This window comes from Astatotilapia calliptera, unplaced genomic scaffold, assembly GCF_900246225.1.
Source record: "Astatotilapia calliptera unplaced genomic scaffold, fAstCal1.2 U_scaffold_82, whole genome shotgun sequence".
Taxonomy (NCBI): domain Eukaryota; kingdom Metazoa; phylum Chordata; class Actinopteri; order Cichliformes; family Cichlidae; genus Astatotilapia; species Astatotilapia calliptera.
The window spans coordinates 767-72,180 of record NW_020535825.1 but is presented as its reverse complement, the minus strand read 5'-3'; the positions used below and the strand labels follow the sequence as shown (position 1 = coordinate 72,180).

At 40.9% G+C, this 71,414-nt stretch overlaps 3 protein-coding genes across 7 annotated transcripts; all 3 read left to right on the top strand.

The window, feature by feature from the left end:
* Nucleotides 1-13,766: 13,766 nt before the first annotated feature.
* LOC113018431 (acyl-coenzyme A thioesterase THEM4-like) lies at nt 13,767-20,208 on the top strand. The gene is made up of 6 exons (XM_026161499.1): nt 13,767-14,201; nt 17,886-18,078; nt 18,188-18,350; nt 18,583-18,693; nt 19,203-19,327; nt 19,456-20,208. The coding sequence occupies exons 1-6, from the start codon at nt 14,088-14,090 to the stop codon at nt 19,497-19,499; spliced, it is 750 nt and encodes a 249-aa protein (XP_026017284.1). The 5' UTR covers nt 13,767-14,087; the 3' UTR covers nt 19,500-20,208.
* A 4,855-nt stretch (nt 20,209-25,063) lies between these two features.
* On the top strand, nt 25,064-45,541 carry LOC113018429 (nuclear receptor ROR-alpha-like). Of its 3 annotated transcripts, XM_026161493.1 has the most exons (13): nt 25,064-25,338; nt 25,448-25,576; nt 30,055-30,084; nt 39,333-39,418; nt 40,644-40,785; nt 40,881-41,231; nt 41,322-41,423; nt 41,511-41,632; nt 42,069-42,201; nt 42,303-42,410; nt 42,491-42,601; nt 43,724-43,833; nt 43,974-45,541. In XM_026161493.1, the coding sequence occupies exons 2-13, from the start codon at nt 25,525-25,527 to the stop codon at nt 44,136-44,138; spliced, it is 1,512 nt and encodes a 503-aa protein (XP_026017278.1). In that variant the 5' UTR covers nt 25,064-25,338; nt 25,448-25,524; the 3' UTR covers nt 44,139-45,541. The 3 variants fall into 3 exon arrangements, with proteins under 3 accessions (XP_026017278.1, XP_026017279.1, XP_026017280.1); XM_026161494.1 differs by lacking the exon at nt 25,064-25,338 and having other exon boundaries at nt 25,424-25,576; XM_026161495.1 differs by lacking the exons at nt 25,064-25,338; nt 25,448-25,576; nt 30,055-30,084 and adding an exon at nt 31,482-31,666.
* Nucleotides 45,542-58,615: 13,074 nt separating this feature from the next.
* LOC113018430 (nuclear receptor ROR-gamma-like) lies at nt 58,616-65,217 on the top strand. Of its 3 annotated transcripts, XM_026161496.1 has the most exons (8): nt 58,939-59,032; nt 60,598-60,636; nt 61,187-61,308; nt 61,745-61,877; nt 61,979-62,086; nt 62,167-62,277; nt 63,400-63,509; nt 63,650-65,217. In XM_026161496.1, the coding sequence occupies exons 1-8, from the start codon at nt 58,987-58,989 to the stop codon at nt 63,812-63,814; spliced, it is 834 nt and encodes a 277-aa protein (XP_026017281.1). In that variant the 5' UTR covers nt 58,939-58,986; the 3' UTR covers nt 63,815-65,217. The 3 variants fall into 3 exon arrangements, with proteins under 3 accessions (XP_026017283.1, XP_026017281.1, XP_026017282.1); XM_026161498.1 differs by lacking the exons at nt 58,939-59,032; nt 60,598-60,636 and adding an exon at nt 58,616-58,640; XM_026161497.1 differs by lacking the exon at nt 60,598-60,636 and having other exon boundaries at nt 58,941-59,032.
* Nucleotides 65,218-71,414: the final 6,197 nt, after the last annotated feature.

Below are 71,414 nucleotides of genomic sequence, written 5' to 3'. Positions count from 1 at the left end.
GGGTATATATTATACATTTATTGAATTCCATTTTTTATTTGGCATATTATAAATCATTACAAACTGAATGAACAACAGCTGTCAGAATCTTTTCAATTAAAATGTTTTAAATTAAATTTTAGCCAAAGCTATATCACAATTTCTACTTGACAAAATCAAACAAAATTCATATCCGACTAGCTTTCTATCTCTCTAGATCTCTCTAAGAAATACAGCAAGCTGTCCATACCTGAGGCCTTGGAAACTGCCAAGCAAAGACTCACAGCCTTGGCCAGCCGCTTGAGGAGGTACACCAGAGAGATAGAAGGCAGGAGAATAAACCAGCTGTTCTCCACAGAACCAGCAAAGGTGTACTCTCAGTGGCAAGAGAACAGCACCACCAAGGCTGGAGACGGAGCAATACTGGAAGAGCATATGGGAGAAGGATGCAACCCATAACGGCAATGCTCAGTGGCTAGTGGATCTGAGGGCAGACCACAGCGACCTCCCTGAACAGGGTCCAGTAACCATCACAGTGGCAGATATCCAAGAAAGGGTCTCCAGTATGAAGAGTTGGACAGCACCAGGGCCCGACATGGTTCACGCCTACTGGCTGAAGAAGCTGACTGCACTCCACGAGCGTCTGGCAGCACAAATGAACCAGCTGCTAGTTAACGAGAGACACCCGGAATGGCTAACTGAAGGCCGGACGGTCCTGATCCCCAAGGACCCCAAGAAGGGACCGGTCCCCTCCAACTACCGACCAATAACCTGCCTCAGTACTACATGGAAGCTCCTGTCAGGCATCATATCGGCTAAGATGAACAGGCACATGGGTCAATACATGAGCGGGACACAGAAAGGAATTGGCAAGAATACCAGAGGTGCAAAACACCAGCTACTGGTAGACAGAACAATCAGCCGAGACTGCAAGACCAGACTGATATCCAGAAATCCTACCAGTGGCTGGACAAAGCTGGACTGAAAGACAGCACAGAGGCACTAATCATGGCAGCACAAGAACAAGCTCTGAGTACAAGATCCATAGAGGCTGGGGTCTATCACACCAGGCAAGACCCCAGGTGCAGGCTGTGTAAAGATGCCCCAGAGACAATCCAGCACATAACAGCAGGGTGCAAGATGCTAGCAGGCAAGGCATACATGGAACGCCATAACCAAGTGGCCGGCATAGTGTACAGGAACATCTGTGCCGAGTATAACCTAGAAGTCCCGAGGTCAAAATGGGAGATGCCCCCAAGGGTGGTGGAGAATGACCGAGCTAAGATCCTGTGGGACTTCCAGATACAGACGGACAAAATGGTGGTGGCTAACCAACCGGACATAGTGGTGGTAGACAAACAGAAGAAGACGGCCGTAGTGATCGATGTAGCGGTTCCGAATGACAGCAATATCAGGAAGAAGGAACACGAGAAGCTGGAGAAATACCAAGGGCTCAGAGAAGAGCTCGAGAGGATGTGGAGGGTGAAGGTAACGGTGGTCCCCGTGGTAATCGGAGCACTAGGTGCGGTGACTCCCAAGCTAGGCGAGTGGCTCCAGCAGATCCCGGGAATAACATCGGAGATCTCTGTCCAGAAGAGCGCAGTCCTGGGAACAGCTAAGATACTGCGCAGGACCCTCAAGCTCCCAGGCCTCTGGTAGAGGACCCGAGCTTGAAGGATAAACCGCCCGCAGGGGCGTGCTGGGTGTTATATATATAATGTTCTGATATAATCCAGACAATACATGAATTAAAAATTTTAAAGGTAACAATTGTCATCTTCAACAAATTGTCAACATTTAACAAATGTGCAGTTGCATGCGAACAGAAAAACATACATTTTGGCGAATATAGCATCCAGGTTATACAATTTTGTACCTTGGGTTTTATTGTGATATTATTCTGTTATTATATGTTACCTTATATATGTAATCAAAGTAGTTGAATTAGAATACTGCTGTAGATCATATTATACCCTTTAAAATAGAGTGTGTGATCTGTATGTAGTGTAGTTCTCATTATACTTTTGAGTTAACAGAACATATTCACATATAAATGTGCACCACTCTGTATCCTTGATCTGCTGGGAATGTGTTACACTGTTTTCTTGACATGCTTAATTGTTGAATCATGAAGAGAAGGTTGTAAGCAGGAGACTCTGTGTCTAAAGACAGGGGAGATAGACAGACCACATTCCACACCCCCACCTTACAGAAAGCAGAGAAACAACTGCCGAGGTCATAACTTAGGCGCTGTAACAGAGAAAAAATGTGATGTTTTGGCTTTTACGACTAGCTGGGGGCCACTAGAGACTATAAAAAGCTGAGCAACCCGTCACCATTTTGAGACATGTGCCTGACCCTCTGGTAGCATCTCTCCCGTCCGGACGTTGTAATGCTCTTATTGTTGAATTGTATGCAAATAAATGATTGTTGATTGAGCATTGATACACCGAGTATTGTCCCTCCTTCAGCCCAAAGATTCAAAGAACTGCGTGTTTTCAACAACTTGGTGCCGTGTGACCCGGATCTTTGGTGTGCTGAGGAGGTGCAGATTTGACCTTTGGTGAGATCGTGAGGCGAGGTGAACAGAGGACCGGTCCAAAAATAAAAAGGTAAGCACAGCCTGTTGTATTATAAATACCAAATGTGCATATTGGGCTTTCCAAATTAATCTGTTCACTGAGTCACATGTATTTTCACAGTAAATTTGTCGGTGTCTGGTTTTTGGCGCAAGATACTAACAACATAAGTTGAGGCTGAATTCCAGGGTGTTAAATAAACTGCTTCTACCGAGATACTAATAACATACTACGTTGGTCTAGATTGCAGTAATCTGCTTCTACCGAGATACTAATAACACACTACGTTGGTCTAGATTGCAGTAATCTGCCTCTACCGAGATACTAATAACATACTACGTTGGACTAGAGTGCAGCCACTTTACCTTCCACATTTAATTTTGTCTAATACTGGCTTCTGTAGCAATAATACGTTAGAATTTATTCTGAAGACGCGGCCATAAGTTCAGTACATTGAAGTCGAGGTTTGTTTATTTTGTTTATGGTGTCAGTGACGTCCTGGCTTTTGCCGGCTATGAAATAGAAGTTGATTTAAGGAAAAGCAGATGCTGGCTTCACGGTGCAGTTGGACGCTGGCAACGCGAGAGCGAAACACGTCCGTAGGTTTGGTTTATGATACGGCGTGTTCCGGTGGTGCGGCCGTGAAGTGCAGTAGTGGTTGGTGCTAGTTTTAGTACATTTGATAGAGGTTTTGACGGTGGTTTGTGGCGTCAGTCGAGTATAAAGGGCTGCGGCCATAATACAAAGTAAAAATTTAAGTAAATAGCAACACCTGGTTTATGATGTCAGGTATAACTTCGGGGATGCAAGCATCACTTTTATGATGCGACTTTGCCCCGTGGTGGCGGTCATAATCGCAGAGAAAAGGGTATTTTGGTCTATGGTGCAGTGTGCTTTCAGAAGATCTAATAGTTGAGCTCAGAGGTTTCTGTGTAAAATTCCCGCTGAGGAAAAGTGTTGTGTGTGAGTGTCAAAGCGCGCTCTGGGTGAGAGAGTGTGTGTGAAGCTGCGAGGCGCGCTCTGGGTGCTGTCTTGTGGGTGAAGCGCGCACTGAGGGAGAGTGTGACTGAGGCGCGCTCTGAGTGTGTTTTGTGTGGAGTGTGAAGCGTGAGCACAGTGACAGTGACGGTTAATGTGTTTGATTAGGAGGACATTAGAGCAAATACACATTTTAGGATCAAAGGTTGATGCCTAGTGTACCTGTGGAACTTTGCCTATGGAGTAGCGACCCTCCTGTCCAGGGACGCTTGGCCAGGACCGGCGGCGTCCGGGTGCTGAGGTGGTGACTTGGGGAGGTGAGGGCCCCCGCATAGCCACGGAAATAACACTGGAACGACCGTGTAATCACGGGTTCACATTTATTTCCGGACTAGAACAAGACACATTTTGCGAACAAACGTTGAGTCTAGATTTAGTAAAGAAATATAAAAAGGTTGAATTCCTCGTTTCAGTGGTTGAAATTGTTGTGTGCCTGTCCCCTGACGAGTGTGAAATTAGAATAAAGAGGGAATTTGGAGCCACATAGAGATAGACGGGCATAATTGGGTGTATTACTCTGTGGTGTAATAAAAATAAAAAGGAGAGATAGTAAGAGGTGTGCAGTGGAGAATTATGGAGGAGTACAGAGAGGAATGAGTTGGGAGACTGGCGTACAGTTTACGCTGTCAAGGTAGGCGGGTTGCCTGCTTATCTGTTTAACATGTGATGAAAATGAAATTAAATACCCTCTTAGTGTGTTAATACAGGAAGCTGCGGACCTGGACCAACTGCCCCCACAAGCACAGCGGCCGAAGCAAAATTATAGGTAATGGGAACCACACCCAGCACGAATCAGCAGCTGTGAAAAAGACAGCAGCGAGGAGAGAATTAGAGGAGAAATTAAGAGAAGTTTTAACACATAAAATTGGGGCCAACGGACTTGTGGAGGTTGGGAAGGCGTCCGGAGCATCACAACAAAAAGGTGAAACAAAAAACACACACAAGCAGAGAAATCTGAGAGAAAGGCTCCTTTTAAGGTAACGCCTAGTTTGAGAAAAAGATAAAATTAACCTGCTTTTATACAAATGCACATACACGCAATGAAGAAACAGCTTACACTCATGAACACGTGAAGATTTTCCAGCAAGGTTAAAGAAAAATTAACATACTTAAATGATGAAGTCTATACATTACTGACAAAGAAACCCTCTGGGTTGCAGGACAACAATTTAACAAAAAAATAAAAAAGGAACACTGGTCTAACCAACCAGGCAAGACACAACAAATTTAGTGGTTAAAAGATTCAAATTGTGACATGTTTTCTGTTGATTGATTAATAAAAGTGATTACTGAATGAAAGAAAGTTCCTTTTTTGGGCTTTTAAACATGATCTTAAGAATTTTAACATATACCGGTGTTGTCCTGTCAACTTGGTGGGTTAGGAGTTGATTATATCGGGAGACAAAAAACAAGAAAAAAGGGGGAGAGAAGGCTGACACAGGGCCTGGCCCCATTGCCTCCCCTCTGAATAACACAGCCAACACAACAACATTTTCCTGTTCGTTTGTTTTTGTTTTTTGTTTGTTTTTGTTTTGTTTTGTTTTTGTTTTTTCTATACATATTTAATTACAGGCTGCTTTGCCGGCCCTGAAAGCCGAGGCTGACTGGACTCCTGCTCTCCCCCATACGTGACACTGACCAAATGCTGCAACAGCTGGACCCACAACAACGACCTGAGAATGTCAACCGACCTGCAGGAATGTGATCTCATGCAGCTGAGACGGAGAGCACTAAACCTAAGGCCCGTTTCACTACACGGGGGAAAAATTCCCAGACTGCGTCAGCTGACAGAGCTGTGACGAGACGCCCGCCAAGCCCGAATGAAAAGTAAGGCCGAGCGAAAGAATGCTGACCTTGATAACTTTGCATTCACACTGTGCAGGACAGTGATGGACCAACACGGATGATCGGGTGGCGAAAAAGGGCGTGACCGAGACAAGAGGAGTAACTGAGGTCAGAAGGCACCTCAGAATGGACAAAAACACAGAAGAAGATGCAGGTTTCACCTGCGGTGAACATCGACACTGGAGAAAGGACTGCCCCAATTGGGGTCAGAACCAGGACGGACTGAATTTTGAGCAGCAGCAGCAGCAATGGTCGCAAACAAACTGAAAAGGAGGGGGGGGCAGGACCCCAGGGCACGCTTCAGGCCGTGGTTTACCCAGAACACCAGAACAGGAAAGTGATGAACACAAACACAAACACAAACACACACATCTACATGCACTGACTCAGAATGAAGAGAAACACACACACACACGTCTCCAAACACACAGATTCAGAATGAAGTGAAATACACACATGAACACGTGCACTCGTTGAGTGAGTGAGAAATGACACACACACACATATACACACACACACACACACACACACACACACACACACACACACACACACACACGGGAATGCTGATTCACTGAGAAGTGATGCACACACATACACATGCACACGCTTGTGCAATAAAGAGTGATCCACACGCACACACACATACACGCTGATGCAATGAAGAATGCTTTGCTTATGCTGATATGCAAAATGCTGCACACAAACATCCCAATGCATAATTTTTATGAGGAGCCATTGATTACCATTGATTACTTAGAATGTGTTATATGTCACCTAGAAGGCATTTATGTAGATTTTAGGAATAAGCGCTAAAAGTTTGGTTATGAAAACAATGTCTGTGCGTGATGTCTGTTTATGGCTCAAGGCCTTGACTGAATTCTTTGCTGTGCTTCACACAGCCCTGATGAGGAACAGTGGCACAGAGTGAAAATGATGAATTAATAGTGTAAGTTTTAGGTCGGAGTACGGCATTTTCTGTGATTGAGTTTTAAATCAAGGAGGAACAAAAGGTGTTACGGCACCTGAGGTTCTCATTCCCACACAATGTTGTCCCGGCAGGAAGCAAAATGTTCCTGTGAATTTCTGGTTGATTGTTTGGTTTTGTTTAGCGCTAGCTTGATTTTATCAGTGAGCTTTGGCTTGTGTTCTTTCTCGTAAGCGAGAGAGGGATAGTTTTATGCTTGGACATGTCTGCAACGGGCCCTAGTTTGTGTTATTTTAGTAGTATTTTGTTGGTTATGTCTGTTTTCGTTTTTGTTACAGTGCACTGGAGAAAAAACATCTGAGAGGTGTGATCCACCGGTGGTGATATGTTGATATTGTGTGAGTTCATGATTTAACAATCAGCTCTTTAAACAAGGCCTGAAAGATTGAAATTTAAAGCGCTATGAAATATTCTTACAAAAACAGTTGCAAAGTGTGCTTCTCCATGATTGTAATTGGCTTGGGAGAAATTCACTTATAGGGAACACTGAGAAGTTCTGAGTCTGAAAGGATTGCACCGAGTCAATCCGGCCCAAAAAAAAACAACAAGGAATTGTTTTCCTTTAAAATGATGACGTCATCTTGCTGGTGATGGAGGCTTGAATAGGTTGCGCGTGAGACTCCATTATCAGCAACATCTGGTATGAATGTGTATGGAGGTATGCATGTGAATGGACTGTGATGGACTGACGACTAAAAGTTTTGACTGACTTGATACTGAGACAAGGACTGCACCCACTTTAGGATTAGTAAATGCCAATAAACAATTCATAAACAATTCACCCAGCCGACAAGAGAAGGGTGGATGCTTCGCTTTGTTTTGTTTTGTTTTTTCAGGAGCAGGAGGATAAGAGAGACTGGAGGAGGAGACTCTAGCTTCACATAAGTATGAACTGCAGACTTAACACTGTGGTTGCTGATTTTGAGTTACTGATGTTTGCATTAAGAAAACTGTGCTATATTAGCTGTGTTTTGATTAAGGTATCATGTTATATTATTGGAAATGCCAAATGCTACAGTGGAGATAACTATTGATATCACTCATGACTGGAACATGTTATTATTAACCATAGCAGGCCACTGTAAAAAGTCAATTAAATTTTATAGAGGAAAATCGCCAAAATTGAACAATACCTATGAATGACTGGCCACATTCAGAATAGAGATATGCAATAATAAACATTGGTCCACGTGATTTAGGTTCTCACTTGAAATAGTAAGTTATTAAATATAGAATATAATCGACAGGGACATTTGATAGGATGTGGTACTGCAAAAGAACAAGAGCAAAGTAAATAAAGAAATATTGTGTTTAGTTTGGATAAATTCAAATTAAAATGTACCATTACACTCAGAGGATCAATATGAAATAAAACATATGCAAAATTTGTAGGAAGTACATGACTGATAACTGTTCTGTCCTGAGCGTTTGTTTCTAGAGCACCCACTTGACCACACCAACAGTTTCTCGCCACCGAGGAGGGGTACTTGCAAAAAAAAGAATAAAATAAAAATCTGAGTTTAACAAAACATTTTAAATGTAAATATCAAGCTTACCTTTCTTTTTCCATGAAATATGCTTGTGGGCACGCCAGCCATTTTGAAAAGGTGGGCAAAACAATTGGCAAGGCCACACCCCCACACATGTGATATAATTTTAAAGGTACTGTTGCCCTCTCTAAGAAACATCAGGACTTAGAGGAGTGGCAAGTAGAGTATGCGAGCTACAAGCAAAAACTAAAATGTGTACTACAGTGTGCAAAAAATGAAATACTGGGTCATCAGGGGGACATGAGGGACATTTATAAAACTAAAAGTCCCACTAACCTTAAAGTGCACTTGAAAAGCTCACACAAGAAGGTTAACCTAGCTTACCTAGAAGACCTCATCAGGGGGAGCACACCTCCTTGAAGAGCTCACCCACTCAACCCGCATCCCCAGAAAACAGCTAACCCCAGATAAGGCAGCGTGATGTATCCCGAGACAACAGGACTGGGACATCTAAATAAAGGTGTGAAACAATCGCCTTCAAAAGATTATCAATTCACTTGAACCAAAATTAGGACCACACGGTGCGGCAAGAGTTAATAGTTATTAGTCTCAACACCCAAGGATAACCAGAGGAGCATGACTGATATGATGGAACTGGGATTTTGTTACACTTAATTTTTGCAAAACACAAATAAAACTAAATTGAAACTAAGGATTTTCAGAAAATAAAAACTACACTAAGCTAGAAAAGAATTGGTAAAAACTAATTACAACTGGTAAAAATTGAAAATCTGGAGTCGAAACTAAATAAAAATAACAACTAATGGAAATGGCGAAACGTTTAAAACCCTGGTGCAGAGATTGGCAAATCTGACCAGGAAACGTTATAAAATGGATTGTCAGGATAGTCAGCGTTAAAGCCACTTTTGACAGTCCATACTAGGATGGCATTGGACATCTTCGGGGCAGAAAAGGGTTGGTGTGACCAAGGTGTGGTTTGGCTTGTCGTATGTATATTTGAGATCATATGGCTCTGGATGGACCGGTTACCAGGGCATGGAAGGAGGACAGACTCATTAAAGGAGGAGAAGGAACTTGCTGGGATTGGAGATCCTCTGGGTGAGTGGTTGATTAAAAGTATGCATAAAATAGAAGTTATCTGTTGTTATTGATTGGTAATAGATTGATAATTGGCCACATTTACAGCTGTATTGACTTGTTGTGGACGTAGTCGACTTCAGGTTTAAACACTCTAATTAACAGGGTGAAAATAGTGACATTAAAGGAAGAGTATGCAGCACCACCCTGTCAGACGCCAGTGATGGTTTTCATTGCAGGTGTAACCATGATCGTTTTTATACATATTGCAACTTGTTGCTCATTGTAGAGTTGTGCTCAAGTTAATAAGGGTTAAAAGCTACAGTCAGCGCGAATGTCTGACTGATCTATTGAGGGAAAAGGCTTCGAGCATAGAAGGCCGCACGCGCTTACAAAACACTGATATCATGTTATTCTTTGTGATCTTTTCTTAAATTATGTCTTTAAGTTTAGTTTAAATAGTGGCAGTTAATTAAACGAGATTTATTAAAATATTAAATACCTGAGTCAGAACGTTACACGCGGATCACCTTAAGAGTCTGGGAAAGTTTGTAGCTGCCTAACTTTTTTGAATGTTCTAGCTCCGTTGATTTGACACATTGGAATGTGTCAAAAAAGGGGGGGAAGGTTGAGCTTTAACATCAAACCAGGATTATTTGAACATTTTATAACTTCATTTGTGTCTTTAATAATTTAGGAATGGTAAAGCTTAAGCTAATAGCGGTCCGAGAAGACGGACCTTTTAGAGAATCAGTGAAAAAGCATAAACTATCACTTTCATGTTTAATCATTACTCATTGAAATGAACTGAATAGCGTTTAGAAGATTTGTTAATTTTTTGTCTTTTGTTAAAAAGAGGGGTTTCAATAATTTTCAGACACACCTTGCAAATGTGCTTATAACGAGTTGGCACTCGGCCTTTTGAAGGTCAGAAGCTTCGTTCGGCGTGACTGTCCGGACTGATAAAGTGTAAGAAATGCCTTGAGTGCGGAGGGCGAAATGCAAACATGCTTACACACACATAGATTATGATTAGAATAGGTCCTGAACATAATATTTTAAACCAAATTTGAATCATTAGAACAACAATGGATAACAATATTAGATTATCAAGGATAGGGAGAGAGGTGTTTTGGCTTTCTGTCTCTTGCAGAGAAAGGAACAGACACCAGACGGGGACACGGAGATGTGAGGACCCTTCACAGCAGAGACAGATGTAGGGACTGCCGAGACAGCAACTGGGGTCAAGTGTCATGACGTTTGGGCTCCTGGAGAAGATGGATCCCACAAATACAGCAATAACCATGAAGGGGTTGGCGAAAACCAGGAACACCAGACCAACGAGGTTCGAGAGGCTCTTGGCAAAAAGGGGGACACGGCGGTGACCCCAAAACACACAGATCCTTGTTTGAAATCGCAATAATCCCCAGAACTGTGCAATGACTAAAGGGTGGTCTAACCCCGGAGGACGAAGAAAGAAGCTGAGAATCACCCAACTGGAAGACACTGGTAGCTGCAGCAATAAAAATAAAGGTTAAAAGCTCCTTAGACAGAGGTTCTAGTCTAAGTACATTTGAAAGGTATAAGGGGGCATTAAAATGGGAGTGGAAAACTGGAGCACCAAAATAAAGCTGTGGGAAAATTGGGAATGATGGGAGTGTCATCTGTAACTGCTGTTATGGTTGTAAATCTAACTTTGCTTGCATCTGAACTGCGTGAACACAGAGGTCATCCCCCATATGGTCCACCCGTTAAAGGGGGACAGAGGGCCTCAGGATCAAGAAAACCTGGACCTTGCAACGCTGAAGTGCTTGTTATTAGTGATCTCTTTAATGAGAGATCAAAAGAGGGTATTGTGATATTATTCTGTTATTATATGTTACCTTATATATGTAATCAAAGTAGTTGAATTAGAATACTGCTGTAGATCATATTATACCCTTTAAAATAGAGTGTGTGATCTGTATGTAGTGTAGTTCTCATTATACTTTTGAGTTAACAGAACATATTCACATATAAATGTGCACCACTCTGTATCCTTGATCTGCTGGGAATGTGTTACACTGTTTTCTTGACATGCTTAATTGTTGAATCATGAAGAGAAGGTTGTAAGCAGGAGACTCTGTGTCTAAAGACAGGGGAGATAGACAGACCACATTCCACACCCCCACCTTACAGAAAGCAGAGAAACAACTGCCGAGGTCATAACTTAGGCGCTGTAACAGAGAAAAAATGTGATGTTTTGGCTTTTACGACTAGCTGGGGGCCACTAGAGACTATAAAAAGCTGAGCAACCCGTCACCATTTTGAGACATGTGCCTGACCCTCTGGTAGCATCTCTCCCGTCCGGACGTTGTAATGCTCTTATTGTTGAATTGTATGCAAATAAATGATTGTTGATTGAGCATTGATACACCGAGTATTGTCCCTCCTTCAGCCCAAAGATTCAAAGAACTGCGTGTTTTCAACAGTTTAAATACGAAAATCAAAAATTTCAGCCAATCAGTTCATATTGTCTGTCCTTTCCACTGCATAGGTATAAAAATGGTCAGTCCTGATAAGCAGTGTATTTGACAAAGATGCCAAATGAGGTTTCTCACCTCTGTGAACAGAGACTCTCTACATTTTGGACAGGTGAACATTTTACTTGCATCCTTTAATCTGTGCAATCAGCTCCAGTACTTTGGTTTTCCTTTGGGTGGACAGCGGCAGGTCATAGACAAACTCAAAGAAGGTGAAGACGGAGCCAAGTGGTGCTGGATAGGACAAGTTACATACCCAGTACAGTTTGAAAAGCTTATCCACAGCACACGTCAGGCCATCATTCAGAGAAATGGTTACTCTGTCATTCTTAGCAACAATGATGTACTGCCTGGTTGCCCTCTTTAGATCACCGATGCATATCAGCTGGGGTTGGTGTGTTGTGGATGATGCTTCAGGATCACTGCAAAGCGATGCAATACTTGTTCCAGGCTTGGAGATGGGGAAGATAAAGATAGATTTTTAGAGAAGTATTCAGTGAGGTGTAGACAAATGCTTTCCTCAGGTAAACCGTAAGAACTTTACTGAATACATACCAGTGCAAAAAAAGGCTGCAACGACTGGCACCAACTGGTGGGAGTAGGTAGGTGTGTTAACACACGGCGGGGGGGGGGTTCTTGTTTCCAGGGCAGCAACTGATTTGAGCTTCGGAATGATACTGGCTTCCCATTTTCGCAAAAAGAGGTCCACCTTTCCTCCTGTAAGATTGCCAAACTCCAAGTCCAGCTTATGGAAATAAAAGAAGTGTTTAAGTTTAAAATGAAGCATTAAATACATTAAATCAAAAGTACATTCTGTCCATTTGGTAGCTGTATGGCTAAAATCAAACTTTACAGTATCACATTTCTGTTACCCATTCCACATCAAGCTTACCTACACAGTGAAACATAACAATTTACTTGGAGTGGTATTTGAACACAAGTCCATTATTCCTTAATTTTAGCTATGATTTGGGTTCCATCAGACCCTGAGAAAAAATTAGGACTTTTTAGTTGATGTGATATTGTTTTACCTTTACCTTTGCGTTCATGCAGTTCCCTTTACCGGCTTCAGCTAATCTCCAACATGCTGGGATTTTCCCACACAAACTATTTCCAGTGTTTACAGAGAATAGTCTTAAGAAGAGAAAAGATTAGCCCTTTATTGTCACTGTACACGTACATCAAAATATCACGCAAGCAGCAGTTCTCTGAGTGAAAATGTCTTGTTTATGCCAGAGGTCAGAGCAGACTGACCAGGCTGCTTGACCATACTGGGCTTCACAACCCTCAGCTAAGAACAGGACACCGAGGCTACAATTTGAACCAAAAATAGAACGATAAAAGACCTGGTAAATGGTGCTTGGTGTGATGAGTCTTGATGTCTGCTGTAGCATTTCAATGATGTGGTCAGAATTTGGTGTTAACTACATGAAAGTTTGGATCAATGAAAGCATGGATTCAAACTGCCTTGTGTCAATGCTTCGGATTGGCGATTGTGGTGAAATGTTTATTGGGATACTTTCTTGTCCCATTTTGGGTGCCTTAATACCATCTCTTTGTGACTAAAGTGTAACCATCTTCTGAAGGCTGCTTCCAGCAGCATAATGCACTATGTCACAAAGTTCAAGTCATCTTTGTACTCAAATGGCCTCCACAGACACCGGAGATCAATCCAATAAAGCACCTTTGGGATGTGGTAGGACAGTAACAGTTGCGGATAGTAAACTATTATCTATTATCTTGTCTCTTACGTTTAGATTTTTATTTGCACATTACTTTTTAAAATTGCGTTGCATTAGCTAAGTTAACAATATAGATTAAAAACTTTATATGTGCTATACCAGAAATAAGTTCCAAATATTGCAATATGCGTAAGTAAAGAAAGTTATATTTCTAATAAAATAAATGTTACGTACTTTAATCTCTAAGCTTTATGAGTAAAAAAGCTACAGAAAAATAATAATATATAATAATAACTCTATTAATTTTTTTATTGTCTAATCCCCATGTGATCTAAGTCTCTCTTATAAAACTATTTACTTGTTTTCTACAAATGTATAAAGTTTTTTTTTTTTTTTTTAACTTAATCACTATTAAACTTAAACTTAATCAACCATTAAAATCTGTCTTTTTGTCTCGGAAAAGTTAGAAAAAATAATGGTGGTTACCACGGGAACAGAAAAAAAGTTCTATTTGACACCCAATCATATTGGAATCTGTACGGCACGTGACTGTACCCAAACGACGCAACGGCAGAACTCCCTCACGCCGGAAGTTTACAGCCTGATCTTGACAAATGAAAGTCACCGGTAAAATAATAGCAGTGACACCCGCCATAGGACGTATTCCTATTCTGTGGAACATAAACACGAGTCAAAGATGGTTAAGTCACTTTTATTTTAAAACAGACCAGTGTTTACTGCAGCGACCGTAGTGTGTTTGGGCGCTAACTGACGAAAGCATTTGCCAGCTAACTCTCAACGACCAGTTACAGGATCATTTATCTACCTCAGAATATAGAAGATATCACCGCGGGGACAGTTTACAGATGGCAAGGAGACTGGGTCGAATACTCAGGGGCTTTCAGAGCCTCGGTTCACTCGCATTCATGAAGTCTGAACTCAGCAACCTCCCTGCCAGCGTTTCATTGAAGAGTATGGTGGTAGGTAGATCTGTGAGCCGTATTTTATGAAATACTTTTTCATGCTGTATGTGAGTTGTTTGCCGTGTCATGTTCTCCTCACTCCTGCCAGATGTTTCTCCAGTGTTGTGACTGTACAGCTAAAAAACCAAAACAAAACACATGGCCAGCGTGAGAGTTTGTTAGCTTGTCGCAAAAACAACAACAACAAACGAACACATTTATTTAAGATGACTATAACGTAGTGATTACAACTTAAAATAGCAGGCCATGTCACTACAACACGACCACAGAGGTCAACATCATCACAGATAACATAAGAAACACTTTATCGAAGAGTTGGAAAATTATTTTGTTAGCACAATTAAAAATGAAGTTCATTCAGTTCTTTTTCTTTTTGTGTTCTGCTTTGTTTTTGCCCTCCATCTCCCCTATATAACGTTTTAAGAAAAACAATAAAAAGAAAGTGAAAAATGAAGTTCATTATGACAAACATGTAAACAGTAACAAATAATAGTGTTGTAGCTAAATATAATAACATACAATCATGTGAAGAAGGTTTTCCGTACTTCTTCCTGTTAAAAAGTACTACTAAAATCTACGTCCTGACTGTTTCCATAGGAATTAGGTATTCGAGTTTATATGAGTTAGAATTTATAAGATCATAATAATCTCCACATTTACATCAAGAAACTTATCCTGTTCTAACTCTTTACTCTTTGTGCTAACAACTAGTTGGCAATAAGGTCATTTACAATAGCAGAATGTCTCTATGCATGCAAGTGTACATATGCACCTCAAACACACAGGCATACAAACAGAATTAGGAGGGTAAGTATCAGTCAAATTCTCCTAATGGAAGTAAGACAACAGATTTATTCGATTTTAAATTATCAGCAATTCCTAAGATCTTTATAAAGGCAGACGTTTTGGCATTTTGCTGGTTAGGAGTATCCAGTCTTCCCAGGAGTTGACATCACAACAAATTCTCCCCAAGGTCAGATTGTGCAATGCTCAGAGAAATTGCAACATCTCAGACTCTACAGGCTTCAGTTATAATGATAAATATTAAAGTTCATAACAGTGCAGTTAGAAAATGGCAAATAGGGTTTGCTTGGAAGGGCTGCCAAGTGAATGTCTCTTCCTTATAAAAAGAGTTTGGCTGCATGGCTCAGGTTAGCAAAGTACCACCTGAACAAACATATCAGGAAAAATGTCCCTTTGACAGATGAGACCAAAGTGGAGGTGTTTGGTAAAAACGAAACAGAGCATATGAATACAAACACCTCAAACCCACAGTGGTGGAGCGGTGATGATTTGGGCTTGCTTTTCAGCCACAGGAGCTGGGTACCTTGCAGTACCCGTATTAACAATTCAAATGTGAGGACATTTGTCTGACAGCAAAAGTGGAGCTGACATTGAGTCATGCAACAAGACAATGATTTCAAACACAACAACAGTAAATCTACAACAGAATGGCTGAAAAAGAAAAGAATCAAGGTGCTGCATTGGTTTGCCAATATCAAATATAATAAATATAATATCCATTAAAGCTGCAAGCAGCGTTATGAGGGCCCTCGCACCCCCGGCACGTCGAGCCAAGCCCAACACCTAAAACCAGCACCTCCGATCTGATGTCACATTGATGGAATTCATGCATTTAACCACCAGCTAACATTTCAACTCATTCATTCATGATTAGTTAGTCGTTCCACTAGGTGGCGCTCTAACCATTATGTACAAATGGCATAACAAACATTTCCGAGCTCGAGTCTCATCACGCCTGCGACCTTTGGGAGAGATTGGATATTGTGTTTTGAGTGACAGCAGATTACTGCTTTTTGGCGAGTGATTCAAACTCTAAGTGCCGCCATAACCACCCCGTTTCCCTGGACGTAAAAAGCTTCGCAATTTAAAATCACAAAGGTCTTTAGATTCCACACACTGGAGAATGGTTCAATATGATGAAATCCCTTGGAGGAGTTCGTCAAAGTATGAAGCCTGAAAAGAAGAGAAAATGTCGCCAAAATTGCACATTAATTTTAAAATGGCTGACTTCCTGTTGGATTTGGGATATTGCTCCAAGAGACTTTTTTGTACATCTTGATATCTCCTATAAGCCTACCAGGTTTCAGATTCATACATAAAACACAGAGCTGGGGCTGTGGTTTTGAAATTTTGTAGGGGGCGCTGTGGAGCCATTTTGCGCTATTCAATGAAAATGATCACATAACAACAAAGCCTTAAGCACAATGGAGGAGTGCGCCAAATTTCAAGCCTCTATAAACTTTCCAAGCCCCTCAAAAGCCACTTCATTTTTCATGGTGAACAGCGTTGCCACCAGGGTGCGCCGTTCAGTTTAAAGTCACAATTTTTGCACTAAAGCATCATCAAGGACTGATGGTGATATTCACCGCTTTTGAGGTGGCCACTATGAACCTGTGAAAATCAGTACAACAAAGTGTAAGACATGACATTTCCTCTTCCCACTAGGTGGCGCTCTTCATATTCCTGACAATGGGCACATCAATCTGTTCAGGGCGGGTGTGACATCATGCCTGTAAAGTCTGGTACTAATCAGACTGGATTTCATTGAGTTATACTAATTTGTTTCTTCATGGCGTGACATCAAAGTTCGCCATGCTGCTGGGGTCACACCCTTTCACGAAAAGTCACAGTTTTCACTGTAACCCAAGACCAACTCCTTAAGGCTTTCCTGGAGAAATTTGAGGCTGCAGATGTCACCCATCACTATACTGTACCCCAAAGTGTAAAACATGACATTTCCTGTTCCCACTAGGTGGCGCTGTCCTTGATGTCAAATATGGCAGTTGAAATATGTTCAGGGGTGGAGCCTTATCATATGTGTTCACTTTGGTCCAGATCGGAACATGTATGACAGAATGAGAGGCAATAAGATTTTCATGGCGAGTCATCGAAATTCGCCATGGCGCCACGGCCTCATAGTATTGTGAAAACTCAAAAGCTCCGCAATTTAACATGGCACAAGGGTGTAGTTGACACTGTCCAAATTTGAAGGTTATGAAATGAAACCCCAAGGAGGAGTTCGCAAAAGTTCGAGGCATGGAAATGGCAAAATTAGAGCCAAAATGTCACCTTCTCTTCCAAATGGCGGACTTCCTGTTGGGTTTGCGTCAATGGGCCCACTGACTTTTTTGTTCGTCTTGGCATGATACACATGTGTGCCAAATTTCATACATGTAGCTGAAACGATGTGGTCGTAGGGCTGCATTTAACAAGGCATAGGTGGCGCTGTAGAGCCATTTCCCAGTGCTCATATGTAAAACCATTAAAATACAAAATTTTTCACCAGACCTGGCATGTGTGCAAAATTTCATGAGTTTTTGAGCATGTTTAGGCCCTCAAAAAGGCCCTTGTTTGGGGTGAATAATAATAATAATAATAATAATAATAATAATAATAATAATAATAATAATAATAATAATAATAAGAAACGGAGCAGATACAATAGGGCCTTCGCACTCTCAGTGCTCGGGCCCTAAATATCAAAATATAGCTATTTTAATACTTTTCGCTCATTTGGAAAATGTTTTCATGACCCCCGTTGACTTAATAGAACCACAAATATTAAAGCAGCATCCATATGGTATCTATATGAGACATCCACACTTTGTCATTACCCTTTCGCTACTAACAGACATTGTAATTCATTTCTCTGTTTAGCGAGCGCTTCCATCACTCTTTTCATCCAACCCCCGGGACTTCAGTCTTCCTAACTCCTCATGGGGCACAGAAATGAGGCAGCTGTATGAACATTATAACAGCCAATGTGAGGCAGTGACAGATGGAGGAGAGGAACAGGGTGGACTATGGAACAGACTGCCAAGCTACAATCGTTCTCTGAAGTATGCTGCAGGTAAATATACAGACCCAAAAGTTGACCTGAAATAAGAACAAGAGAATTTCCAAAAGCTCCAAAAGCTTAACGTGGCTGCTGAATGTTCACTTGTGTTCTTTCCCATCAGGTGGAGTATACCTTAGCAAAATAATCCAGGCAAAAGCTCGTCTTTTCACCCGCAACATCAGAGACCCGGGGGCAGCATTTGAGTACGTTATCTTTGCTAACAAAAAGGAGCAAAGGTGTGTGTGCATTTTCCAGGCTGGACACCTTCTGGAGGGACCACCAGGGTGAGATAACACACTCCTGTCCAAGCTTATCGAAGTCTGTGCTTTTCACGTTGTTATACTCCATTCTCTTTGTCATCCTCTCAGCCAGCAGCTTTCCAGTAAACCCAAAGTGGCAGAAATAAATGGGAAAAAATAAAGGAAGACTTGAGAATTTTTAGCTAGACTTAACTCTAAATGTTCCGTCAAATCTCATAAGTTTTACTGTCTCATGTACCAATGTCTGTGCTTCCAGAAATGTCCACGGGGGGGCGATAGCCACTATGATTGATACCGTGACAGGAACTCATGCTTGTGTGCATTCTGGACCTGTTATGACTGCCAACCTCAACATCAACTACCGCAGGTACAAGAACAAAAATCAGCAAATTGTACATGATAAGAATATTTATTGAACATGTAGCACACCTTACAGAAATATGAGGATTAAACTGTTTAGTATATTAAAGGAAAAAAATGTTAGATGTTTTCATGTGTGTTGTCCTGCTTGTTAACATGGAGCATATTTAGCTGCTGGGCAGGGTTTATGGAAGTATCACTGAGGCGGTCATGCAGAAGTCATGAAGGTTTCTCCCTGCTCCAAGTCAGTATAATGAAGATCGACTCTGAATGATGTCACATAGATAATTCATTGTGGAAATTAAATATGCAGCATCGGTGTCACCGAGTCAGCCCAAACGGTTCACTTTCTTTGGTCAAGCACGGACCAACAGACATTTGCTCGGCTGCCCAGTTGTTCTGTTTAACACATAGCAAAATATGAATAATTACACATATAATTAACACAAAGTAACACCTCTTAGTGCACTACTTTGATCATTTACTGTGAGTTTGATCATTTTGTCTTGTTCCAAGTCCCATCCCGCTGGGAAGTACAGTGTTGATCGAATCCTCTCTGGATAAGAAGGAAGGCAGGAAAACGTTAGTTTCGTGTAAAGTGACCAGTGCTGACGGCGCCAGATTGCACACAGAAGCAACAGGTAAAGCAACAGGTTTTCCCCCTCCCACACACACACACACACACACACATACAAAATCTCAGATGGACATGTTACTGTGAAAGCTGCTGGTAAGTGGTACATCTGCTTGTCTGTTTTCTTCTCTGCAGCACTGTTTGTGTCAATCGGCGTCAGCCAACTAATGAAAGGGTGACACGAACACGCCAGCCAGCCATCTATGAAGAAGGAGACTTCAGAAACAGTGTGCATTTTTTTTGTTTTGTCTAAGTGGGCCATTAGTTGTTTTTTTTTAATTAAAAGGATGTACATATTTTATAGGTGATAGAAGGAAACTCTTATATTAAATAAAAAAGTTAACCTTCTATTTATACTACTAATATGTTGCATTTGATCTGATACTTAGCTCTACTTGACTGCTGCTCCTTCATGTTACTAACTCATGAACAAATTTACTGAACTAATTCAGAAGTATTGATGGTATTGATGCAGTATTGATGGTTTTAATTAAGACTGCTGTATTTGAGAACAATGTTATTGATTTAAATGTACTGTTCATTTATTTATCATTTTATTTTCTCCAAAAAAGCCTTTTCTATTGGTATTGCGTTGCTCATGCAGGTGGTGTGTTTGTCAGAGTTAAATAATCTGCATTGAGAAATAAAACGTTTTTTGGGGATACTTTGAAACTGATGATCTTTACATTTGAGTGGATACCGTCAGACTTAATCTTGAAATAATTCTGTGGTAATCTGCTGAACTTAATGATATTCATAGGTTAATACTATTAATAGTAAACACTGTGTAGTAAATGTTGAAAGGTTTAATTAAGGGATACTGAAATATATGTGATACAACATCAGCTTACTACTTTTTGTCAGTAAATCACACAACTGAAGGACGAATGGGTTCCAAATTTATTCTTGAAGTTTTGTGCCCCTTACATCACAAATGTTACACAGTTTTGTTTTTCATGTGTGGGTTGTAAACTGTTACCCCCCGTGTGGTGGTTGTGGTTTTATTTGAATGTGGGGTGTGAATTTGCATGCCATGAGAAATTATGACATACAATGAAGGCACGAGGACTTCAAACCCAAAATCGTCACGACAACTGGCTGTTTTTTACACGAGCTGGTTATTCTCGTTCACTCTGACACTTTGAACGCGTTTCTACATTCAGAAACGGCTGACGGATGCCGCAGTATGCCATAATAAGTAACACAGTCCACATCACAGAGATCAGTGCTGCTCTAGCAGCCACTGCAGACCACAGTTCTACAAAACATGACACCTGAGAGTATGTAGAGTACTGTTTTTGATTAAACCCATACTGTACTGACTATAGGTTGAGGACAACATACCTCCCGAATAGGCTGGCATCTTGTAACTGAGGAGCAATTACAAAATGACTCCAAAACATAAAAATATTATATGTGGGATTAGTTTTTTTTAGGGAGGTAGCAGGTTCACTTTATATATATATATATATATATATATATATATATATATATATATATATATATATATATATAATATCAAATATGTACGATGACTACCTGACCTTTCAGAGCTAAGTTAAAGTCATAATGCACCATGTCCAACCAGCAATATATAAGAGCAAAGCCTTCCTGCTTGTAACTTTACATAGACTTTCAAATGGCTTGCTGAGACCATGACATCAAATGTGAATGTTCATTATGCAGTGCAACCCAATTAAAAAGTATTAGTTTAGCTATATTTTCATTTCAGATTAGTTTTTACCTTATAGTTGTTTTGTCACATTTAAAGTCACATGAAAAACAAAGATTGTATTGGTGTCTGTGTAGCCCTGTTAAAAAGCAGAGTACACCCCATAATTCATCGTCTTGTAGAATCAACTACAATAACCTGAAGTATTTATTCTCTTCTTGCTTTTGTCAGTCTCTCACGTCATGGTGGAGGAATTTTGGCTCACTCTTGTTAACAGTGTTCCTTTAGTTCATTAAGGCTCATTCATGCACACCTCTCTTAAGGTCTCACTACAACATTTCAGTCTTGTTCAAGCCTGGACTTTGACTCGGCTGTTGCAGCACCTTGATTATTTTTCTTTTTTCAGTCATTCTGTTTTGCTGCTGTGGATCTTTCTCCTGTTGCATGATCAAATTCCATCCAAGCGTTAGCTGTTGGACACATTGGGATTGGAATAAGATAACACAAAGATAAGAATCTGGATGGCCCCTATACTCTTTTGCCTGGAAGACTTGCAGTTTAATATTTAACATCTTGATTTCTCAGTCCACAGGCTGATTTTCCACTATCCCACACTCCACCTTAAATGAGCTCAGCCCTGGGGAAGGTACAGATGGTTTTCTTTGCGTGGTACTTGTTTGTCTTTGTCCTGTCTTCCTCCCCTCACCTTCAACCAGTGAAAGATGATGGCTGCTGTCCCTCTCTGAGCCTGGTTCTGCTGGAGGTTTCTTCCTGTTAAAAGGGAGTTTTTCCTTCCCACTGTTGCCAAGTGCCTACTCATAGGGGGGTCATCTGATTGTAGGATCTTTACCTTACAATGTAAAGCGCCCGGAGGTGACTGTTGTTGTGATTTAGTGCTATATAAATAATAATATTAATATAAATGAAATAAAACTGTACATAATTTAATTTTTGTAAGCAATGATAAAGTATGGTTTTCAGAAATGTTCTATATGTGGCTCTATAATATAGTGGTTTGCACATTTGCCAAACAAGCAAAAGATTCCTGGTTTAATCCTGGGAGGAGACTGGGTTGCATCAGAAAGGGCATCAGGTGCAAGAATATGCTGAATGACCCCTTGCGAATTAGAGTGCAGCCTTCCTGGGCTCATGCAGTGATTTCCACTACAGATTTGTGTGTCTATGTGTTTTTAAAATTCAGTGCTGCTCAAGGGTCTGAACATCGCAGTCAGTCTATTAAGAGAGCGTAAAGAGATTTATAAATGTGTGTGTATATATATATATATACACACACACATATATATGAAGAACCACAGGTCATGAAATCTTAAAAATTCTTGGTCATTTAGGAGAATATTTTTAAACCTTTAAACAGAGTGCCTCTGTTGTAAAGAGGTTTTATGCACAACTGCAAAAAGTGACTGTTTAAAGTTAATATGAGAATAATTATTTTCAAGAAATTTTTTTTTCTGTTCTGCTTTTTAGTAGATCCTGTCAAGTAAGTTTTTATGCAGCAGTCAATTAGTGGTTTAAGGTCTACAAGCCATACAGACTTTCAACTGCCTTTAACTTTAGTTCTCACACAGTTTGGTCGAATGTGTGGTTTCTGAGTGTATGGGCTCATCACAGTACAGGCCTGGTGGTCTTTTCAGGGCCCCTCATAGCTTTAACCTCAGTAAAATTGAGATGGAAATGCTACCAAAGTTTTTTAAAACCTTAATGGTGTGTGAGCATCTGTGTGTTTGTGTGTACGTGTGTATGTATGAGTGAGTACAGGACAAGTGAGCACTAGCAGTGTTTTTTTTTCCTTTCCCCTGAAGAGCCATGTGGTCAAGTTGGGTATGAGGAAGCGGGTGGAGGTGTTTCCACTTTCAGTTAAAACCACCTGCAGCATGCTCTGTCCAGTAGCATTTTAGTCTTCAGTGCTTTTTTTTTGAGGGGCCACAGTTTCACAATCCCACGGCCTTGTCATGAAATGTTTTGGTAGCTCTGAAGAGGATTCAGTGTTTTAGTTCTCTAGTTCACAGGTAGATTCTCAAATACTTAGACATTAACACATTTTCTCATAATTTAGTTTCTGTACACCTCCAACAATAGATTTTAGATCAAAGGTCAGTTCAGTTTTTATCTTCAATAAATAAAAAGCATGGCCCTGTTGGGTTGAGATCAGGTCATCAGGATATGGCCACTGAAGAATATCCCACTTCTGTGCTTGGAGAAACTCTTAGGGATGTTTCCTGGAAAAGTCTAATCTGGAAGTGGCTTGCAACTTGTGAAGCTGTTTTTCTTAATTATGGAAAGAATATTTTGATCATCCAGTCTTTCAGGCTTCTTGGTATTACTGAGCTGACAATGCATACCTGCTGTTTGAGAAGGAACCGGAGTTTTGATTTGGACAGCTAAAGATTTTTTTGTTTGTCCTCTTTTACTCGCATGGCATCTCTTTGTTCCAATGAACAGCTATCAAAGCTAACAAAATGACTTCAACACATGGGATCAACTCCAGATCCTGCTGAATCTGTTCATGGAATGACAAGGAACAGGCCTCACCTGGCCATGCAACTGCTGGTCAGTCAATTACCCCCGTTGCTTTTGAGGCAAATGGGGGACTGTGTATAAAAATAAACAATTAATTCAAAATTGCAGTTAAACCCCTTCAGTTAAAGTGTGCACATCGATCTAATCTTGATTGTTTGATTCAAAATAATCCCCTGTGGTGGAGCACAGAGGCAAAACTAAAAAAAAGAAAAAGAAAAAAAGAACAGTACAAAATTAAACCAAAAACAAACAAATCAAAATCCAAAACCTTAAGCATGTAAATATGCTTTGTATTGTTCTTTGCTGCAGTTATTAGCAACATTTGAAATGAAAATACTCACTTTCTCACAGGTTAGCTAGCCAACACATCACTTAACTGTTTTTACAGCATGTGTGTTTGTTTGTTAGTTAAAGCGAGCCATGCAGCATTCACTCCCTCACTGCACCTCTGAATTATTTTTTTTTAAGTACTTTTAGCATAAAAGAATCAGAATCAGAGTCAACTTTAAACACAGGAACTTTAACCCTAACAGCCTTTGAGACTTGTAATCTGTAAATGCTGGTAAAAGTGAAAGGACTTGATAAGACCCTGAAGTGATTCTTGGTGATTTAGATGAACTCCAGTGTTTTGAGTGAGTGTTGGATTATGAGGATTATGATTTATTATTGCGAGTTAATTTTTGTAGTAAAATGATTTTAAAATATAGCTGAACAAATGATTAGTAGTTTGACACACAATTATTTATTTATTTATTTTGATAATTAATATTATTAATAATATTAATAATTAGCAGCTCAGTTGTTGTGTACATAGTAGTTCAACTTAGTTGTTAAAGTAGTTAGAACAAATTATAATTGACTGCTCAAAGACATGCTGATCTAAGGACATACTAAGATTTTTTTTATTGACGTTTAAAAACATTGTTGTCGTGAAAGAAATACGTCCTTACGAAGAATGAAAAGTGTCACTATCACGTGGCAAACATTAAATCAAGATAAGATTTTGCAGCCCGGGTTCATATGAGTTGTCTGCTACAGGCTACTTGAGTAAATGCACTCGGTTACAGTCTGTTTCCCTCCTGACATGCATGTGTCTGCACCATGTCTGCAACCACTGTACGAGCCATGTCTTAGAGGATTTACCACAATGATGTAAACCGAGAAGACGTATCGATTATTCATCGTTTTCTTTTTGTCCTCCCACCCGTGTTAAAATGGGGCATAAAATAACCCCTCCGTGTATGCCATACTGTATGGGCAGGGCCCTACGAGTAATTCTAACAAAAATGACACCAACCCACGAAAAGGGATTTTTAATTTAAGGATGTTCCATTTCCATACAGACTGAAATCTAACGTCTCCACCGTGCATTTTATTTTCTCGATTGGTGTGGCGGAAATTTGTGGCAGCAACATGGGATTATATTTCTCAACCGAGCACTTCAAAGCAAAACCCGATCCGGTGCTATTACGTAAGAGCCGGTGACATAACTCTCTCCAGCCTGGGACGGCTAGGGCGCACTGTGAGCGCAAGGGGAGGGGGGTGGCGGGCGCGCGGCCGGCCGGTCCAGCTGCACTCTCCGCACTGCTGCTGCCACAGGGGGGAACGGGATTATTTCAAAAACAACCACACAAGAGGAGGAGTGCTGTTGAATAAGGGACCCTGACACACAGAGAGAGAGAAAGAAAGAAGCCAAGGAAGATGACTGCCGATTTTGGGGAGCCACTGTGAAGACTCTTGAAGGAGGCGAGATGGCAGTGCACGTTTTCAAATGCCTGCGCCGGCCTGGGCGCTAGAGCGACCAACAGGTAGTATGAGTCTCGAGTTTTGCTTCGTTTCTTTCTGAGCACTGCAGTGTCAGCAGATAGATTTGAAAACTGACTGACCTTACAGGACTTTGTGGTTTGTGTGCGCCAGAGTGCGTGAGTGAGAGAGCGAGTGAGTGAGGGGAGAGTGTGTGCAGGCCCACCTACTGGTGTTTTGACAGGAGAGTTATGGAATATGAAGAGCCCGACGTGCCCTCCGCTGACACCCCCATCAAGAGAGGTGAGATTTTCCCTCTCCAGGTTACATTTACACTGTGGCAGGTGCAGGAAAACTGAACTTTAAAGTCACAGCAAGAAAAATACAATTTGTTTGACTAGTTTCAGCTCACTAAACAGTGTGCCTTGACATTTTATGCCCTCATGTCCCTCGCTTATTTCCCAGCATGCCTTTGTGTGCCCACTCACTCCCATCCCCTCCTTTCCTCCTCACTTTTATCTCATCCTGTTGGCCTCTAGTGCACCAGCTGACTCCCTATCTCTCCCTCTCTGTTCACTCTTAACTTCTCCCCCTTCACTCTCATCCATCTTTACCCTAGTAAACCTCCTCATCCCTTTAACTGGGGTATGGTTAAGGTGCTGTGAGTGTGTAAGAATGGCAGTAAGCCGGAGTAATCCATGGGAATTAGCTCTAATTTTTGCCTCTATTACTGGCCAATGCCTTTCTGTTCAAAGCCTCTCCCAGGCCATAATCAAACTATTGGCAGTGACTGGAGATAAGACTGTCTCTCTGTCACAGAAACCCATAGCACACCTTTCCTACAGGATAGCAACACAGCTTGTCTGAAGTGCTGCAAAATGTATTTGTGTGTGTATGTGTGTGCCTCCATTTAATGCATGTAAGAGGCAAAGCAAATAAATAGGTTCTTATTTCTAAAGAGGTGAAACAATAATGAGGCCTGTCCCCTTTTCTCCAGTAAATGTAGGAGGATCATAGCAGCAACAGTTTACATTCAAAGTCCTGAACTTTGTATTTTACCTTTGAAAATTTCACCACACTGCTGATATAGTTTTTGGTTTTCTTGACTTAAGTTTTTCGATATTTGCCACTAACATTGACAGATTGATACTTTTATCTACCCCCCTAAACTCCCCCAGAAACATAACATAAACAATTTGCTGGTTACCCTAGATTACCTTTAGACCGCAATGCCAACAGTTTTAATTTGGAACCATTAGTGATTTAATAGTATTATGTAACCATTAGAAAGAAAGCGACCAGCAGGCAGGTCAGAGAGGAAACAGGCACAATTTAGTGTCCATTATAGATGTATTATAGATGCACAATTATAATTTAAAATGGGTTTTGTTTATGTTGCAAAGTGTCAATGGTAATCAAGGGAGGAAAATAGGGTAAGATTAAAAGTGAAAAAAGAAATGCCAGTATCAACAGGGACACTGAAATGGCTCTTAAAAGTTTTATGTCCTTCTGTTCTTCTTCTTCTTCTTCTGGTTTTTATTTGCAAGTGACAATACAAACAAATAATTCCAGAGTGGTTTCCTTTGGAGATAGCTTGCCTTGGGTAAGTTAAAGTCATGTCGTGCAGAATTTAGTGTAAAAATGACAACGTTTGGGGTAAATTTGTTAAAATGATGCACAGCTGAAGCTTGAACATTATGTGCAGGATACCTAATGCATCTGGCCCTGGAGCTGATGCTTTATTCAGGTTAAACTAGAGTGTGGTTGCACTGTTTTATTTTCATATTTAGTTTCCGTACTGCTGAGACGGCTCTTCTTGACTTGATGAGAGTCTTGGTTTTAGCGGCTGTTGTGGGCGTCACTCACTTTTCTCAAGCAGTAGTTTTAGTCTTGCTCCACATTTGGGGTTTTTTCTCCTGTCTGTACAGTATAGGAAAAGAGAAAAACAAAACAAAACAATCTCCTGTTCATTATCCAATAAACGCCCATTTGTGGTGTTCCCCAGGGACCTATTGTAGGTCCGATTAATTTCACCGTAAATCATTCTGCAGCCATTTCTGAACCAAAAACTGTCTTCACAGCAATGACAGTATATTATTCTTTTAACCAAAATGCATCTGGCCTTCTTCAGCCGTCTGCTATTTTCTTGGAAATCAATGCAGACAAGTCAAGAAATACTTTCTGTTCTAAAAGAACACTAGCCTTGCAGCCATCCTACTGATGTTTTCAGAAACTCTTTGAAGCCAACATGTTCAGATGACTCTTTTTACAGAGAGATTATCCACAATTTGTGACACTGTGAGTGCTACTCCTTTTTTTGTCACTCTATACCTTACTTTTCTTAAACTCCTGCAAAGGTTTGCTTCACCAAATTGGCAGCGACATTTATTTACAGACTTGTGGTGAATTACTTACGGTGTACTACACGACTGTCCTAAAATTTTCAGCTGTGTAGATGTTTTGGGTTTAAGATTTTAGAGGAACTGCACGTGTTGGCACATTCTTCTTGAAACCTGGCGAACAGCTTAACCATCCAAATCAGACTTGCTTTTAACTTGATTTGTACATATTTCTTTTTGTTTCAGCATCTAGCATATATTCCTTTTCATATTTTATAGTTGTTATGGTACTATATGTTGTAATTTTTTTACTTGTTTTAGTAATCTTCTTCTCAAATGTATGCTTTTCTTTTGCTTACTGATTAAGCATTCTACCTAAACCTAATTTTTAAAAAGCCCTTTTTTAATCTTGTTTACTGTATTTGGCACCGGTCTTGGATGTTCACATGTTTTGTATGTTTTCTGTGCTAGATGGGTCGTGGTTTCTATTCAGACAAAATCGTCGCCTCCTCTCTGGGTTCAGTGGTCTTCGGTGCTGTTATGTAACACAGCAACTGTCACTTCAGCAGTGAGCTTAGATGTCAGTGCAGAGAGTGAGATTTTGCCTGATGGGTGGTGTTGATTTTTGTGCCTCCGCTGTCACTTTTGGGTGTGTGTAGATGGTTCATGGCCTGGCTAACAGGTGTGCCTTGCTAAATATGTACATGCTGTGTCACATTTAGTTTTCACAGGTGCCATCGACCGCATGTTTATTTAATTCTGCTGCAGCAATATTTTAGGCATTTAATACCATTGGTGACACATTTCAGGAATAACAGCGGTGCAAATAGTTGGCGTCAATTCTCGCTCATTTTCGATCAGCGTATCGGGGTTCAGCATTTTATTTATTTTTTAAAATCAGATTAGTCGGCCTTAAAATCGTCTCCGTAAGGCGAGAAGCTGATGTGCGTTTCTGTAAATGACTATTCAAGGAACGCAGGGGAAAGCATTGATGTAACACTAATGTAAAAAACACTGAAAAAAATTCAGGCCGTCCTCATTTGGAAATGATGCTCTAATAAATGTAGCTGATTTTTTGTGTGTAATTAATCAGCCTTTTCTTAATCGATCACCTTTAAAACAGTTGCTCTGTGAGTGTTGAAATTTTCTTTTCATTTTCCGTGCGTGCACTGCTGCGCTTTCATTCCATATATTCTGCTTATGAAGCAAAACTGATTTGATGAGGGTAGGAAAACAGAGGAAACCACAAAGGGCCTGATCTGGCGCCAGACAAAGACCGGCTAGCTCTACGTCTTCCATTGATACTTATCTGCCCTGCATTCAAACCTCTGTCTAACACACACAGCCTCTCACACGCAAATACACAGAGAAAACGCACACATACCCTCACACACATGCGTATACATACACCCACAGCAGTAAACCCCCTGCTTAAGAACTGACCCTTAGTCGCTCTAGCTGCACTTCAGACTTTCTCACAATTGCGGTCACAAAGGCAGACAAGAAAGAGGACCTATTGCTTCACAGACACCCACCTTCCTCTACCTTTATGTCCTGTGTGTGCGTGCGCTGAAACACCACACAAACATATCATAGACCCACACTAGTGTAAATAGGAATCCTCTAATTTAGCCTCTCCGCTCTCACTGAGGCTTCTTATCTGTCCACATGCTATTGTACACTAGAAAAGAAGCCAAAGAAAGTGCTGCATACTGCAAACCCCGTATCAAACTGCCATTTAGGAGCTGACAATGGCTACAGTGTAATTTTATGCCGGTTTTACTTTCCCTCTCATTTCAGTCTATTTGAAAGTCAGGATTTTACTTGTTGTTACAGTAGTAACATGCTCATTTGGATATTTGATTATGATTGGTGAGTATGATATGTATTTGAATGTCAAACGTGCTTTTGTAATCCATTCATTGCACTACGAATAGCTCCTGTGTAGGTTTCAGTGGTATTTAAATTGTTCGCTTAAGTAAAAGTAGAGATACCGCACTCTAAACATGATCACTTCTTTTTTTAGTAGCAGATGTAAAGGTAACAATAAGTTAAGGTATCAAAGGTATTCATCGAGCAATCAAAGATTGTCTCATCTAACTTTTGTGATGGGGTTAGCTGTCATTTGTAACTCTTTTTTTCTTAAAATGTTATACTGTACAACATTTATCTCAAAAATGAAGTAAATCCGATGCCTAATTTATTTTCCAGTGGCTATCACATTTTCAATTCAAAGAGATGGAAAACTCTATTGGTAAATGTTTACTCCTGGATTCAATATGAAGCTTAGATGCCACTGTGTAACGCCCACCATGTATTCATATGAGTATACAGCAGGTTGAGTTTCTTTCACTAAAATGCGCTTTAGGATGCTCGTACAAAGCATAGACTCACAAAGTTGTTTAGTTTGAATCCACTAACTACCCTTTTTCCTCCCTTTAGGAGGTGCCGTGTCCAAGAAGAGTCATTTGAGTAAGTTGTCTACATTTGTGTGTGTGTGTGTGCAGTAATAACTTTGCTTGTGTTTGTGCTAGATATTTGTGCATGCAATGTGGTTAACTTCATAGTTAGTGAACATGCAGCATGCACCTGTACAGCAAAACACACATACACACAGTAGTGTCGACGGGGACGGGGCCATTAGTGACACACTCGGCGCGCGGCGTGTCGCACCTGTGCTACCCCCCTCGCACAAACACACTCGCAGACAAACAGTGATGAAAATACCAACCACTTTGGCATCTGAATGCAGATGAAAGCGATAACATCTCGTCTTTTTTTAACTTTTTTGGTTTAACACCTTCTGCCACAACTTTAGCACACCTGTGTATGTTATCGAGAGTGAAGGTGCTGTGTGTAACACACCACCGACCTTCATATTAGGTGGCGTGATGATAAACCAACTGAGACTAAATAATAATGGTTTTCATTCATCACACGTACCCAAAACCAGAGAAGACAAGAAAGGAAGGGCAACGTTTGGGGGTCTTCTGTGGTTCTGTGTGGCGGGATGGAAGTGGAGGGAAATATGAGTGGAGAATGAAGAAGCTGTGGTGGATTGCAGCTGCAAGTGTTTACTTAAACACAGCACTGAAGACATAAAATAGTCTGAAATACATTTTTCAGTTAAGTTGAAGAGCTCACATAAAAAAATAACAGATCTCAAAATACGTACCTTTTTTTTAGCTACATCATCCGAACAATTTTTAATAAAATGCAAACTTAACATTGAACACATGCAGCATAATAATTAATTAAGGTAATGTTTAACTCACTGTACTTTTGAAACCTAATTGCTAATTGTATGAAAATGATAAATATGTAGATTTTACTTGGAGCATTTTCAGTGGAGGAGATCTGTAAGCTAAACTCAGATAACCTGAATCAAGTGTGTAAATATGCTACATGGAGAATAAATAATTCTTTAAAATGATTTTCTCTCTCTCATATACATATATATATGCATTATTTGAAAATATCTGAAATCTCCAAACTGAGTTTCCCAATAACAGAAATGTAAGTTTGTGTGACTTACATATTTTTTTTAAGTTCATCTCCAGTGATTCCTGTCTGCTGGTTTGACTTAAACTCTCTCATGGACAGTCTCAAAGGTGCCAGACATTATAAAGCATTTTTTGACATATGATACAGAGTGAGGGGGTGAAGGATAACAACAAAGGTATAAAGAAAAAGTACCTTGAGAAAACGACAGGGCAGGGGACGGTCCCCCCTTCTTTGTCTTGATCTCTCTCTCTCTCTCTCTCTCTCACACACACACACACACACACACACAATCATGCACACGCAAACAAGGAAGGTGAGGCGGTGACTGACACTCAAAAGTCTGAATATGTATGCTGAAGCTGCAGTGAGCACCCGACCCAGCTTGATAAAGGACGAGCAAAAAAAGGAGCAAGATTAAAAGATATAGGTGGTTCCAAAAAACGAGTGTGTGTCAAAAGAAAGACTATTCTTAGACAAAGTGAGAGGACAAGTGAGTTTGTGAAAGTGGGACAAACGTCTGACACAAGTGGAGGAGTGAGGATGATGCGAGGTAGGGATGAAGCTCTTCAGCGTGTGTGTGTGTGTGTGTGTGGGCACTTCAATCAAAGATATTTTTTATCAATTAAATCAGTTACGTGCTTTTTGATGACGTTTTTCTCCAAGCCTCCCATATTTCAAACTTTACGATTATAAGGTAACGTTGCGACTGATGCCTCTGATGGTGCACGAAATCGGTATCGTTTGATAATAACGTCACCTTTTGGTTAAAAGTAGCTGTGTCTTTTTAAACCTTCACCAAGTCACCCTGAAATATCTGTGCTTTCATGCAGACTCAGACACCTGTGGCTTCAAACACATCAACTTTCTCAGGGTGTGTCATTAAGCTTTTTGTTCAGGTTTGCACTTTAGTTTCTGGTGTAATACTTCGTTGAACAGGAAAACGCCGCTCAAGTTTCAAGTGCCTTTATATTTCACAATTTTTTCTCGTGTGCTAACTAGAATTTTACAGCTTTACAAGTTTTATTGAATCCCACCGACGGATGTTTTTAGCAGCATTGTAGAAAGCATGAAAACACACACGTGTGTTCCTGTGCTTATGGTTTTCAGCGAGTAAAGATTATCTAATCTGTTTTGAGTCCCTCCATTGGCTGAATTTTGAGTACCTTCACAGTGATTGATGTGTTTCAGTTTTACGGTTTGGCAATATGACTCAATTTTGAGCTCTCTTTGATGATTTTAAGATTTGAATCATGTCTCAGATATTTCTGCCCTCTGATACTCCCACATATACAGTATACCTCAGGCTAGGCTAATTCTGTAGAGTGAAAAGGTTGTATAAAAATGTATATTTCTGGAAATAATACCCATTCATAACATTGTAGTAACACCTTTTGTCAAGTCAAGTTTCCATTGTAAGTAATTCTTTTAATGAAGCCAGTGATTGGTGGAAGATCAGTGTGACCAGGTTATAATATAATATTTAAGATGTTGAGTTTTTATTTATTTTTAAAATCATACACACACACACACACACACACACACACACACACACACACACACACACACACACACACACACACACATATATATATTATATATATATCATAATCAATCATCATAGTCTTGCACTTGAGTGCGGAAAACAGGATGTTTCACTACCGCAGTGCGTTGCTTTTAAATGGACCGACTCCAAGCACGTACAGGATGCAGAGGAAATGCTAAAAGTGTGATACTGAAAATGATTTCTCACACAAATAAGTCCCAGATTACCTGAATAAAAATGGACAAAATACACAAAGAGGTGACAAGGGAGAAAAGGCAAAGGGAACAATGAAAATTGATTAATTTGTTTTTGCTGCGTACACACTTTTGCCGTTGCAACTTGCAAACACTTATAGACACACCAGCACACGCAAGCACAAACACGCATACACAGATGCGCAGCTGCTTTTTAGATGGCGGCTAGATGCAGCATATCTCTGCCCTGCAGCTGTGCTGTGGATACTGCCTGTGTGAACAAAACGAGAGCAGCCTCTGATGAAAAATAACTAACTAAATATATTTGTGTTATGACCACAGCTGGGAGACAATGAATTATCTCTGGTGTTACACACTTGATTCCATCAGGCGCACTTGAGATGGCTTTGTTGCTGTGTTTGGGGGGATTCCTGTGTAGATTGTTACACAGTTTCTTTATCAGAAAGGATTTCCTTGTTCCTCTGGGTGCAGAAGCCTGCAAAAGCACTTCCAAAGCAGCAGAAGCAGTTGGCTACAGATCAAAGCAGACATGAAAATGGCAGGTGACACATTCCCCCCCAAAATTTGGTAAATGAAATACACAAGTCGAGCTGATTCATACCCTTTGCTACTGTCAAAACATTACCTCTTTCAGACACCTCCGAATTCAAGAGCAACTTCAAAGTCAAATATGTGAAATCTGATGCTAATTGGTGTTCAGATCTGCTTTGAAAAATTCCTCAGATAATCATCTCTCAGTAGGTTTTTCCATCTGTTTTTTGTTATTGCAAATTAATGAAACTCAGCGAAGGAGTTCTTGCATTTATTAAACGACCACAGTCTGGCTCTGAAACCTAAAAATACATTAGCAGTGAACTATTTCTGAGTGAAAATGTTTAGTCCAAAAAAGCTGACGTGAAATGCTTCTTATTAAACCGCTCTCTGGCACTAGGTTTTACTTTATTTCCCCTTTTTTAAAATTAATTTTATTCAGTTGCTGCTTATTTTGTGTTTTCTTGTAACTCTTGGTTTCTTTTAATGGAAAAAAAAGTAACCTGACTTTTTATTGTTATTTGTTTGGATTTGCGCTGCAAAGTATTGTATGGTATGATGTGTAGCAAAACATTCATCTTTTATCTAATGTATTTAAATGCAGTACTACACATGCAGTTATTTGTTTAAAAATAAAAAGCTGTGACAATCTGCTTTTTTTTTGTCATTTAAAAATAGTTTTAAATGCAGCAGAAAAATAGTGGTTTTAAGCTAAAGTTCCAAAAGTCTCAAATTTTACTTCAGGACGACCTTAAATTAAAATCATTAAGTGTGTTTTTATGTATTAGAGATAATAACAGTACAAATAAAATTGAATTTAATTCGCCATGAGTCATATTAAAGTAAGCGGTTAAAGAATTTGTCTTCACTGGTGTTGTAAACTCAAAAAATGATCCTACATTAGGTACAGCCCTCCTGTGCTGAGTGTTAATGTGCTGTATGAGGATAAAGAGTCTGTGCAAGTGTGTTTGTTTGTGGATGCAGTCTGTATACAAAGCTTGTTTGCACTTTTGCTTGCGTATGTCTCAAAGGTAAGCTTCCGTCAGAGGAAAGATTGAGGTTTTTTTTGTCCGTTTACAGTTCATAGAACAAGCTGCTGACAAGGTAATTTCAGGCACAGAGAAGAAAGTGTCTGGTTAAACGCTGCAACAGTGGAGCTGGTACAGTTTTCACCCGTGAGTCTGTCTGCCTGTACGTATCATCATGGTAAAATGGGATTCTTTGCCCATAGCGTCACAACCGTGAGAGACACGGTCTCAGAACTGGCGTCTTTGTGAGGTCAAACTGAAGGCCGAGTTCAGAGATTTGGGGCAGTCCGATGTACTAGTTTGCTGATAGCGGCGATGTGAAAAAGGACGTGAGTTTCCACGATAAACCCCTGTCAAAAAGTCTTTTTAAATACCTGCAGTGACAGCGGTGCCGTTAGTGTTTTGACTTTACGAGTCCGTTTCTCTGTCTGTGTCACAGCGTCGTGATTGAAAACCTTTACAGGTGAGAGCTCAGTTCAGAAGAAAGGCCTCGATTGATGGTGGTTGTAGTCTGACTCATGAGTGCTGACTAAAGGGAACTAAGAGTCGAGGGGCTAATCCCCATTGTCCCTCTTTTAGAACAATTTTATATCACAGGTGTTCTGATCCCATCATAAAACTGGTGCTGGTTTGCATCAGTATTCACACACACACACACACACACACACACACACACACACACACACACACACACACACACACACACACACACACACACACACACTTGTGCTCAGTTTGACTTAAACGTTGTGAGAGGACTAATTAATCTTTTTTTGATTTGAAATCCAGGAATAAAAAACTGTCCTTGAACTTTTCTTAATCCTTTTTATTTTTTCTAAATGATTTTGAAAACGTTCCTCATTTTGCAGTTTGCTTTATAGCTTTGTAAATGTTTGAGGGTTTATTAATTTCAGCACATTTAACCTCATCATTATTATTTTTTTTTTTGCTTTTTCAGTTTCCCTAAAAAGAGATTTAATGCTTGCACCATTATTATTTTCCTTAATGACTGATATTTATTATCCAAATTTCACTGAAAAGCCATTACAACGTCATCTCTGCTTACAGCTCTAAATGAAAGCCTATATATTATATTATTATATTTAATATATGATTTTTTTTTTACTTTGACAGCAATCCTGCTTTGTCATTTAAGTTCTCAGTGAAAGATCTCAATACTGTTTTAAAGATCATCAGATCATCTCTGTGTGGCGGCATTTAGGTGTACAGTGCACTGTGTGCGGAAGCGTGGGAGGTGGCACGCTGTTGTTTGTACTGACAAATCAAAATATCTCCACCACTAGTGTACTTAAACCCCTACACTTGCCAACAGCATGTGTCAGGCAGTTTTGAATAACTTTTCAGGCGAACGGTTTTTGTGTAAATGATCTCATTTCATTGTTCCTCAATCATTAAGTGGTTGGTATAGGATTAGTTTCGCACTGTATGTCGTCACTTGTAGGTTGTGATTGCTTACGTAAGGTGTTGGCAGCCATGACTATCAAAAGAGACTTTTTTGAGTGGAAAAATCTGTGTGGACTGCAGAAACATGTTTAAAAGTCTCTATCAATATGAGTTTATTAGCATTACTGCATGTGATTACTGTGCAGTGGGAATTTATAACTGTCTAGCACTTAAGCTTTGCATTGTCATTAGCATACTGTCATGTTTATGTTGCAGTTATGAACTATAAAGCCTTCAATGACTAGAATGACTCATTTTTCAATGTGTTTTATTGCCACTAAAACAGAACAAATCTGAAATGGAGGAAGAAAACATCTACTCGCCTGCTGAGGCCTACTTTAAAATAGAAGAACTGCGCTTTGAGTTCTTCTGTGTTTGCGCACATTAATCAAATGAAAAGAAAAGGAAACCTACACTCACAAAATATAATGAAAGAAATAACACCATACCCGCTGCAAAAACAGTAAAAGTAAAGCAAATAGTACCAGTTTAATTCTGACTAAACTTCGGTTACATATTAAACACTGCTAATTACTTTTATTTTAAAAAATTTGGACTCCACAACTAGGAGGACTCAGGTCATGACATTTATGTGTTTAGGGTGCTAGGTGATAGACAAAGACTAGGTATTAAAACATTTATTTTTTTATTGGGTCTATTGGCTGCGCCGTGTTTTTACAGCTGGAGAATGTAAAGAATCGCTAACAGCACTGATAAATAAAAAAACAAAATGCCAAAAAAAATTAAAAGTCAGATCAAACTGAAAAAGGTTACTGTTGCACCCAAAGGCCTTGTGGTTGCTTCACTGTTGCCAGTTGTGACAGCATTTTAGCAGTTTTCTTTTTAACGTACGTGTATTTGTAAAATCTTATTCAGTAGCGCAGATTCCCAACAACAGTTGCCTCAAACCGCTTTATATTGCAAGGCAAAGACCAAAAACCATTAGAGAGAAACCCAGATAATCACAAAACCCCCGTGTGAGCAAGCACTTGTTGAAGGCGGGAAGGAAAAACTCCCTTTTAACAGGAAGAAACCTCCGGCAGGGCCAAGATCAGGCAGGCGCAGCCATCTGCAGCGACTGGTGAAGGGTGATGGCAAAGAAAAGAAGAGAAGGAGACAGGACAAAAGGCAAAATAACTATAGTTTAATTCTGTATTAGCATCTGTTGTAGCGACCCCTAAAGGGAATGATCAAAAGAAAAAGATGAAGACAGTCATCTAGTTTTTAATAAGGCCATTGAGAGTCACTGGAGCTTAAACAGATCAAACTGAAAAAGGTTACTATTGCACCCAAAGGCCTTGCTGTTGTTTCACTGTTGCCAGTTATGACAGCATTTTGGCATTTTTCTATTTAACAAACATGTATTTGTAAATCAAGCGCTGTGTTTAGCTACAATGCGCACCAGACGCAATCGCTCGTGACGGAAAAAGACACAAATGGAAGAAATAATGGTAGCGCAGTATTTTTATCACTCTATCTCACACAACCATACAACCATGCAAGCACGCACACCAGGAGATGCTGGGTTTGATTGGTCTGTGCCTGTGGCTGGAGATAACCAGGTGAGACAAAAATGGCTATAATCTGCTGATAGAGGGCTGTTCGGTGGCTGCCTGGCGTTTATTTCTGTTTGGCAGTCGGGCTTTTAAAGGCAGATTGATTCTTGTTTCTGTGTGGCACCAATAAAGATGTCACAGTTGTGTTGGGCTCATTTAAGGTGAGCGCAGGTACGACTACATGGAAAGCTGTTGGAGGAGCGGTGTGCGTGATTGCCATGAGTTTGAGTGTGAGATTGCATGTGTGAGATTGCATGTGTGAACAGCGAAAAGCTTGTGGGCCACGGTGGATTTCCTGTTGTTTGAGGTTGACAATCAGAACTGAAATAACTAAAAAAGCAGAGACCACTGATGTTCTCTCTGACTATCCAGCACTACCAACAGGAACACAATTTTAGTCATAGCTCGGTCTCTTTTCTTCGTTCTTTTTTTTTTTACATGTGATATTCAGCTGGCGGCGAAAGGCTGCTGGTCAAGCTTAATGGTTAATTTAAAGGGACAGATTAATGTGAAATGTTAAGCATCAGAGTTAAACTGGTGAAATATTCTTATCATGGTCAATCATGAGGTTAATCAGACAGTTCCATTAGTAGAAGCTGCAGTCTTATCAGATTTGTGGCTCTATTATTTTCAGCTCGATTGTAAATGCCTTTGCTCTGTGTCTATATTTATTTTATCTCAGACTGGCTGTTCTCAGAAACCTTCTAGTGATCCCTGTGGCACCAAATAAAGAGGGCACACACTGACACACTAACACACACTCGTGAAAACAAATCTGACACAGTTATGCACGGAAACGTAAATACTCCCGTATATTGTCAAGTTGCAGCTATAAGAGCTTGTCTCGAAGAATGCAGTCACACTTTCTAATGAGAGACGATGGCGGGAAGAGATAGCCGCCTGCATTATTTTAGGTTATTTGAGGCTGGAAATGCCTCTGCATCACCACACGGCATAATGCGAAAGAAAAAAAGCCCACTTCCTCATGAGCTTCTCAAAAATATTTTTGTCAAGGATCCGTGATACAATTCATCTTTTTTAATGAATCAAATGACATCTGATTGTGACAGAAATCGCCACTAATCAAAAGACTGGGGGGGTGTGAGAATTTCACAGTGCAGTGGCATGGGGGGAGGTGAGAGGGGATGGCCATTACTGGCAGTGATGAAGGAGAGCGCATTACTGGCAGCGATGTCCTTTATGAGCGAGATAGAGAAGGATTCACAAAGAAAGAAATGACATGAAAGCAGGAAAGTCAGAGTGAAAGAGAAGTCACGCAACCACTTGAAAGCACTCTGAGGTTGACACCTTCATATTCGCCGCTTTTCTCCATTTGCAAATATTCCATGTCCTCAGAAGTCTCTCGGCTTATTGCATTTGAAGGTATTTTGTTCATTATTATTAAGGCAAGAGGTGCTTCAGAGGAAAATACCTTTGGTCTACTATGGTCACACAACAACTGATAGATGCTTAAGGGAAAGTACAGAATAAAGCAAAAGTTGTGGGAATCACTTTGCAGTTGAATTGTTTAGATAAAAATGTGCAGTGTCATTAGAATGACAGTTGGTATAGTTTTACTTACACTGCGATGAGCTCTGTGCTGCAAATGTTATAAAGGAATGATTAAAAATGCTTGCTTTTAATATTAATAACAGACTCATTTATTCTGCTATTTTGTTTTGTTTTGTTTCCATCTGTACTGTAGATGTGTGTGCATATACAAAGTCTGAACTATTGAGCTGACATTAGAGCAACAAAGGTCACGTTAAACTACACTGATCAAACGTAAAAAGTGCTGCATTTAAGAACTGTATTTTATTTTCTATAAAGTTAAAGTTTGGATTTAACAAACTTTTTCTCTCCTTCTGTGTTTGTTCAGCCCAGATTGAAGTTATCCCATGTAAAATCTGTGGTGATAAGTCCTCTGGAGTTCATTATGGAGTCATCACTTGTGAGGGCTGCAAGGTGAGATGGGCCACAACAACCTCATTTCCACATCATTCTGATCCTGACCTCATATCACTCCACTCATTATGAACCTACAGCCAGAAGCCTTTAAGGTTTATGCCATAGCTGCCTTAAATTAACAATGTCTGTAATTTACAAAAAAATCCGTTTTTATATTTCTGTAATGATTCATCCATCAGTATGTGCAAGCTCTTTGATCAAAATTATATTTTTAATGCAAAAATATAATGAATGTTGTCATCCATGAATTTTAAAATGACCTTTATTACAAATAAGCAGAAAGGAAATGCATGTTCTTATTTTGTGATGAAGATGTCAAATTACAGTTTTTAACTTCCTAAACAGAAAGATTCGTTTTAGCAGTTGAACATTACTCTTGATTAACTTCTGACTTTCAGTGTGCCGCGCCACATTTGGATATAAAATCATGAATTCAGTCATTTGAGCTTTTTAAAATTTCTAATACATTTTTGTTTTTATAACACTTGGTTTAAATAATTTGTCAAGCAATGTGCAGGAAACAGGAAACACTTAGCTATGTTAGCATAAAACAAATCTAGTTATCAGTGTCTCTTAAGCGTAATAATTTAATATGTATTCATGTTTTATGTTTAACTCATTAAAAAGTGTCTTGAAAATTTAGCCATGTGAATCTACAGAGTTACTTTTCTCATCCAGGTGCTTTTATTTTTGAAGTTCTTGCTAGCAGGCTAACTGGTTTCAATCAATGAACATTTCATCTGTTTTTCTACAAGAAAGCAAGTCGATATTTCCCAATACTCTAGTTCCTAGAAGAATTCCTTTGACAATTGGTGACCAATAAATTTTCCCAATAGGAAAAAAAAATCTGGGACTGTTGTGCAGGGCCGCACCAAAAAACTGTTGAGCAAAACGGAGGTAATCTTATCGGTGCGGCCCTCCACAGCAGTCCCAGTTTCTCACTAACCTTTCACTATTACAGTTGGACTGTTGAATAGCAAGTTTTAGCTTATTTTAGATATTTTGTATCACTTATACCTGACAGATTACAGGAAATATGAGTTATACTGATTTAATTTAGAACTTGTCAGATGATAATAAAATATTTTGGCCACCAGAGAACATTTCTGCTCATTAACAAGAGCAAATAAAAATGTTTCTCTTCTGACTTTTATGTGTAACTCAAAAATCACTATTTCCCAGTCAAAAATTGAGCTTTTGTTTGACTCTTCTAATCCCTCAGGGATTTTTCCGGCGCAGCCAGCTGCCTACCGTATCTTACTCCTGCTCCAGGCAAAGTAACTGCCAGATCGACCGGGCCAGCCGCAACCGCTGCCAGCACTGCCGTCTACAGAAGTGCCTGGCCCAGGGCATGAGCAGAGATGGTGAGAGAAAGCACACATGCACTGACAGGCAGACAAATCTATTTACTGTTAATTCGCAGCAGCTGCTTAGTCATTTGTTGATTGTTTATTTCCAGCGGTGAAGTTTGGACGGATGTCCAAGCGTCAGCGCGACTCTCTGATCGCTGAAGTGGAAAGGCACCGGCAGCAGCAGCAACAGCAGCTTCAGGGAGACGCCCAGACCGTGTTGTCCTACCCCACCAAGAACCGCCAGGACCGCTCCCCCCAGCTTCTTCAGCCCATGGCCCCGACCTACTCATACAGCGGAGATGCCGAACTGTTGACCTACGCCGCTGATATTCACCCTTACCTGATGTGCTCCCCGAACGACTCACAGGTGCCTGCTATGATCTACCGCACCTCTGGGATCTCTCCCACCTCAAGATCCCAAGGGAGGGGAGACAACGCCGGTCATGCTGATATAAGAGGTGAGGCTCAGATGTGGGAACTTCACCATGCAGGACGAATCCTCCTTTCTTTGTTACTTATTTGTCTCTCTTCTCTGTTCTTTATGCAAGGATTTGACTCCAGGCAGTCGTCTCATGATATGATGGGGATTCATCCTTATAGTGGTCTGGAGGATCCATACAGCCTGTATCCTCACTCCCTGCGAAACATAGGTGAGCAAATGAGCACAGTGAGCCAAACTAAACATGTAATTTTCTCATATTTATAGTATTCATAAGTGCGTCTTCTTCTTTTTTTAGATGAACTGTGTGCCAGCATTGTGCGTTCCCACAGAGAGACCAGTCAGTACAGAGTGGAAGAGCTCCAAGCTCTCAGGTGGAAACTCTTCAGCAGAGAGGAGATCCAAGCATACCAGAGCAAAGTATGTGCACTGTTTTCTCTTCATTTTTATTTTTTATTTTTTAATTTTGCGATTTCTCCTTCATGTGTGTGAGCTTACTCAGACAGTCTCAAAACAAAACATGTCATTTCACATGCTTTACGTCTGAGGCTAGTTTTGTTTGATGAATCAAACAGGAAACTGAGAAAACGTCTTTCATCGCTTCCCCCTCCTCTTCTTTCTTTGATCTTTTTTTTCAGTTGATCAGAGAGAAAACAGCAGGGTAAATTGAGTGATAAAATACAGAAACTTGAGCAGCAGACTGAATTGTTGGGACACTGAGGATGAGTTTTTGTGAGACGAGTGAAATGTTTTGCCCTTTAGAGCCCATTTTAAACAATCTATGGTGAAAGAAAAGGATTAATGAGAAACAAACTGAGCGAAGCAAACTGAGCTTCTGTCTGACTCTCTTTCCCAGTCAGTAGATGAGATGTGGCAGCACTGCGCTATCCGACTTACTGATGCCGTCCAGTTCGTGGTGGAGTTTGCAAAACACATCCCGGGTTTCCGTATGCTGAGCCAGAACGACCAGATCGCCCTTTTAAAGACTGGTGATTTTCCCTTTTCTAGAAGGATGTGCTTAAAACACAATATATATAACTGAACAGGTTTGATCTTACTCTCTTCTGACCTGCCTTCCTACTCTTTTCAGGCTCCATGGAGGTGGTTCTGGTCAGAATGAGCCGGTTCTTTAACACAGAGAACAACACTGTGTTCTTTGATGGGAAGTTTGCTGGAACTGAGGTCTTCAAATCTTTGGGTGAGGATTTATCTGAAGGTGTGAAACCGTCTATCTAAACACCATAACTTATCAATGCTCAGTGGTTTCTTGTCTTGCAGCTTGTGGTGATTTAATCGCAGCAGTATTTGACTTCGCACATGGCATGTGTGCCCTAAAGCTGACTGAGCAACAGATTGCTCTCTTCAGTGCCCTGGTGCTCATCAACGCAGGTAAGCCCAGCTCGGTCTGTCTCACTCGTACTGCGTTCATTTTAAGCACATCAGGAAGGAAGCGGTCTTTTCTTTTCTCGTCCTCCATGATGGCGGCACATGGTGCGGTCTTGGGTTCGGCCTTTATGTGTTCATTTGGCGTTCTCCCTGTGCCTGTGGGGACTTTGTCTTGATACTCTGACTTCTTCTCAAAGACATGACTGTTAGGCTTAATTGGCAATGGCGTCTATGAGTTAGTGTCATAAGTACCTTGAACTGGAAATGCAGTTACAAAAATGGGTGGATGGATGTCATAGATGAATAAGCTTGACCTTACTGTCAGATGTGCATGAATAAATCTTGTAGGTTTATCATATTACTGCCCAAATATAGATGACAGATATGTTTTGTGTCTGTGTCTTATCCAGTTTGCCTCTTTTCCATTTTGTCTTGTGTAATTTTAATTCATTCTGTCCCATTAAGTTAACCTTTCTGCCCCCTAGTGGCCGTGAAGAGACATAGTTCAGTTAATAGGCCGCAGTGAATGAGGATGAACTGATGAATGAAGGAAAAGACACAGAAAAGGAAAAAACAAGAAAGACAAAGAACACTTTCCAAAAAGTGTTCTTAGGTGTTGTTGGGAAGGTGCGACAATGTTTCTGGCCTTTGAATGAAGTCCTTTCCTGTCTCGTTGTTGTTGCGTGAATTTTAAACTGAAATTAAAAGGAATCAAAGAGAATATTTTAACAATGGACATTCAGAATAAGGGCGTGATAAATATCTGGATCCTATCACCTCATCGCTTCAGTCCTTATTTTTACTGCTGTGCTTTATGGGTTCCGCTGAAGATTTTAATGTCATTATATGTCTAAAGTATAGAATTGAAACAAACTTCTGAATGTATTTGTTAAAAAACTCTTTTATGATTTCAACCCTGCTATTTTTGCCTGCCAAAATTGACTAAAGTTCACTGCTGAGAGCATCAGCCTGCTGCCAGGGACTTAACTTCCATGCAGCAAGTAATGCTGTCTAGCCTGTTCTGCAAAATGCTTTACTTTATGATTTTTGTTATGTTTTTCACCTTTAAAGGGAGCAACCTGAAAAAAACTCAATCCTTCTTTCATAAAACATCTTTGTGTTCAGATCGTCCGTGTCTGGAGGACAGGAGCAAAGTTCAAAGAGTTCAAAGAAGCGTGGAGTCGGGACTGACACACATTTTGCACCGAGACAATCAAGAAAGTTTGATTCACAAGGTAAATATCAGTCACCTGGGTGTTCAAACACTAAAAGGCTTGTATGCTCCATGTTTCATATCTGTGAGTACGCGTAAGATCGCAGGCTTTCCTCGCTGCTGTAGAAAGCTGACGGCTAAATGTGTGTGTCCTCCCTGCAGCTGTACCAGAAGATGGGGGTGTTGCGCTCGCTGTGCAGTCTGCACATGGAGAAGCTTCACTGGTTTAGTCAGCGGTACCCGCTCACAGCTCACTCTCTGTTTCCTCCGCTCTACAAGGAGCTGTTCGCATCAGAGGCAGAGCTTCTGCCGGGGACCACTCACTGATGATCTACGGGAATATGCAAAAACAGTCGCGCACCAACGTACAGAGACTCCTATTAGTTTGAGTCTCATTACTTTCTGGCAGATTCTATTTTTCTAATAATAAAAAACACACAATAATTGTAGCGTGTGTTAAGTGTTATATGACTTCCAGCAGAGCTTTTCTTTGTTAGATGATGTCAAGAAGAATTTTTTTTTTTTTTTTTTTGATAGCTTAAAATTATTTTGATGATGCCAGAGAAACATATTTTGATGTTCTTCGAGAGCACATTGTCGGTGGAGTAAGAGCTTCATTTTCTCTCAGGTTGTGCTGTTGTGATTCTGTCCAGTTGTAGCTTCTGTGTGTCACGGTGTCTTTCAGACATACAAATTCAAAAAGGCAGGCCACTGTTCATCATTAGTTCGAACTTTTAAGTGTTAGTCCACAGAAAGTCTGTCTTTCAAGCAGAAAACACCAAACTTCAGAGGGATTCAAATGTGACTTTATAAAGTTTGTATCTTCACCTTGTAGTGATTTCAAGAGGTTTCTTGCTTGACTTTGTCAAAAAATAAATAAAATTTGCGCTATATAAGTTAAAGCTAAAGCCAACCAATGTGCTTTCAACAAACTTTGCAAGACAAACAACAATATCAAGCACTAAAAGCAACCATATGCAACTACAGATGTTGGTCTAAAAACAGAAATCCACTTTGTCTTTAGCTTCCATACTCATAATAGGGTTTAAGTTTTGCAATGCTCCTTAAGGATCATGCAATGCCCTGTTGAGCCTGTGCATGCTAGCTTGCACAAATTACATCCTGTTCCTGTTTCTTCTCGGTTGTTTTTGCCCTCAGGAGTATTTAATGCAACACTGGCTTAATGCACCTGGAAGCTGAGAAAGTCAATCATCTTGTCTCTTCACATCAGCAGCTTCAGTCACACCCGCCAGCCATGAAGAGCGGAAAGTGTCATTTAGATGCTGAATACTAAATTAAAAACTTGCCTCTTTGCGTCTGTATGTCTCCAGAGAAGTTTCTCCTCCTCAGGCTGGTGTCTGTCATAGACTGACCAATAAATACTACAAGGGCAGCAGTACCACTGAAATGGTTCCCTTTAAATGAATCCTCACATGCTTTTATATTGTGTGAGCTGTTGCATTAAGTGTAGAGATAATACAAAAAGGTGCAAGCGTGTAAAGTAGAAATCTCGTCCCGTGTGTGCTAACTCTTCCTTCTTTTCCCCAGATGAACTTGTTTTGTTTTCTCTACATATCTTTGAATAGAGCGGCGGGTGAATGAGAAATGTCGAGATGTTTCTGCATTAAGTATGTCTGTATGTAATCATCTCTGTCCCTGGAACAGCTGGCATTTCCCTCAAGATAATTTGCTGTAAACCTTCTAATAAACTGCTGAAGCTGTGACACCAAGCAGATGTTTCACTTTATTTGACTGCTTGTGAAATCACCATAAATATTTATGCAAGGCTGAGACAAGGAAGAAAAATTAACCGAATTATAGGGAAATCCCTATCAAGTCAAACACCAAAGTTTATTTGTTGCAGTCAAAGCTCTATAGCGAATATACTGAAAAACATCCAAATAAGTTGTCTCCAGCAAATTTCGGTAAATTTGCAGCTGCAGCAAAACAGAGGAAATATTAGTCATTGTGGGTGACTACCAGTGGTCTGTGGAAAGGTTTTTTGAGGTTGTCACACATCGACACACGCACACAACGGTTGCTAGCCAAGTTAGAGAGGAAGCAAATTAAAAGCTTCTAAATCCGTGGGATGTAATTAACCCAGCAAACAGATTTTATGTTAAAGACAGCTCCGATCAAAGCTGCTCACATTTTCTTTCATCATCTCCTGCATGCAGGTTTGGGCAACAAAACTCTCTAAACTGCTCTTGTATGTAGTGGTCTTTGGTTTCTTTAAATATTCTGTTATGCAGAACAAAAGAATAAAAGGGTCATTTTTGCCTTTGCTTAAATACCATTTCCACTCTTCTTCCTTTTGCTTAGATGTTTGTAAGAAAACTGACTGTATGGCTGGATTTTAGTAAGCGGAAGGAGAGTGGTTTAGTAGTTTATTACCTTAAAGTAATTTCCAGTTTCCACCAAGTTATTTCACTATTACAGATGAGTGGTACACATGACTCGAGGTCATGGGAAATAGGAATATTTGGTCCTTACTACTGTAAATCAAAACACTAGTTTACCATTAAACATAAAGGCAGCATTAATTATAGCAAAGATGCGCATGCTTACTTACTTGTCCACTCACAACTGAAACATTATAATAAAAACCTAAAAGACCCCCCCCAAAAAAATACTCACATGGAGAGGATGCTGCAACAAAGGCCGAGGGGAAAGCTGGACTATTCACACAAAGTGGGTAATGAGGGAAGTGGAAATAGCTGAGCAAATGAGATACAGGTGTAGACAGTCCCGTGGGGGGAGTAACCTGAAATAACCGAAAGGTAACTACTAAACACAGAGATGTGAACTCACACTGAAACACGATACAGAAAAAACACAAAGTCAAAGACAGAAATCCAAACACAAGAATATTACAAAAAAACCTCATAACACACAAAACTTAAAACTCAAGTATTACCAAAACAAAGGTTTAAGAGGAACAAGCAGGACACTAAAAATGTAACAAACACGAAAATCTCCACACAGGGGAATAACTAAAGAACCAAAATGGAAACTCGAACTCGAAGACTTCAAAACAGAAAACTGTCAGATAGACACCGACTCTGACGCTTATCAGCTCACGTCAGCTGGCTGTTAAATCAGAATGAATAATGATTACTTTGATTCGTGTTATTTCTTACTCAGGTTTTCTCATTTTATCTTTTCTTTCTTAAATTCTGCCATCTTGTCCTATGTTTTTATGTCATTTGATTATTTTTGTTGCGCTTCGGTCGGCAGCCGTTGTTTTATATGTGCCACAGAAATAACTTTGACTGACTGGATGAAGTCCCACTCCCAAGTCTTGGAAAGCAGATGGGTTTTTCAAATGTAGTAAAGCATCTAAGAAATAAACATTATCAGTCTGGGTATGTCTCTGTCTTTTGCAAATGATAACATGTGAATCTGTTTTCCCTGCCTGTGGAAGGGAGACATCTAGTTGCTCAACGAGGAGCAGATTTGGGGTCATGAGTCTACGATTAGCGAGCTTTAATGACATGTTCCAGGAAATTTGAGTTGAGTATGTGTTCAGTAGTTATCAAAACAGCACCAAGAATGTCTGCAGTAGCTATTTGACCATAATTACTCTGGAAAACGGACAAATTAGTGATTTGGTGAAAGAGAAGAGTTATTTTCCTTAATGGAAGATAAAGTTGTGGGAATTCTGAAGTTTCATATGGGTAAGCTCGAGAATTATTTTGCCAGGTATTACACTGACTTACTGGTTTAGTAGATGTGAGTGCTTATAGGTTGGTTTGAGGACTCAAAACAAAGGATTTATTAAGTCAGGAAAAGGAGCGTGAGGTGGCCACAGATCAAAAAGCAGCGGCAAGAATGCTGAGCATCTGTTCCATCTGCACTATTTGGTCCCATCTTTCACGGCCTCCCTGTCCTGTTTGGATCACCTCCACTTCGGAGGTGGGGTGCCCCCGGCCTCTCGGCCTGGGGCTCGGTCACTCAGGCACGGCTGGCTGCCGGCGGAGCACACGGGTGCGTCACTGCAACTCCCGCTGGCTTCTGCTCCGCGGCTGCTGAGTGAGCCCTCATCTGGGACTCTCCTCAGCTCTTTCTGGGACAGTGGCGCGGCTGCCCCTCTGTTGGTCTTCCTTGGTCTGTTGTGTTCTGGGGGCCTCTGGATGTCTGGAGTTTTGATCTCCTCCATACCTGCTTCATGCCCTGGAGGACGGGGCTGTGGCCCCCCCACACCCTCTAGCAGATCATTACATGAAGGAACCTTTTTTTAAAAAAAACAAGCGCGTCCATGCTCACAGGTGTACACACGGGTGCTCACACACACAAACTACACCCTTTTTGGCTTCTACCTCAAAGCACACTGTGTTCTGTTGATCTTATGTGCTGCACAATAATGTTTAATATTTAGTATTTACTGTCATATTCCCATATATCATTGTGATGTTGTTTATTCTATTACTCTTGTTCTCTTCTGCTTGTTTTCTTTTTTCTTTCTCAGCAGGTGATCCAGGTGATTGATATATGCATTTTTTATTTCTTTTTTATTTCTTTTTTTTTCTGCTCATTCTTTTGATTTTTGGTTTTTGCCCTTCTCCCCCGTCCCTCTTCTCAGCTGTTTCTCTTTCCCTCTTTCTTTCTCCCCTTCTTTCCCCCAGTCAAGTCTGTCCCGTATTCAGTAAATGAAAATAAAATAAACAATAAAAGGTGAATCAAATGGACCATTACGGCAAGGCTGGGATGGTCAATTTGGTAAAGTAAATCCATTGGGCATCTTTCTTTGCCTTTAGACAACAATTCTGATGGCAAAAGAGCCAAACGGGACAGGCCAAAAAAAAAAAAAAATGCTGAGCATCTGTTCCATCTGCACCATTTGGTCCCATCAATGATTCTTGTTCTTGGGGGGAAGAATGTGCATGTAGTTCTATGAGTATCGGGATGATAACACATTTGTTCTTTTTATAATTTTTCCTCTATACACATCAGTTAAAGACTTGAGTGTACACTTTGTAGTTGGCATGCAGCATGTACACACTGGCTTTTTGTGGGATTAGTAGCTTCATAGTCTGCCTCACATAACTTGAGTGATAAGAACAGCAGGAAACTGTAATTTAGTCATTTGGATTATGTGTTGTGGGTGGGCTGGAGAGTCTTTTGTTCATGGGCACAGCTGCGTGAGAATGTTCTTGGAGGTGAAGAAGGATAAGAGACTTTATAATACTAACAGTCCTGTGTGCATGAGGGCATTTTTCTCAGCTGAGCTCCCCTCCTAGGTCTCTTTTTTATTATTGTGAACTCTCTGATCTGCATCCAGTGTCTAAGTGCTCCAACTCAACTCCAGGAACCATGCAGAAAACAGACTAACCTGGTGTGTAGGCTTTAGTAAGCACCTCTGCACTGACACACCAGTGAAACAATGAGAGTGAGCAGTTAAGTGGTTTAGATGAGGTAACCGACTGGTACAGATGACTGCTGCAGATGACTAAAACAGAACTTTTAAGAGTCAAATAAAAAAAGGAGGGTTGTACTTTAATAAGGAACTAATTTAACTTTGAAATGATGCAGAAACAAACATAAGAAAAATGTGAAACCTTACTTAGAAAACATATCAAACACATTTTTAGTGTCGTTTAAAAAAAGACATCATAGCATGCTTGCTCGCAGGCTGCAGCACGCAAGACAGAACAGATGTCTGATCCAGGCTTCTGATTGGGTCCAGTGCCACCCCCAAAAGCTGGGCAGGGCGTGGGATTTTCAACAATATTATGATGTTTTTGCAGTTCTGTATATCTCATTTCTACTGACACATGACTTACCCAAAACTCCTTTTTACCAGAGAACCATTTACTGTTAGAGGCTGTCAAAGCAAAAAAAAAGAAAAAGAAAATTGTTGCCTTTAATTTTCTTAAACATCCATGACAGGCTGTGATGTATCAGCGGGGCTTGTTTATTTTTCCATAACCCTGACCTCAAGGCTGGACTGGGACAAAAAATCGGCCCGGGCATTTTGACTAGAGACCGGCCCACCAGGATAAAGATTGAAAATGTGACGTCATTCAGGGGTAAAACCGCAAAGGATTCTGGGAACTTGTGGCAAGAGGTACTAGCGCACGCAGGCTTTCAATTGAACTCAGTTACACAGCGATAAAAAGAAACACAAAAAATGGCAAGAAGCTGTTGTATTATTAACTGCAATAGCCGGTCGCATGACAGCCACGGGAAGCCGATCGTTTTTGTTTTTTTTATCGGATTACGTCGTTGAAGAGAAATTTTTTAAACCATGTTTCCGAAGTAAGAGCCAACGGATGGTCTGGATATACCAAATATAACGTCCCAGAACACTCCAGCTCACAGGTTAGTCTGCTCCAAGCATTCCCACAAAGGTCAGAGTTTTGTAGTAGTTAATACGTCATTTTTCTTAACATAATTGGTGATATAGGTTACAAGCAAGTCTGGCGCTGAACAGAAATTGTCGCGCTATGCTCCTTTGTTTATTGTGCATAAATAGTAAATTGTCCTGACACAATATTGTGTTTCGCTTCTGTTATTACCATGGTACATTGACAAAAACATACTTTTATTCACAGGATAAAACAGTTGTTTTGTATCACTAATTGCCCAGTACGATTACAGCATACAGTATTATTGTCACTGCTACATTTCTGTAATGAACCAGAAATTATTTCCACTACTAATTAATTACCGTTGAGCTCAAAGGTCCTATTAATAAACGGTTAACGAATGTGTATTTATGAAGACGATTTGTGAGACTGGTAAACTTACCTTTGTTCGTACGATGGTCTTTCGTTCTACACGGTGCATTTCAAGGTCCTGCACCCATCCGTCGGTAAACTGTACCTGGGCTTGTTGCAGTGACCTGAAGTTACTAAACTTCATGAGTGTATGCACTCACTCCAAGAACCGTATAATTATAAATATGAGCGTGGTGAAAGTTGGGCAGCACGCTAACGTCCTTTGTCCACTCTGTGTGCTCGTAAGGGTCTGACCCTTTCACACCTTTGATTTTTTCCTCGTATCTTTTCTTTGTCTTTTCGTCGAGTCTGTCTTTGTACGGACCGGCATTGTTCTACTTTTGTTTTGTACATTCCTTTTTTGTGTGGCAAAGAAAAAACAAGAAGGCATTGGAACCGGAGAATGAACGTTTTGTGGTGCAGCAAATGCTTGCATTTGATGCGGTACTTGGATTGTTTCGCCACGAGTTCCCGGCATGCAATGCGCGAAAACTCACGTGATTGCTAAACAAGGGGGCGGGTGCATTCGGCCTCCTCGGCTGTAATTGGTCCAGCCCAGAGTCGATCATGACCAATTGGCCAATCCAACACCTTTCATTATATATACCCTTCCTAAAAAAATAATAATAAAAAAAAATCCATCGGCCCATAAAAATAAAAAATCGCCAGCGGCCCACCGGGCAAATGCCCGGTATGCCTGATGGCCAGTCCAGCTATGCCTGACCTCCAAGAGGAATTTCAGCTTTTTTGTACAGCTCCCGGCACTCACCAGCACCACCTTTAATACTCGTATTTGTTTGACTCGACAAAGCTGCAGCCAAAGCAGCAAAAGAAAAATACTCCTCCTGGGTAAACAATAGTCAGTATTAAAGTTTATTTGAACTGCAAAGGAGAACTGAAGGAGAATTAAACTGGCTGGAGAAGCTGTGTTCCAGTCATTCTTTCATACACTGAGGCCATGATGACCCTGGACCTAATCTCTACAGATTACAGACATAACAAGGACAGCAAGGCTTTTCATATCTCTGTCATATAAAGTTAACCATCACATCACTGCATTACCTTGATACTGAATCCTGGTGTTATTTTATGAAGTGTCTATAATCATATTCCAACTTCTTTGATTTGATTTCAATTTTACAACACCAAATCTAAACAGCAGCTGCCTCAACACACTTTATATTGTAAGGTAGAGATCCTACAGTAATAGATTGAAAACGTCAACAATCTTGGCGATAGTGGGAAGGGAAAACTCCCATTTTACAGGAAGAAATACCCGGCAGGATTCTGGCTCAGGGAGAGGCCATGATCGTTTGGGGGTGAGGTGTGGGAGACGGGACAAGAACACACACTGTAACACAAAGTGAATGACAATGAAACACTCAGCAGCCTAGACCTAATGCATATTAACTAAGGGAGGAGTCAGGGTCGCCTGATCAACCCGAACTATATGCTTTAAGGAAAGTTTTAAGCCTAAGCTTAAAAGCAGAGAAGGTGTCTTTCTCCCAGTCAGCAGGCCCAGACAAGGTGTGTCCTAGGATGCTAAAGGCGTGTGCTGCTGAACTTGGGGAGCCGCTACAACGAGTCTTCAATCTCAGTCTGCGACTGGGGCGAGTGCCCACCCTATGGAAGACATCCTGCATCGTCCCGGTCCCCAAAAGGAACCGGCCCAATGAGCTGAATGACTTCCGACCGGTGGCACTGACGTCACATCTTATGAAGACTCTAGAGCGGCTCTTCCTCAACCTCCTCGGACCACAGGTACAACATGCCCAGGACCCACTACAGTTTGCATACAAGGCGGGTGTCGGAGTGGAGGATGCCATCCTGTACCTCCTACACCGAGCCCACTCACACCTGGATGGGGGAAAAGGCACGGTCAGGATCCTGTTTCTTGACTTTTCCAGTGCCTTTAATACCATCCGGCCCTGTATGCTTCAGGAAAAACTGAACAGGATGGAGGTGGACCCCTGCCTGGTGGCTTGGATCTCCGACTACCTCACCGACATACCACAGTACGTCAGGCTGAAGGACATCATGTCTGACACAGGAGCACCACAGGGAACTGTGCTGTCCCCTCTTCTCTTCACCCTGTACACCTCTGACTTCTGCTACAACTCTGAATTATGCCATATTCAGAAGTTTGCAGATGACACGGCCATCATGGGGTGTATCTGGGATGATCAGGAAGAGGAGTACAGAAGTCTGGTGAGGAACTTTGTCGCATGGAGTCACACAAACCACCTGCAACTCAACACCTCAAAGACTAAGGAACTGGTTGTGGACTTCGGGAGGTCCAGAGAAGGTCCACTGCCGGTTCAGATAGAGGGGGAGGAGGTGGAGGTGGTCAACAAGTACAAGTACCTCGGGCTGTGGGTGGACAATAAACTGGACTGGTCATGCAACACAGAGCACCTGTATAAAAAAGCCCAAAGCCGACTGTACTTCCTCAGGAGGCTGAGGTCTTTTAACATCTGCAGGAAGCTCCTGAGGATGTTTTACCAGTCAGTGGTTGCTGGAGTACTTTTCTATGCTGTGGTGTGCTGGGGGAGCAGCACAGCAAAGAAGGACTCATGCAGGCTAGAGAAACTGATCAGGAAGTCTAGCTCTGTGGTCGGCATGAAGCTGGACACTCTGGTGACAGTGGCAGAGAAAAGGACACTAAAAAAGCTGCTGGACATTATGGACAATGCTGAGCATCCTCTGCACACGGCCATAAACAACCAGAAGAGTCTGTTCAGTGACAGGTTGCTTCTCCCCAAGACAAGAACTAACAGACTTATAAACTCCTTTGTCCCACACGCCATCAAACTGTTTAACTCCTCTCTGGAGGGGAGAGGGAGGGGAAACAGGAGGACAAAGGAGGGGGGAACAACTAAGCTGTAGTGCCTCTTCACCTCACTGTGCAATACCTTGTGCAATACTTTTTGTAAATAGTCAACAGTGCAATAGACTCAATACTTGAAATGTGCAATTCACTTGTATTTTTATTTTTATTCCTATTTATTCTATTTATCCCCTTCGTGTATTTTATTTATATTTGTCTCTGTATTTATATATGTGTGTGTGTGTGTGTGTGTGTGTGTGTGTGTGTGTGTGTGTGTGTGTGTGTGTGTGTGTGTGTGTGTGTGTGTGTGTGTGTGTGTATATATATATATATATATAATATTCTGTAACTGTAACTTCTGTCGGTGCTGTGCTTTTTGGAAATCGAATTTCCCAGAGGAACCCACCCGAGGGATTAATAAAGTTCTATCTTATCTTATCTTATCTTATCGGCTGGTTCCACAGAAGAGGGACCCGAAAGCTGAAATCTCTTCCTCTTGTAAATATGCTTCTAGTTGAGGAACTTTCTAAAAATGGTTGACTAAAAAGCAAACTTGCACATCTATTACAATAAAACAAAAGTTTTTATGATCAGTTTAATCATCACAGAGATAAATATTTAGTATTGTGTGTCTAGACAGGCCTCCACAAAGTCTGACAAATAAGCCTGACGACTGTCATGGTCCTGGGTCGGTGACCCAGCGCTTTTAGTTTGTTATCATTTTCTAGTTTATTACGAGTAGACCGCTACGTTTGCCCTGGCGTCTGAAATGCTTTCGCCGTGAGGCTGGGGCCAGGATCCGACAAAGGTTAGCTGGTATCCCAGACAGGAATGGAGGTAACGCCTTATGTCCATTATAAATCAAATCAAATCAAATCACTTTTATTGTCACATCACATGTGCAGGTACATTGGTACAGCACATGTGAGTGAAATTCTTGTGTGCGAGCTTCACAAGCAACAGAGTTGTGCAAAATACAATAATGTAAACAAGCAAAATACAAGAATGGCTACATCTGAAACTAATAAATATATGTACAATATATAATAGTATATGCATTTCTGGATGTGTATACTAAATATTTTTCTACGTGTATGTGTGTGTGTGTGTGTGTGTGTACACATATTTTACAAATTAAATAGAGTAAACAATAAATAAAATATATAAAAATATACAGAGTTGAGACATGTGCAAAACAGTGGCATTACTGTACAGTATGGAGTGCATAATGTTAAAGTTCCAGTAGTGAAGCTGAGGTGTCTATGACGTGTTCATCAGTCTGATGGCCTGGTGGAAGAAGCTGTCTCTCAGTCTGCTGGTACGGGACCGGATGCTGCAGAACTTCCTTCCTGATGGAAGTAGTCTGAACAGTTTATGGCTGGGGTGACTGGAGTCCTTGATGATCCTCCCCGCTTTCCTCAGGCAGCGCTTCCTGTAGATGTCTTGGAGGGAGGGAAGCTCACCTCCAATTATCCGTTCAGAGCACCGCACTACTCGCTGGAGAGCTTTGCAGTTGTAGGCGGTGCTGTTGCCATACCAGGTGGTGATGCATCCAGTGAGGATGCTCTCAATGGCACAGTGATAGAAGGTCCTGAGGATGCGAGGGCTCATGCCGAATCTTTTCAGTCTCCTGAGAAAGAAGAGGCGCTGCTGCGCCTTCTTCACTGTGTTGTTTGTGTGTACTGACCACGTAAGATCCTCAGCCAGATGTACACCAAGGAACCGGAAGCTGCTCACTCTCTCCACAGCAGCGCCGTTGATGGTGATGGGGGTGTGTACTTCTCTGCACCTCCGGAAGTCCACTATCAACTCCTTTGTCGTTGCGAGGTTGAGTGTGAGATGGTTGTCTTGACACCAGTGGGTCAGGGCGCTGACCTCCTCCCTGTAAGCCGTCTCATCACCGTTGGTGATAAGACCCACCACTGTAGTGTCGTCCGCAAACTTCACAATGATGTTGGAGTTGTTAGTGGCCGTGCAGTCGTAGGTGTAGAGTGAGTATAGGAGAGGGCTCAGTACACACCCCTGTGGAGCACCAGTGTTCAGTGTGATGGGGGATGAGGTGATGCTGCCCAGTCTGACCACTTGGCGTCTGTCAGACAGGAAGCTAAGGATCCAGCTGCAGAGGGAGCTGCTCAGTCCTAGATCCTGCAGTTTCCTGTCCAGCTTCGAGGGAACGATGGTATTGAATGCTGAGCTGTAATCTACAAACAGCATTCTCACATACGTGTCTTTCTTCTCCAGGTGTGACAGGGCAGTGTGTAGTGTCAGGGCTATGGCATCATCAGTGGACCTGTTGTGGCGGTATGCGAACTGTAGAGGGTCCAGTGAGTCAGGTAGTGCAGAGCAGATGAAGTCCCTGACCAGCTTCTCGAAGCATTTGCTCACGATGAGAAAAAATGCTTCGAGAAGCAAGTTGCATTGGTAAGATCACTGGCAACTAGTCGGAGGTCCAACAGTTTTTGGCGATTGTACATTAAAAGAGAGTTGACTCTAGCAATAAAAAACAACATAAGCAAGCACATCAGAGGAAGAGCCAGACGGCGAGCCACACACACTGGCGCCATCTTGGAGTTCATATCGGTTTAGATATGTGGTGAGAGGGAAACATGAAGATGAAACCAGGAGATGTCCTTACTGAATCATCAGAGCTGAACAGGTGATGGAGAAACAGGTTTACCTTTTAGGTCACATGAATGAGTTGAAGGGAAGTTATGAACTGTTTCTGAGAGACAATTAACACCAGGATCCTTTTTTATGTAGCTAACAGGTGGTAACTGTGCAGGGGCGGGTCTAGGAAAGTTTTGCCAGGGGGCCAGGTAGGGCATTAACAGGGAAAGGGGGCACAAAGAAGTACTTTTCTTTCTTATTCTCATTTAAAATATCTAGCTTTTATTAAATAATTATCTAAATCTTACAACCAAAGTTTTTATCTGACGTAAAATGTATAGAAATCATACATATACCAACAAGACAGTGTACATCACTGTCACAACAGCATTTGTTTTCATTCAAAGTCTTTATGGCTTTAATACCTGGTGGGTCGGTCTGTAGTGTAAATGCCCAATTTTCTGTCCCAGTCCAGCCCTGCAGGTTAATACTGGCAGTAGTGATGGTAAATTTGATTCTTTTTACTGAATTGAGTGTTAATGAGTCACTCACCAAAGTGAATCGGGTTTTTTGAGTCATTTGATTCACTGAGTCAGTTGACCAGAGAGTGCAAAATTTTTACATTTTCACTCAAACTTAATTTGTTTCCCTTTTCATGTAAATCCCACTGCTAAGATGAATGATTAAAAAAAACAACAACTATTTTAGAGAGAGAAAAGAGCAAAAACATTTCTAAAATTAAGCAATTTCCTATCAAAATTGCTTAATAAACATTTATTTTGTTTATTTGTATTTTATTAGTATTTTCCTTAAGTGTGTCAAATATATATTTTATATACATTTTCTCATCTAAATGTCCACTGCGCTGTGAGCCAGGGGGCGGTAATGCGCCTTAACATTGGTTGCCAACTAAGAAGAAGAAGAAGCTGTGAGCCAGGAGGGAGGGGGTGAGTGAGTGATTCGTTCGCTCGCTCTATGATTCAGCACAGGAGGGAGGGGGTGAGTGAGTGAGTGATTCGTTCGCTCGCTCTTTGATTCAGCACAGGAGGGAGGGGGTTAGTGAGTGAGTGAGTGATTCGTTCGCTCTATGATTCAGCACAGGAGGGAGGGGGTGAGCGTGTCCTGAGTGATTCGCTTATGCTTACGATCAAGGCTGGACTGGGACAAAAAATCGGCCCGGGCATTTTGACTAGAGACCGGCCCACCAGGATAAAGATTGAAAATGTGACGTCATTCAGGGGTAAAACCGCAAAGGATTCTGGGAACTTGTGGCAAGAGGTACTAGCGCACGCAGGCTTTCAATTGAACTCAGTTACACAGCGATAAAAAGAAACACAAAAAATGGCAAGAAGCTGTTGTATTATTAACTGCAATAGCCGGTCGCATGACAGCCACGGGAAGCCGATCGTTTTTGTTTTTTTTATCGGATTACGTCGTTGAAGAGAAATTTTTTAAACCATGTTTCCGAAGTAAGAGCCAACGGATGGTCTGGATATACCAAATATAACGTCCCAGAACACTCCAGCTCACAGGTTAGTCTGCTCCAAGCATTCCCACAAAGGTCAGAGTTTTGTAGTAGTTAATACGTCATTTTTCTTAACATAATTGGTGATATAGGTTACAAGCAAGTCTGGCGCTGAACAGAAATTGTCGCGCTATGCTCCTTTGTTTATTGTGCATAAATAGTAAATTGTCCTGACACAATATTGTGTTTCGCTTCTGTTATTACCATGGTACATTGACAAAAACATACTTTTATTCACAGGATAAAACAGTTGTTTTGTATCACTAATTGCCCAGTACGATTACAGCATACAGTATTATTGTCACTGCTACATTTCTGTAATGAACCAGAAATTATTTCCACTACTAATTAATTACCGTTGAGCTCAAAGGTCCTATTAATAAACGGTTAACGAATGTGTATTTATGAAGACGATTTGTGAGACTGGTAAACTTACCTTTGTTCGTACGATGGTCTTTCGTTCTACACGGTGCATTTCAAGGTCCTGCACCCATCCGTCGGTAAACTGTACCTGGGCTTGTTGCAGTGACCTGAAGTTACTAAACTTCATGAGTGTATGCACTCACTCCAAGAACCGTATAATTATAAATATGAGCGTGGTGAAAGTTGGGCAGCACGCTAACGTCCTTTGTCCACTCTGTGTGCTCGTAAGGGTCTGACCCTTTCACACCTTTGATTTTTTCCTCGTATCTTTTCTTTGTCTTTTCGTCGAGTCTGTCTTTGTACGGACCGGCATTGTTCTACTTTTGTTTTGTACATTCCTTTTTTGTGTGGCAAAGAAAAAACAAGAAGGCATTGGAACCGGAGAATGAACGTTTTGTGGTGCTGCAAATGCTTGCATTTGATGCGGTACTTGGATTGTTTCGCCACGAGTTCCCGGCATGCAATGCGCGAAAACTCACGTGATTGCTAAACAAGGGGGCGGGTGCATTCGGCCTCCTCGGCTGTAATTGGTCCAGCCCAGAGTCGATCATGACCAATTGGCCAATCCAACACCTTTCATTATATATACCCTTCCTAAAAAAATAATAATAAAAAAAAATCCATCGGCCCATAAAAATAAAAAATCGCCAGCGGCCCACCGGGCAAATGCCCGGTATGCCCGATGGCCGGTCCAGCTATGCTTACGATTCAGCACAGGAAGCGAGGGGGTGAGTAGCTCAAATGTGTTGTTAGCATGTTAGCAGCGCGATGCTACTCTGAACCGAGGAGCTATTTTCTTGATGCGAGCTTCTACTCAGGGTTTTTTCTTCCAGTTCAGAGCAGAAATGCTTTTGTTATGAAACTGGCTGTTGTTTCCCCCCCACAATTTTAATTATAAGCTAGATATATTTCTACTAATGGAATTAGTTTGCTAACAACAACAGGGATGAGTCAGTGAGTCAGTTGGGCTTGTGAATCATGAATCACGAGTCAGTAAAGTGATTCTCGAGTATTGAACGATTCGTTCACGAATCGAACATCACTACTGTCTATGAGGTTAACAGTCAGATTGTAATGGCGACTGCTGGAACAGCAGACATGGGATCAGCAGCCCCGACAGGTATCTAGCTATCAAATCTCATTCCTTTCTCGTCTCAAAACTAGCGTAAAAAGCGATATCTACAGTGTTTTAAAACATTGAAAACGATGCAACGCTGGAGCTCTGGCTGTAATTGAGCCTTCGTTATCTAATTAGCATCGAGGTTTTCCACCAAAGAAATGAACCAATTTGTGGTTCGCTTATTTAGCTGGCTCTTTAATAAATCCTGGTCTTCTCGTGTTAAAACACAAGAAGATTTTGTGTGCAGGCCACTCTTAAATATGAGGAACAATCTATTGATTTTATAGCGTGGGGAAGTTAACGGTAACTGCTCTCACTCACGTCTTCCTCGCCTGTTACATCCCGTTTCCTCTTCCTCTGAACGTTTTGTGATGAACATGGCTAAAAAAAAAATCCGCTTTCACTTACCTAAGGGCTTCATTAAACACCTCCCAACTGTTACTGTACAGTTTAGGTGGTGTATTGTCTTTTTCTGCGTTCCTTCGTCACGCTTATCTAAGTCAATAAAGCAGCCTTAATTTATTTAAGCACCTTTGTTTAGGATCACCGATATCAGACCTATGCACTGCACATGAACTGGTTCCACTTGCTTCACAGATATAGATTGATCATGTGCTTTCAGAGACTTCTTTTCCCCCAAGATAAAGCACGCAATGGGGAAGATGCATCTCTCTAATCCAGTTAGTTGTGCATCACTCATTAGCTTCCCTGTATATGTTTGAGTTGCTCTGCTCCTGGTAACCACCCAGTCTGAATCAGTAAATAAAAATAGTTGCTTTTTAAAGCACTCCTGTGGCTCCCAGATGGCTGAAATCCAGGGACAGCACAAGCACAAGATGTAGCATTCACGCTCACAGACACTTCAGTGACAGTAACTCACTGTGGTTTCCCTAATAGCTTTTATCAGCGTCGTTTCCAAATCAGGTCAAGAAACAGTATATTTGTGGATTCTTCAGAAATGACCTTAAAGAGTGTGTCCATGGGTCATGGTATTGCCGTGCATGCTGTGGGCTGTGCGTAAACAAGGCTGGCAGGGACTTGTTTGGTACACAGAGAGGAACAGATGGTTTGCCTATTGTAGTGAGGCCTGCCGCTGATGAGCTAAAGTCATTGTTAGGGAACTGACTTAGTCTAATTACTATCCATAGTCTGATGCAAAATATATGCCATTAACTGGTTGTATATTGACCTTAATAAATACAGATGGTAGTAATAATAACAATCATAGCTGAAACCGGGCCATCTGGGGTTACTACACATGCAAGTACGCATGATCCAAATTTAGTAACAGTCTGTGTTATCTACCTTAAACAAAATTGTCCATTTCTAAGTTATTTTTGGTAAACAATATTCTATTTTACATGTTGAGCACATTTAATCATGTTTGTTTTGTAAACGGTCCTGATGGTTTTCCTTTTACAATAAAAGAAAAGTAGCAGTTGCTTAACTGACTTAATTATTTAGGCCATGCTTCCTTTACTTCTGTGCACACCTACTTTAAATGAGTTCAGTGTGGCGCATGTACTTGGTTAAGCCAGTTAGCCTGACCTTGTCCTGCTCCGCAGATATCAGGACTCAGTTCTGGAGGAGAGCGTTGCAGCGAGGTATTCGCATGGGTGTGCTGTGTTTGTGACTGTGAGCAGCAACTGCATGAGTAGTGATGATATGGTGTGTTGTTTTACATAATGAGAGGGAATGTGGGCAGAGCGATGCTCATTGTTTCCCAGCAGATTGCAGTGTGTCCCTGCTAACTCAGGAGAGATGCATGGCATTCAGTGAGTCTGTGTAATTATACATAGTCCTGCATTTCTTAGGTTAAAAATGTTCATTTTCTGTGCATTGCCAGGTTTAGATTTGATGGGGGTAGAAAGACAAATTTTCAGACTCACTTGTTACTACAGATGTAAAAACTTTGTAGCCTTCAGTCTTTTTTTGTGTGTATATTGACCTATGGTACTGCAGTGGAGGAGATGTTGCCATTGGTTACAGGCTAGAGGTGATTGCAGAGTGGGCGATGTAGTAAGTTTTATACATACAGCCTGTATCCTCACTCCCTGCGAAACATAGGTGAGCAGATGAGCACAGTGAGCCAAACTAAACATGTAATTTTCTCATATTTATAGTATTCATAAGTGCGTCTTCTTCTTTTTTTAGATGAACTGTGTGCCAGCATTGTGCGTTCCCACAGAGAGACCAGTCAGTACAGAGTGGAAGAGCTCCAAGCTCTCAGGTGGAAACTCTTCAGCAGAGAGGAGATCCAAGCATACCAGAGCAAAGTATGTGCACTGTTTTCTCTTCATTTTTATTTTTTATTTTTTAATTTTGCGATTTCTCCTTCATGTGTGTGAGCTTACTCAGACAGTCTCAAAACAAAACATGTCATTTCACATGCTTTACGTCTGAGGCTAGTTTTGTTTGATGAATCAAACAGGAAACTGAGAAAACGTCTTTCATCGCTTCCCCCTCCTCTTCTTTCTTTGATCTTTTTTTTCAGTTGATCAGAGAGAAAACAGCAGGGTAAATTGAGTGATAAAATACAGAAACTTGAGCAGCAGACTGAATTGTTGGGACACTGAGGATGAGTTTTTGTGAGACGAGTGAAATGTTTTGCCCTTTAGAGCCCATTTTAAACAATCTATGGTGAAAGAAAAGGATTAATGAGAAACAAACTGAGCGAAGCAAACTGAGCTTCTGTCTGACTCTCTTTCCCAGTCAGTAGATGAGATGTGGCAGCACTGCGCTATCCGACTTACTGATGCCGTCCAGTTCGTGGTGGAGTTTGCAAAACACATCCCGGGTTTCCGTATGCTGAGCCAGAACGACCAGATCGCCCTTTTAAAGACTGGTGATTTTCCCTTTTCTAGAAGGATGTGCTTAAAACACAATATATATAACTGAACAGGTTTGATCTTACTCTCTTCTGACCTGCCTTCCTACTCTTTTCAGGCTCCATGGAGGTGGTTCTGGTCAGAATGAGCCGGTTCTTTAACACAGAGAACAACACTGTGTTCTTTGATGGGAAGTTTGCTGGAACTGAGGTCTTCAAATCTTTGGGTGAGGATTTATCTGAAGGTGTGAAACCGTCTATCTAAACACCATAACTTATCAATGCTCAGTGGTTTCTTGTCTTGCAGCTTGTGGTGATTTAATCGCAGCAGTATTTGACTTCGCACATGGCATGTGTGCCCTAAAGCTGACTGAGCAACAGATTGCTCTCTTCAGTGCCCTGGTGCTCATCAACGCAGGTAAGCCCAGCTCGGTCTGTCTCACTCGTACTGCGTTCATTTTAAGCACATCAGGAAGGAAGCGGTCTTTTCTTTTCTCGTCCTCCATGATGGCGGCACATGGTGCGGTCTTGGGTTCGGCCTTTATGTGTTCATTTGGCGTTCTCCCTGTGCCTGTGGGGACTTTGTCTTGATACTCTGACTTCTTCTCAAAGACATGACTGTTAGGCTTAATTGGCAATGGCGTCTATGAGTTAGTGTCATAAGTACCTTGAACTGGAAATGCAGTTACAAAAATGGGTGGATGGATGTCATAGATGAATAAGCTTGACCTTACTGTCAGATGTGCATGAATAAATCTTGTAGGTTTATCATATTACTGCCCAAATATAGATGACAGATATGTTTTGTGTCTGTGTCTTATCCAGTTTGCCTCTTTTCCATTTTGTCTTGTGTAATTTTAATTCATTCTGTCCCATTAAGTTAACCTTTCTGCCTCCTAGTGGCCGTGAAGAGACATAGTTCAGTTAATAGGCCGCAGTGAATGAGGATGAACTGATGAATGAAGGAAAAGACACAGAAAAGGAAAAAACAAGAAAGACAAAGAACACTTTCCAAAAAGTGTTCTTAGGTGTTGTTGGGAAGGTGCGACAATGTTTCTGGCCTTTGAATGAAGTCCTTTCCTGTCTCGTTGTTGTTGCGTGAATTTTAAACTGAAATTAAAAGGAATCAAAGAGAATATTTTAACAATGGACATTCAGAATAAGGGCGTGATAAATATCTGGATCCTATCACCTCATCGCTTCAGTCCTTATTTTTACTGCTGTGCTTTATGGGTTCCGCTGAAGATTTTAATGTCATTATATGTCTAAAGTATAGAATTGAAACAAACTTCTGAATGTATTTGTTAAAAAACTCTTTTATGATTTCAACCCTGCTATTTTTGCCTGCCAAAATTGACTAAAGTTCACTGCTGAGAGCATCAGCCTGCTGCCAGGGACTTAACTTCCATGCAGCAAGTAATGCTGTCTAGCCTGTTCTGCAAAATGCTTTACTTTATGATTTTTGTTATGTTTTTCACCTTTAAAGGGAGCAACCTGAAAAAAACTCAATCCTTCTTTCATAAAACATCTTTGTGTTCAGATCGTCCGTGTCTGGAGGACAGGAGCAAAGTTCAAAGAGTTCAAAGAAGCGTGGAGTCGGGACTGACACACATTTTGCACCGAGACAATCAAGAAAGTTTGATTCACAAGGTAAATATCAGTCACCTGGGTGTTCAAACACTAAAAGGCTTGTATGCTCCATGTTTCATATCTGTGAGTACGCGTAAGATCGCAGGCTTTCCTCGCTGCTGTAGAAAGCTGACGGCTAAATGTGTGTGTCCTCCCTGCAGCTGTACCAGAAGATGGGGGTGTTGCGCTCGCTGTGCAGTCTGCACATGGAGAAGCTTCACTGGTTTAGTCAGCGGTACCCGCTCACAGCTCACTCTCTGTTTCCTCCGCTCTACAAGGAGCTGTTCGCATCAGAGGCAGAGCTTCTGCCGGGGACCACTCACTGATGATCTACGGGAATATGCAAAAACAGTCGCGCACCAACGTACAGAGACTCCTATTAGTTTGAGTCTCATTACTTTCTGGCAGATTCTATTTTTCTAATAATAAAAAACACACAATAATTGTAGCGTGTGTTAAGTGTTATATGACTTCCAGCAGAGCTTTTCTTTGTTAGATGATGTCAAGAAGAATTTTTTTTTTTTTTTTTTTGATAGCTTAAAATTATTTTGATGATGCCAGAGAAACATATTTTGATGTTCTTCGAGAGCACATTGTCGGTGGAGTAAGAGCTTCATTTTCTCTCAGGTTGTGCTGTTGTGATTCTGTCCAGTTGTAGCTTCTGTGTGTCACGGTGTCTTTCAGACATACAAATTCAAAAAGGCAGGCCACTGTTCATCATTAGTTCGAACTTTTAAGTGTTAGTCCACAGAAAGTCTGTCTTTCAAGCAGAAAACACCAAACTTCAGAGGGATTCAAATGTGACTTTATAAAGTTTGTATCTTCACCTTGTAGTGATTTCAAGAGGTTTCTTGCTTGACTTTGTCAAAAAATAAATAAAATTTGCGCTATATAAGTTAAAGCTAAAGCCAACCAATGTGCTTTCAACAAACTTTGCAAGACAAACAACAATATCAAGCACTAAAAGCAACCATATGCAACTACAGATGTTGGTCTAAAAACAGAAATCCACTTTGTCTTTAGCTTCCATACTCATAATAGGGTTTAAGTTTTGCAATGCTCCTTAAGGATCATGCAATGCCCTGTTGAGCCTGTGCATGCTAGCTTGCACAAATTACATCCTGTTCCTGTTTCTTCTCGGTTGTTTTTGCCCTCAGGAGTATTTAATGCAACACTGGCTTAATGCACCTGGAAGCTGAGAAAGTCAATCATCTTGTCTCTTCACATCAGCAGCTTCAGTCACACCCGCCAGCCATGAAGAGCGGAAAGTGTCATTTAGATGCTGAATACTAAATTAAAAACTTGCCTCTTTGCGTCTGTATGTCTCCAGAGAAGTTTCTCCTCCTCAGGCTGGTGTCTGTCATAGACTGACCAATAAATACTACAAGGGCAGCAGTACCACTGAAATGGTTCCCTTTAAATGAATCCTCACATGCTTTTATATTGTGTGAGCTGTTGCATTAAGTGTAGAGATAATACAAAAAGGTGCAAGCGTGTAAAGTAGAAATCTCGTCCCGTGTGTGCTAACTCTTCCTTCTTTTCCCCAGATGAACTTGTTTTGTTTTCTCTACATATCTTTGAATAGAGCGGCGGGTGAATGAGAAATGTCGAGATGTTTCTGCATTAAGTATGTCTGTATGTAATCATCTCTGTCCCTGGAACAGCTGGCATTTCCCTCAAGATAATTTGCTGTAAACCTTCTAATAAACTGCTGAAGCTGTGACACCAAGCAGATGTTTCACTTTATTTGACTGCTTGTGAAATCACCATAAATATTTATGCAAGGCTGAGACAAGGAAGAAAAATTAACCGAATTATAGGGAAATCCCTATCAAGTCAAACACCAAAGTTTATTTGTTGCAGTCAAAGCTCTATAGCGAATATACTGAAAAACATCCAAATAAGTTGTCTCCAGCAAATTTCGGTAAATTTGCAGCTGCAGCAAAACAGAGGAAATATTAGTCATTGTGGGTGACTACCAGTGGTCTGTGGAAAGGTTTTTTGAGGTTGTCACACATCGACACACGCACACAACGGTTGCTAGCCAAGTTAGAGAGGAAGCAAATTAAAAGCTTCTAAATCCGTGGGATGTAATTAACCCAGCAAACAGATTTTATGTTAAAGACAGCTCCGATCAAAGCTGCTCACATTTTCTTTCATCATCTCCTGCATGCAGGTTTGGGCAACAAAACTCTCTAAACTGCTCTTGTATGTAGTGGTCTTTGGTTTCTTTAAATATTCTGTTATGCAGAACAAAAGAATAAAAGGGTCATTTTTGCCTTTGCTTAAATACCATTTCCACTCTTCTTCCTTTTGCTTAGATGTTTGTAAGAAAACTGACTGTATGGCTGGATTTTAGTAAGCGGAAGGAGAGTGGTTTAGTAGTTTATTACCTTAAAGTAATTTCCAGTTTCCACCAAGTTATTTCACTATTACAGATGAGTGGTACACATGACTCGAGGTCATGGGAAATAGGAATATTTGGTCCTTACTACTGTAAATCAAAACACTAGTTTACCATTAAACATAAAGGCAGCATTAATTATAGCAAAGATGCGCATGCTTACTTACTTGTCCACTCACAACTGAAACATTATAATAAAAACCTAAAAGACCCCCCCCAAAAAAATACTCACATGGAGAGGATGCTGCAACAAAGGCCGAGGGGAAAGCTGGACTATTCACACAAAGTGGGTAATGAGGGAAGTGGAAATAGCTGAGCAAATGAGATACAGGTGTAGACAGTCCCGTGGGGGGAGTAACCTGAAATAACCGAAAGGTAACTACTAAACACAGAGATGTGAACTCACACTGAAACACGATACAGAAAAAACACAAAGTCAAAGACAGAAATCCAAACACAAGAATATTACAAAAAAACCTCATAACACACAAAACTTAAAACTCAAGTATTACCAAAACAAAGGTTTAAGAGGAACAAGCAGGACACTAAAAATGTAACAAACACGAAAATCTCCACACAGGGGAATAACTAAAGAACCAAAATGGAAACTCGAACTCGAAGACTTCAAAACAGAAAACTGTCAGATAGACACCGACTCTGACGCTTATCAGCTCACGTCAGCTGGCTGTTAAATCAGAATGAATAATGATTACTTTGATTCGTGTTATTTCTTACTCAGGTTTTCTCATTTTATCTTTTCTTTCTTAAATTCTGCCATCTTGTCCTATGTTTTTATGTCATTTGATTATTTTTGTTGCGCTTCGGTCGGCAGCCGTTGTTTTATATGTGCCACAGAAATAACTTTGACTGACTGGATGAAGTCCCACTCCCAAGTCTTGGAAAGCAGATGGGTTTTTCAAATGTAGTAAAGCATCTAAGAAATAAACATTATCAGTCTGGGTATGTCTCTGTCTTTTGCAAATGATAACATGTGAATCTGTTTTCCCTGCCTGTGGAAGGGAGACATCTAGTTGCTCAACGAGGAGCAGATTTGGGGTCATGAGTCTACGATTAGCGAGCTTTAATGACATGTTCCAGGAAATTTGAGTTGAGTATGTGTTCAGTAGTTATCAAAACAGCACCAAGAATGTCTGCAGTAGCTATTTGACCATAATTACTCTGGAAAACGGACAAATTAGTGATTTGGTGAAAGAGAAGAGTTATTTTCCTTAATGGAAGATAAAGTTGTGGGAATTCTGAAGTTTCATATGGGTAAGCTCGAGAATTATTTTGCCAGGTATTACACTGACTTACTGGTTTAGTAGATGTGAGTGCTTATAGGTTGGTTTGAGGACTCAAAACAAAGGATTTATTAAGTCAGGAAAAGGAGCGTGAGGTGGCCACAGATCAAAAAGCAGCGGCAAGAATGCTGAGCATCTGTTCCATCTGCACTATTTGGTCCCATCTTTCACGGCCTCCCTGTCCTGTTTGGATCACCTCCACTTCGGAGGTGGGGTGCCCCCGGCCTCTCGGCCTGGGGCTCGGTCACTCAGGCACGGCTGGCTGCCGGCGGAGCACACGGGTGCGTCACTGCAACTCCCGCTGGCTTCTGCTCCGCGGCTGCTGAGTGAGCCCTCATCTGGGACTCTCCTCAGCTCTTTCTGGGACAGTGGCGCGGCTGCCCCTCTGTTGGTCTTCCTTGGTCTGTTGTGTTCTGGGGGCCTCTGGATGTCTGGAGTTTTGATCTCCTCCATACCTGCTTCATGCCCTGGAGGACGGGGCTGTGGCCCCCCCACACCCTCTAGCAGATCATTACATGAAGGAACCTTTTTAAAAAACAAGCGCGTCCATGCTCACAGGTGCTCACACACACAAACTACACCCTTTTTGGCTTCTACCTCAAAGCACACTGTGTTCTGTTGATCTTATGTGCTGCACAATAATGTTTAATATTTAGTATTTACTGTCATATTCCCATATATCATTGTGATGTTGTTTATTCTATTACTCTTGTTCTCTTCTGCTTGTTTTCTTTTTTCTTTCTCAGCAGGTGATCCAGGTGATTGATATATGCATTTTTTATTTCTTTTTTATTTCTTTTTTTTCTGCTCATTCTTTTGATTTTTGGTTTTTGCCCTTCTCCCCCGTCCCTCTTCTCAGCTGTTTCTCTTTCCCTCTTTCTTTCTCCCCTTCTTTCCCCCAGTCAAGTCTGTCCCGTATTCAGTAAATGAAAATAAAATAAACAATAAAAGGTGAATCAAATGGACCATTACGGCAAGGCTGGGATGGTCAATTTGGTAAAGTAAATCCATTGGGCATCTTTCTTTGCCTTTAGACAACAATTCTGATGGCAAAAGAGCCAAACGGGACAGGCCAAAAAAAAAAAAAAATGCTGAGCATCTGTTCCATCTGCACCATTTGGTCCCATCAATGATTCTTGTTCTTGGGGGGAAGAATGTGCATGTAGTTCTATGAGTATCGGGATGATAACACATTTGTTCTTTTTATAATTTTTCCTCTATACACATCAGTTAAAGACTTGAGTGTACACTTTGTAGTTGGCATGCAGCATGTACACACTGGCTTTTTGTGGGATTAGTAGCTTCATAGTCTGCCTCACATAACTTGAGTGATAAGAACAGCAGGAAACTGTAATTTAGTCATTTGGATTATGTGTTGTGGGTGGGCTGGAGAGTCTTTTGTTCATGGGCACAGCTGCGTGAGAATGTTCTTGGAGGTGAAGAAGGATAAGAGACTTTATAATACTAACAGTCCTGTGTGCATGAGGGCATTTTTCTCAGCTGAGCTCCCCTCCTAGGTCTCTTTTTTATTATTGTGAACTCTCTGATCTGCATCCAGTGTCTAAGTGCTCCAACTCAACTCCAGGAACCATGCAGAAAACAGACTAACCTGGTGTGTAGGCTTTAGTAAGCACCTCTGCACTGACACACCAGTGAAACAATGAGAGTGAGCAGTTAAGTGGTTTAGATGAGGTAACCGACTGGTACAGATGACTGCTGCAGATGACTAAAACAGAACTTTTAAGAGTCAAATAAAAAAAGGAGGGTTGTACTTTAATAAGGAACTAATTTAACTTTGAAATGATGCAGAAACAAACATAAGAAAAATGTGAAACCTTACTTAGAAAACATATCAAACACATTTTTAGTGTCGTTTAAAAAAAGACATCATAGCATGCTTGCTCGCAGGCTGCAGCACGCAAGACAGAACAGATGTCTGATCCAGGCTTCTGATTGGGTCCAGTGCCACCCCCAAAAGCTGGGCAGGGCGTGGGATTTTCAACAATATTATGATGTTTTTGCAGTTCTGTATATCTCATTTCTACTGACACATGACTTACCCAAAACTCCTTTTTACCAGAGAACCATTTACTGTTAGAGGCTGTCAAAGCAAAAAAAAAGAAAAAGAAAATTGTTGCCTTTAATTTTCTTAAACATCCATGACAGGCTGTGATGTATCAGCGGGGCTTGTTTATTTTTCCATAACCCTGACCTCAAGGCTGGACTGGGACAAAAAATCGGCCGGGCATTTTGACTAGAGACCGGCCCACCAGGATAAAGATTGAAAATGTGACGTCATTCAGGGGGTAAAACCGCAAAGGATTCTGGGAACTTGTGGCAAGAGGTACTAGCGCACGCAGGCTTTCAATTGAACTCAGTTACACAGCGATAAAAAGAAACACAAAAAATGGCAAGAAGCTGTTGTATTATTAACTGCAATAGCCGGTCGCATGACAGCCACGGGAAGCCGATCGTTTTTGTTTTTTTATCGGATTACGTCGTTGAAGAGAAATTTTTTAAAACCATGTTTCCGAAGTAAGAGCCAACGGATGGTCTGGATATACCAAATATAACGTCCCAGAACACTCCAGCTCACAGGTTAGTCTGCTCCAAGCATTCCCACAAAGGTCAGAGTTTTGTAGTAGTTAATACGTCATTTTTCTTAACATAATTGGTGATATAGGTTACAAGCAAGTCTGGCGCTGAACAGAAATTGTCGCGCTATGCTCCTTTGTTTATTGTGCATAAATAGTAAATTGTCCTGACACAATATTGTGTTTCGCTTCTGTATTACCATGGTACATTGACAAAAACATACTTTTATTCACAGGATAAAACAGTTGTTTTGTATCACTAATTGCCCAGTACGATTACAGCATACAGTATTATTGTCACTGCTACATTTCTGTAATGAACCAGAAATTATTTCCACTACTAATTAATTACCGTTGAGCTCAAAGGTCCTATTAATAAACGGTTAACGAATGTGTATTTATGAAGACGATTTGTGAGACTGGTAAACTTACCTTTGTTCGTACGATGGTCTTTCGTTCTACACGGTGCATTTCAAGGTCCTGCACCCATCCGTCGGTAAACTGTACCTGGGCTTGTTGCAGTGACCTGAAGTTACTAAACTTCATGAGTGTATGCACCTCACTCCAAGAACCGTATAATTATAAATATGAGCGTGGTGAAAGTTGGGCAGCACGCTAACGTCCTTTGTCCACTCTGTGTGCTCGTAAGGGTCTGACCCTTTCACACCTTTGATTTTTTCCTCGTATCTTTTCTTTGTCTTTTCGTCGAGTCTGTCTTTGTACGGACCGGCATTGTTCTACTTTTGTTTTGTACATTCCTTTTTTGTGTGGCAAAGAAAAAACAAGAAGGCATTTGGAACCGGAGAATGAACGTTTTGTGGTGCAGCAAATGCTTGCATTTGATGCGGTACTTGGATTGTTTCGCCACGAGTTCCCGGCATGCAATGCGCGAAACTCACGTGATTGCTAAACAAGGGGGCGGTGCATTCGGCCTCCTCGGCTGTAATTGGTCCAGCCCAGAGTCGATCATGACCAATTGGCCAATCCAACACCTTTCATTATATATACCCTTCCTAAAAAATAATAATAAAAAAAATCCATCGGCCCATAAAAATAAAAAATCGCCAGGCGGCCCACCGGCAAATGCCCGGTATGCCTGATGGCCAGTCCAGCTATGCCTGACCTCCAGAGGAATTTCAGCTTTTTTGTACAGCTCCCGGCACTCACCAGCACCACCTTTAATACTCGTATTTGTTTGACTCGACAAAGCTGCAGCCAAAGCAGCAAAAGAAAATACTCCTCCTGGGTAAACAATAGTCAGTATTAAAGTTTATTTGAACTGCAAAGGAGAACTGAAGGAGAATTAAACTGGCTGGAGAAGCTGTGTTCCAGTCATTCTTTCATACACTGAGGCCATGATGACCCTGGACCTAATCTCTACAGATTACAGACATAACAAGGACAGCAAGGCTTTTCATATCTCTGTCATATAAAGTTAACCATCACATCACTGCATTACCTTGATACTGAATCCTGGTGTTATTTTATGAAGTGTCTATAATCATATTCCAACTTCTTTTGATTTGATTTCAATTTTACAACACCAAATCTAAACAGCAGCTGCCTCAACACACTTTATATTGTAAGGTAGAGATCCTACAGTAATAGATTGAAAACGTCAACAATC

What these genes read in the sequence shown, in the direction of transcription:
- LOC113018429 (XM_026161493.1), top strand. Translation starts at nt 25,525, where the DNA reads ATGGAATATGAAGAGCCCGACGTGCCCTCCGCTGACACCCCCATCAAG. An exon ending in GATCGCCCTTTTAAAGACTG is followed by an intron (nt 42,202 to 42,302) that starts GTGATTTTCCCT and finishes TACTCTTTTCAG; the next exon opens with GCTCCATGGAGGTGGTTCTG. An exon ending in CCTGGTGCTCATCAACGCAG is followed by an intron (nt 42,602 to 43,723) that starts GTAAGCCCAGCT and finishes CTTTGTGTTCAG; the next exon opens with ATCGTCCGTGTCTGGAGGAC.
- LOC113018431 (XM_026161499.1), top strand. Translation starts at nt 14,088, where the DNA reads ATGGCAAGGAGACTGGGTCGAATACTCAGGGGCTTTCAGAGCCTCGGT. An exon ending in TTTCATTGAAGAGTATGGTG is followed by an intron (nt 14,202 to 17,885) that starts GTAGGTAGATCT and finishes TTCTCTGTTTAG; the next exon opens with CGAGCGCTTCCATCACTCTT. An exon ending in CTCAACATCAACTACCGCAG is followed by an intron (nt 18,694 to 19,202) that starts GTACAAGAACAA and finishes TCTTGTTCCAAG; the next exon opens with TCCCATCCCGCTGGGAAGTA.
- LOC113018430 (XM_026161496.1), top strand. Translation starts at nt 58,987, where the DNA reads ATGGCGACTGCTGGAACAGCAGACATGGGATCAGCAGCCCCGACAG. An exon ending in GAGGAGAGCGTTGCAGCGAG is followed by an intron (nt 60,637 to 61,186) that starts GTATTCGCATGG and finishes TTCTTTTTTTAG; the next exon opens with ATGAACTGTGTGCCAGCATT. An exon ending in TGAGGTCTTCAAATCTTTGG is followed by an intron (nt 62,087 to 62,166) that starts GTGAGGATTTAT and finishes CTTGTCTTGCAG; the next exon opens with CTTGTGGTGATTTAATCGCA.